Genomic DNA, 72089 nt, shown 5'->3' on the forward strand with positions numbered 1-72089 from the left:
AGGGTCCAGTGGAGGGCAACAAAGATGATTAAGGGACTGCAGCATCTCTCATACAATGACAGCCTGAGTGAGTTGGGCCTTTTTTCTCCACAGAAGAGAAGGTTGAGAGTGGATCTGATCAACATGTACAAATACCTGAGGGGAGAATGTAGGGAAGAAGGGGTCAAACTCTTCTCAGTGGTGGCCAGTGACAGGACAACAGGTAATCAGCGTAAGTTGAAACCCAGGCAGTTCCATCTCCGTGTGAGGAAGAACTTCTTCACTGTGAGGGTGACAGAGCCCTGGCACAGGCTGCCCAGGGAGGCTGTGGAGTCTCCTTCTCTGGAGATCTTCCAAACCCGCCTGGCTGCCACCCTGTGCCCCGTGCTCTGGGTGTCCCTGCTGGAGCAGGGGGTTGGACTGGGTGATCTCTAGAGGTCCCTTCCAACCTCAACCMTTCTGTGATTCTGTGAGATCCAAATGAGAGAAAAACGTGGTCTGGCTCTTTGCCTGCATCGTGCATGAATGTATATTGAACAGAAACATTAAATGAAATGAGTCAGATGCTTATGGCCCCTTGTCTTGTGATTGTCAACATTCATTTAAAGCAGAAAATATTTTCTGATAAAAAATAAAATTTACAGAGCTCATTTGGTGTCATTTTTAAAAATGGAAAGAAAGAATATACAGATCAGGAGACTTACAGATTAGCTTTTGTTCAATGAAAGATAAATAGACTAGAACCATCCATTTGAAAAGGCATGAGTGGAGATAGAAGTCTCTAATTATGAATCACACAGATGAGATGAATAGGGAGTGATTATTTGTTCTGTCATAACCTGTGCACTAGCACATACATAGAAAACTCATCAAAACAGTTTCAAAACAGAGGAGGAAGCTACTTTTCCACTGCACAAATCTAAACTGCCTCACTTGATGCCATAAGCTGTAGAGAGGCTGAAGGTTTATAAAAAGGTTTAAAAAAGMATTGTACAAATTCACAAAGGCCCAAAAGGACTAAAAATCACTTTTTTTTTTTTTCTGGAAACAACTTCAAGGTAAGTCTCCAAACTCCTAAACTACTATGGACAGGTACACAGGGATAGGCAGATTTTTGTTCTAGCCATGACCATTCCAGTGTAATATTTATACGCATAAAAATCCAAGGGAAGAAGGTTTTGGCTTTTTGCTTTGTGGCTATGGCTCGTGCTTCAGTTCCACTGCACATAGAGTTACCAGAGCATGTTGTAGCCATACAAACCAGGCTCACCAAAGAGCCAAGGAGTTAAAATGGAGCYCTTGTCAAACCCCTGCTTTCCATGATGATGATACCTAAGGAGCCCGGACTACGCAATGGCTGTCAAGGCTTGGATGATGGGTCATGTATGTGTACATTCATACTTATGTGCTGGTTCACCACAATTTACAGTCTGCCAAAGAGGAAGACCTCAAAGACTGGCCTCTTCAGGGCTGCCATCCAAGCGCTCATTTTAGGAGCCCATAGAYACTGAGCATCTTCTCAAATGAAGAAGTGACCAAGCAATGGATCTGATTCTGTTGCTAAATCTGTCAGCAGACTCATTATCAGGAGAGCTAATCATTGTGGAAGCAGATCTCAGCCATTTCTAGCCCAGGTACTAAATATGGAAGCTAGGTTTTGGGGGTGCAGAGCTCATATTTGAGGACAGAGTGCTCTGAGGTCAGACTGCCCCAAAGCATAACTAAAATTGCCAGATATTTTGCTGCTGGGCAGGGCTGAACCTGGGATATTTCAATATCTAATATTTCAGGGGAATAGTTTATGCTTTTCCCCCACTTGGCTGATTTCCAGAATCCTCAGACAAGCCACAGTAACTCCACATGCCTCCACCTGAACAAAACAGATCCATTTCCCAGTTCTGCTAATGTTACAGGGAGAAACTCCTTCCTCTCCTGCCAGATGTGCTCACAGGGAGGAGCTGCTCCCCAGCCACAAAGATGAGAAGAAAAATGGTTGCTGCTAAAGGCATGTCCCATGGGGGCTTGAGCAGAGTTTGAGCCTCTAGAGGCAATCAAAAAAAAAATACTGCTAATACTGAAATATATTTCTCTTAATATTCTCAAGAAACTGCATCCACCATGAAGAAAGAATATATTGCTTCAGTATTAGTAATGATTGACTCAGATAGGGCTGATGGAGCAATTTACTTGCAATTTCCTTCTTCAGAGCACTTCAGCTGCAGCCAATGAGCTAAATGGCAGCACCAGGCTAAGTGCAGAGTGCAGGACACCTGGAGAGAGCTCTCTAATTACCAGCCCCTTGAACGGAGCTGCTCTCTAGTGCTGTCTCTCTGGAGCCCAGCATTGGTCTACAGAGAATTTACTGATTGCAAGAGACAGACCTTTTCCAGCTGCGCTGAGCAGAGAAAAGTTTCTCACTGGAATTATTTAAAGAGATAACACCACTGTGAYTGGGCTTTAGTCAGCTCTCAGGGTTCTAGCCTATGGGTGGTAGCTCTGAGAAGACAATCTTGAAACTTGTAATGTATGAAACTATAGGATAGTCTGATCTTCGGTTAAAAAAAAATGTTCCATCCTCCATTAAATTTGCTCTATAGTCTTCTATCTGCAAATACAAATCTGGAAATCTGCGGCAATCTCTATGGAGAGTAAGACCAGAAAGAATACATAGATTTTTTGTAGATATATGTGCTTTCGCATTACATGTGTATGTTTCTAGGTCTCATTTCAAAGACATGTGTTAAACCTCAGAGTTCAAAGGCTCTGAGGAACTGATTTTATACAGCGGTCACCATTAAGAGCCTTTATTTAAAGGTGGCTGCTGCTCAGCATCCCACTATCACTGGATTGGGAAATAATGCTACAACAAAACTGAGTATTGCAGTAAATGATCTACATTGTCCCCTACAGTGTTTTCTGATGTGCTTTTGGCCAGATCCCTCTCTCAAGTCCCCTAATTAGCTAGGCTGAAATTCTCCAAAAGGATCTGAACGTTTAAGTCCAAGGCTTAGACACCAAAACTGCAATTAGTTCAGTCTAATGAACTAGTTCATATTACTAGTTCAGTAGTGAGGCACCCAGGTCCTCATTACTGAGAACAGCCAGAACGTCCTCAGCTGGAAAAGGGATAAAGGGATCTTGCAGCCTTTTAGCCCTGTTTCTCCACCTGCAGGAGGTGCTACAATAYGTTCATGAACTCTGTCCAGAACACATTAAAAAAAAAAAAAAAAAACACAAAAAACCCCACAAAGCCTTTTCCAGTTATCCAAGAGCACAGAGGTGAGTCCGTTACCTACAAGATGGGAAGCGTCCTGAGAACTCATATCTCTAACCTTTAAGAAGAAACTCTTAGTGCCGTTTCACACTACTATGTGAAATTCTTGGTGGGCAGTTTGCTGTTGAAAATCCCAGTTTTCCTATCTGCTTGTTGAGCAGCTGCCTGACCTGCTGAGATAAAGGAAGAGGCTCCACGTTTGGATGACGAGGCTGATATTGCCCAGCTTCTCTGCTCTGATGAAGTTGTTTAGCAAAGCTGCGTTTGGATCACTGTGGGCACAGAAAAACTCTCTGCAGCAGAGGGTCGCTGCATCCCCTCTGATAGTAATTGCAAGACCAAAGTAAAGAAATTAATATGATGTTCTTTGATGGGTGCTTGACTTCATATGATGTCCATTGATGGGTGGTTGACTTCATATGATGTCCATTGATGGGTGGTTGACTTCAGTACCCTTACACCACAGGTACTGAAAGAAAAATTGCATGGCAAACCTGATTTTGTATTTATGGAATTTATTTTTAAATGTATTTTTCTGCTATACATCTAATGGAAAAACTACTACAGGAACAGGAATAGGCTGTATTAGGTAAATAAAAATCACACGTGATTTGACCGAGCCATCTTCCATGRCCATTTGTACCCCTGAAGGTACAAATAATGGTTCAAGAAGTGCATTGCCACAGCTCATAGAAGACCCTTATTCCTACTGAAATTATCAATTATGTTTAAAAATCTGTTAGAAAGGAGAGAAATAGCTTAAAATTTCCTTATGCGTTTTCAGGAATTATTTTCAAGATAGGTTCAAATTCCAGTATAAAGCATTCAGGTGTGACTCCACTCACTGCTACAAGCTAGATATTCACAGGTCTCAACTCAAATCGTGCAATATTCCGAAAATCCTATATTATTAAAGACTGCTCTATTGCCCTAGAAACCAGTGAAAAACTTGTTGACGTCCTGGGGGCAGAACTGAGCCTTTTGGGGACAACACACCGGTCCTGGCCAGGCCATGGCAGTGTCCATTGCCCTCTGTGAGCACTACTCCCTTGGGAAGAGACAACTCCCTTGGGAAGCACAACRAAGGGCTCCCGTGATCACCGGTCACTCCACGTTTTCCCTTGTGTCACTTGCATCTTCCCCGTGTGTCTCGCTCAGCACAAGTGGTTATTTTGGAACAGTCTGGGGACCTCACAGTAACTCACGGTTGAGCTGCCCCTGCTAGAGGTGGTTTCACAAACCGTTTGCTAGGGCAGTTCTGAGTAGCGGTGCCCTCAAAACTGTGCCTGATTTCAGGCAAAACCAACACAAAGCCTAAGTTTAAATCATTCACTAGAAAAGGCTATTGAATAATAAATTGCGACAGCCTGTTTTTCCTAGCAGCACAAAKCAGGAATTTCAAACAGTAAGCTGCTTAATAATAACATTATAATCTTTGCTAGACAAGTGTCTCAACTTGTTTTCTCTATAAATGGGGGAGATAAAAACAAGATTTACATATGGAGCATATGATACACTTTATTATTATTATTGTTATTGTTATTGTTGTTATTATTATTATTATTATTATTATTTCTCTGAATATTTGTCAAGGACTGTGCATAAACCCTAGGGGACAGGCAGGGGGAAGCATTCTGTAAACACAACAGAGGTGAATTAACCCAGTGCAGTGTCTGCACGGGCGCCTTACAAAACTCCAGACATTTCCTCAGTCCTGCTGGGATAATTGCAAGTCTGTCAGCTCCTCCTATACACTCCTTTAAAATTCCATGCCAGTAGGTTCTTAGAGCCAGTGCTTCTTAATAAAATTATGCCATATATAAGACTCTTAGAAGCTCTTTGTTGTGTAGTTTCATCTGACTTTCCTGCCCAAATATTTTTCCTTTGTTTTTCAAAGCTTTTTCCCTCTCTGCAGCTCATTTTCCACCTAATGCAGCTAATATTCAAGCAGAGATTTACCAGGGAGGTAGAGGGGGCCCTAGCCATGCACCCACGCTGCCCAGGCTGCAGTGCACTTTATGCCAGGGTGTAGGTCACACAGAGGGACAACCTGCCTTCTGAGACCAAGGCTATCTGTGCAGCACAAAATGCCCAGAGCATCTCAGATCTATTCTCCCATTCTCCCTCCTTGTCACTGTTGCAGTTCTTCACTATCTACCCAGATGCCAGCGTGCTTTCCTTCGTCCTGCTTCCAAAGAGAAAAGAACCATCTGTTCACGGGGAGGATCTAATGAAACACCCCAAGCATGCTGAGTATCGGAGCTTCTAACTGCCCCTGCTGCAATATTCTGAAAAATAAAATGTGATTTTTTCTTGCATAAAAGTCATCAGCCACCTTAACACCACCTTCGCACATCTGCTTTGTGTGTTTTTAATAGCCATATCCCTTACCTGAAGTTGTGATCCCTGTATGTGAGTGCTGAATGCATTTAGATTTGGGCCCAAGTGTCATTTTAAAAGAGTAATTATAAATTCCTGCTGAAGATGGTCAAAATGGAATAGCTTTACAGGAGAAGGCAGTGCTCAGAGCTATAAAAATTCAGCAAAGGGCCTACCTGGCAGCATGTTCAATACCAACCTACAATTACCATTTTATCATTAATCTAGTCTTTCAATTCTTCCAATTCCTATACAAAGGGAAGCTGTATCTTGTGTTTACAAAACTGGAAAAAAAAATCTCCACAAGCAGTTTCCCAGGAAATCAGATTTTTTTCCCCTCTCTCCTAGTACTAAGAGTTTCCAGCTGAAGGCACTGAATGTTTTTTATCAGGAATGCTGAGAGGATGGGCAGATGCCCATAGGATGGGATGGGGTGCTCAGGTTCAAGCCTGCACTAGAGCAGCTTTATCTGGTGCCCACACCAGGGAGCTCTGGGTGAGAAATCCAGGTCTTGCTCCAGCCTTTCCTTCAGACCCCAGCCTGTCCCAAACCCATCCCGGTGTGGCCAGGCCAGCTCCCAGCTGCACAGTCACAGCAGCACCTGGAGGATTTCACAGTTCCTCTACCAAGTGACTTCCATTACTCAGTCCATCAATCTGAAAAATTTCCCTCAGACACTAAAATTGGTGTGTACCTTCTTGACCCTACTAGAGCACCTCCTCGATGGAAGAGGTCCTCAAAGGTGCAGGAAATTACAGAAAWCTGATGGACTGCAGCACATTTGAAAGTAATGTTTGTCACAGATAGCTAAGGTCACAAAGCTAAATTTGGACACCATAAAGCAAAACAATTTTAGTCAAATGTGGGTCTCCATTTTACATCACCTTCGTTTTCTAGCCACTGGAACAATTTGTAGTCTTGGAAAGCTACGTATTTGATTAATGTAAATTTTATTTCTGCTTATGTACTATAGATGATAGATGAGTACTCAGTACCTGCTTGATATATGTGTGATAAATATGAGCATAGTAATTTCATGGCTCCCACAAAAAGGGTTTTACAAAGAGCGTGTTTTGTGAAACCCACAGAGAGGCACATTATAGCACAGATACATTTTAGCTGACAAACATATTCTAAACATAGCTCCTTATACCAGCTTTGGGAGTACTTTTTTATTTGATATAGTTGGCTTTGGGAATTGCAACACACAAAGTGTTTGTAAATGAAAATTCATATGATATAAAGTATCAGCAACTGAACCATTAAACTCAATGTATTGAAACACATTTGTGATAATTCTAGATATAGCTGTCTATCAGAAAGGAAGTAGATTAAAATATTTTTAAAGGTTAAAAAAGACTGATATTCCTACTGCTGTAAATTTAAGATTCAAAGCCAAGGTGAATTGCTTGCTTTCAAGGAAAATAAAGGAAGATGAATGAATGTTACAGTGACAGCTGGGTACAAGGCAAAGCTGCCTGATGGTCTTATCTCTCATGATTAATATGAGGCTGTTTGCTGCAGACAGCAACATCACTGCCTTGTGGCCTAGGGAAAACGAAAAGCAGACTCTGAAGCTGGGCTTGGTTTGAGGAGGTGGCGGATAGGACTACAATACAAATGTCCCCACATTCAAATCTGTCACTAGGGCTTTTACTTCAGATCCCAGAGGCACTCCCTGTTTGGCTCCACTCTTAAAGGCCAGCACAAACTAAGCTCACAGAAATGGAAATTTCTGTAAATTCTGTAATTTCTGTAAATGTAGTATTTGAGTAATAACTTTCAACTTTTAGCAAGATAAAGGAAATGAACACAGCAATCTGAATTACTGGAGTATGGTCAGGTCAGGAATGAAGTATTCCTGGAATCTAGTTCATGCCTTTGAATACCCGTGCAAGCTGGCTTTACTTAAAGCCCTTGGAGTTATTTTGTTGTCTTTTATTGACTAATGGAAAGCAGAATATTTATGACCCAATGGTTTTAGTGTCCTTTCTCTTTCTGAATATTATTCAGGCTCTGGAGTGTATTATGCAGTCCCTTTTATGATCCASTGAGGCAGTCTTTCATGTGAATAAAGTAGGGCTAATTCTAGGTGAGAGATTTTGCTGGCAGAAGCTGTAACTTGCACTATGTTTTTTTACCCTTGTTAGGTCAAACACATCCAAAACAGTCACTGTCCAATGAGCAGGACTTAATGAATACGTTAATGCATTCCTCAAGCATTCAGAAAATTGAGGGAATAGGCTAATTATAATGACCCAACCTGGCGCTGAGAGTCCAGATTCACAGGGTCAGATTCACGGAAAGAGCTGAGTTCTGGACTGCAAAAAGCTAAAGGCATTGGTCGGGGTCAGCAAGTTGCTTAGCTGTAATAAGTCCCATTAGGCTCACAAGATCTTAGGGTTATAACTACACAGGCTTTCTGCAGGATGTAATTCTTGGGATTCATGCTTTTCTTGTTTTCTTTTCTATACAGACATTATGGCAGCAGTTGCTTTTCACAGAATCACAGAGAGGTTGAAAGGAACTTCAGGAGATTGTCTAGTCCAAACTCTTTCTGCTCATGCAGAGTCACCTAGGGCATGTTGTACAGTACTGCGTCCAGATAACTTCTGAATATCTCCAAAGAAAAGGCTCCACTGCCTCTCTAGGCAACCTGTTCCAGTGCTCTGTCACTCTGACAATAAACAAGTTTTTCCTCAGATTCAGAAAGAACCCCTTATGTTTCTGTTTGTGCCTGCTGCCTCTTGCCCTGTCACTGGACACCACAGGGAAGTGTCTGGTCCCATCCTCTTGACACCCTCTCTTTAAATAGTTATACACAATGATAAAATCCCCACTACATTTTCTCCAGGCTGAAGAGGCTCAGCTCTCTCAGCCACTCCTCATAGAAGAGATGCTCCAGATCTCCATTGCCCTGTATCTCCATTCAGTTGAGGTTGCTCAGAATAGCACCACAGTCCTCTATGCGGGGGAATCAACAACACCTAACAGTTTTCTATCATAAAGCAAACTTTTTAAGGCTACATTCTGTCCCTTTATATAGGTAATTGATGAATAAGCTGAACATGGTGCAGTATAACCCCTGGAGGACATTGCCAGCAGGGGACATGCTGMACAGCATGTCCCTTGCCAGCAGGAGACATGACCTCTAGTGGTCCCTTCCAACCTTAAGCATTCTATGATTCTACGATTCTATGACATAGGGATGCCTTGGTTTCTCACCTTCATGCCCAGCAGTACAGGAATGTGGCRTGGGGATCCACATTTCTCTGTTCATTCTCTGTACCGAGTATAGAGAGAGGACCCAATTCAGAGCCCCCATAAGGGGCCTTTGCCAGCCACCCTCTTGTCAAGGAAGTCACTGTTGCCGTGCAGCCTTGTTGGCATCACTGCCAGCTTGGCTGCCATGGCCACCAATGCATTTCCTTTGCAGACCCTGGCACCTGCTCCTCTGCTCCTCGTGTGCTGCCAGGGGCACCCACCAACGCTGCTCCGGCTTGAGGCCCAACGCAGCCACGTGGGAATGTGATGACTGTGCGGGCCTGGGTACTGGTAAGAGGAGCAAGAGGGCCCCTCTGCCCCACAGTTTCGCCTGTGCCAAGCCATGGGCTGTTGGGACATTCAGGGTGGTCCTGGCAGAGTCACTCGATTCACCTGAGGGCACCGGTGGGGCCTCTCCAGCCCTGAAGTGCTGGGGCCGTGCACCTCACCTCCCTGCCTCTGCTTACAGCCTCCAGTGCACAGCTGGACACAGCTGGAYCCAGCAGCCGCAGCGGCAGCCAGGCCACATCGTCACCCAGCTCCACAGCTCCYRAGAGCCGGCGCCAGGGAGGACAGAGTGGGCCGGAGCGAAGGCCAGGCCGCTCGCGCTTACAGCGCCGCTCACAACATCCTTATAGGCGTTGCTGAAGAACCAGCCATGACCTTCAATAAAGAACCTTGTATTCCAGTCTTGTTGAAAGAGCTATTGGCGTCTTAAAGTTGTCAGTGAGACAAGGAGGTTCAATGTTGTCCTAGTGTTAAGGTTACCACAGAGCTGTGCTGTACACACTGCTTATCCGGAGGAATAAAAGTCCCAAGTTGCCACAGTGACCCCACAAACTGCAGCTAGTTTCTGCATTGAGAAGTGATTTCACAGGTTTGGAAGATCTCTGGAGAAGGAGACTCGACAACCTCTCTGGGCAGCCTGTTCCAGGATTCTGTCACTCGCATAGGAAGTTCTTCCTCATATGGCAGTTTTACTTCCTGTTTTTTAATTTATACCCATTACCCTTTATCTTCTTACAGGCCATGACCAAGAACCATCCTCCGATGTATCCATTAAAATCGGCTCAGTCTCCTGCAACGCATCTACACGCAAGTACTTGCAGCCATCCCTCCCCCTACCTACCACTTGTCCACATTCTCTGGTCTCCTGCCCTCAGTATAAGCACACCATGGCCCCTCCAATAAAGTGCCATGGCCTGTGCCCTCACCAGCCCTCTCAACGGCTCCCTCTGCCTTCACCACATGGCCATGGTGCCCACTCAGTTGTGGGGGAGTCCACGTTGCTGCCTGCCGAGGCTGCCAGCCAGAGCTGGGCCTCTTCAACCTGGGGAAGRGAAGGCTGTAGGAGATGCCAGGATATTAAGGCCTTTTGCACGAGTTAAGGTCTTTTGCATCATTGAGGCCTTTTGCAAGGAGCTAGAAGCCTCGAGCTCTGTCCGGCACAGGAGGAAAGGGCATTTGCTTTGGGGAATGGAGTTCAGCTGATGCCTACACAGCTGGGATTGCTAAGGCTGAGGGGAGCAAACCTGCAGGCAATGGTGCACACACGGTCCCCACGTCTTGCACATCGATCTCGCTTTTCCTCAGGACAGAATCTTCTTGAACAGCAGGACAAGACAGGAAGGTACCTGTGTACATCTTTTGCATAGGGTTCCTCACAAAGAGCTCCTAGCAATGCAGGATTGTTGCTGCTATGGACAATCCCCTGAATCAGTGCGGCCTTTGCCAGTGTTGTGGCCCTCCATTWGTTAGGGGCCCTATCCCTGTGCCAGGAAAAGAGAATGAGAGGGTGTGAGGGCATTGAGAGAGTGCGATGGAGCCAGCTGCACTTTGTGCTGTGMGGGAGGAGACAGTTGCCCCTTAGCTCTGTGGTGGGAGGAATCATGCCGGGCAGGATTGGGTTTGCAGGCGCTGGTTTCCCTGCCTTTGTGTTGCCAGGAAAAGCTGGCATTTGATTTGAGGGAGCCTTTTGAGATGCACTTGTGTTAATGCCAAGGGGCTCTGAAGCCATGAGCTCTATTGGAGTCCATAACCCCCAGAAAGAAGAGAGAGAGGTAGTGCTGTTAGTGCTGGGCTGCGTGAGTGGCGTGCTGGGTGGTGGCTGTATCTGGAAGACAAGGCAGGGGCCAGAGAGCCACCRGCTTGGAAATGTCCCCCAGAGCTGCAGCATTAAGGGCTAAGAGAAGTTCCTCCAGGCTCTTTCTCACTGCTCAGGATTGATCCCTGGAAGATGAATTCTCCATGAGKCCTGCAAGGCGATTTGTGCTATCTGACTCCTCCATGCCAGGYCCATTGAAGGGTTTGCAGAGCCCAAGTTGGAACATGAGGCTGTCCAGGGAGTTCAGAAGCATTTTAGGCTGCCTGCGGCATCAAGCCTAGGCAGCTGTGGATGGCCAGCAGCTCCTGTGTGGCTCCAGCCTAGGCAAACCATCCTCTTCCAGCCTTACAGCTTGGCACCTGGCCCTCTGCTGCAGCCAGCATGCCTTGGAGCCACTTTCTTGCCTTCCCACAAGCCATGAGCTCGGCCTTACCATCTCTAGGCACACAGGCAAGTTTCCTCTCGGTGCATCCACAGAACTGGGAGTGTAGCAAGGGCAATGAGCTGTTGAGGCAACATCTTGTGCTGCCCTCTGTCACCTGAACGGAGCAAAGCTCAGACAGAGCAGGACTTCAAAGCACCCTAGACAGAGAAAGCCTGCACCCGACTGTGGCCTCATCACTGCCCAGCRCTTCGTGTCGTTTTTTGCACTCCTACCAGAGGCTCAGGCTTGTGYTTCACGTTTCCAGGTTCACTAGATACCGTGAAAAGAACAGAGGAGATCATGGGCACTGCATTTTTTATTTAAATGGAAATCCTTAAGTTAAAAATAAGTACACAGGCTTTGTTCTTCAGACACATGAAAATAGAGGAAGCATTTCCCATGTGCAGGCTAAAACCACTCCACTGCACTGGCACAGCCATGCTTCTCTGATCGCTCTCCATGCCGAGTGTAGAGAGAGCCCCCAATCCAGTCCTGAGTCTTCCTATAACTGCAGTGTGTAGAGCGCACACAGGGAACACATACATTTTTCTCCCCAAGTGCAGGAACTGGAGCAGAGTTGTRAGGCCCTGAAGAAGGCTGCAGCCCTGCACACAACGTCAGGGTTTGTCTTGTGGCACGGTGGTGCTGGGAACACTGGGTTCCATAGGGTCCCAGGTGAAGGGGTGGCGAAGGCAGCCAGGTAGCCAGGTTCCGTGGAACATGAAGGCCATACACTTGGACTTTGCTATGAAGGCCAGACTGAGTTTACTCCAGGTTTTCAGTAGCTGAATGGTTTCAGCACTTCCTTCCTACCTCAGAAGCTGATGAAGGTGTCATGTGSAGACTGTCTTTAAGAGATCATGGCAAATGCAACATTTCCTCAGGCCACTTCTTCTGTGGAATATTTTGACTTCAGGCCAAAGCCCCGCCAAGATATTTGTTTAGCAGTAGGTAGACAAATAGTCTAGCTATCAAATGTCTAYATTGGGTTGATTTGTCAGTAGTAGCTGGGACACAGGGGTGGTCCCTGGCACCATGCTCGTGGTGCCATGACTCAGTGGGGGTCTGTTACACCTTGCTAGCAGTAGTGTGTCGTGGGGATGCTGTGTCACAGTGGCCGGGGATGATGCGGGCGGCCCAGGGCTATAAAAAGGATTGCAGGATGGCACCTCTGAGCACAGGAAAGGTGAGGACAGCAGAGGGCAGGGGAGGAGCTGGCCATGGACACAGTTTCTGCACTGCTGAGCTCAARGGCTCTTCCTGCTGCCCCGTTGCCTGCTCTGCTCCAGCCCCTCGACAGACCTGTTGAGGCGYAGGCTGGGCCAGAGGCGCAGGAGCCGTTGGGGAGGGGGGAAGAAGGGACTTGTGTGGCACCATCCCAGCAGCGGCCGGGCTCCTGCCTCTGGGTGCTGGGCTTGGTGTGGAAAGTCACTCTGGCCCCACTGCTCCCCAGGGTCGTCGTGGAAGTGTCCACAGCGAAGACTCCAGTGTGTGCGCTGCAGGGCTTTCCTGAAGCACTTACCCTCAAGCTGTGTGTGGTGCCGGAGTCCCCGGCTCCTCTGCAGCAGGGCTTGTCTGCAGCGCTCGCCACTGTCCTGTGCAGAGTGCGCCATGAAGCGCAAGGCCCCCGACTCGCGGGAGGAGGGTGAGAGCAGAGGGCAGCTCGAGCTCCCTGCAGCGCCCGCTGTGCACGGGTGCTGCAGGGTGGCCTGTGGGCRGCTGTGAACGCTGCGAGGGAGGCAGGGAGRGAGGCAGCAGCTGTGCAGGGCGCTGGGGCATGGCCCGTCCTCTGCTGCTGCGCACGCAGGGCTGTGTGGGGCTGTGTGGGGAGGAAAGGCTGCCACAAGCCAGGGCTGCCTGGCAGCCATGGGGCTCAGGGAAGGTGCAAGAGGGGCTGGCAGAGGGGGCGGGAACACGAGGGCAGGTGGTGTGTGGAAATCGCGGAGGCTGCAGAAGGAAGGGGCTTYCTTTGGGTCTGTCGCACAGGCCCCAGTGTGGGGCTGCCAGCGGCCCTGCTTTGGGCCACAGAGGGAGAGCAGGCGCTGGTGCAGAAAGGTCTCCAGGAGACTTTGCCAGGCCCCAGTGGGTGCTCAGTGTCTGTGGCCTTTGCTGTTCCCCTGCAGCCTGTGTGCTGTGTCGCCGGACTGAATTTAACGAGGACATCTATGGTGAGAAGAATCAGAAGGATGGRCTCTGTGCTCACGAGAACTGCCTGGTGAGTGTCCCTGGGCTGCCTCCAGCTCTGCCCAGGTGCCCATGTCCCAGTGGACCTGACTTTGTGACAAATGCCCTGCCAGGAGCTCTGTAGGCATCAGCCCCCTCTCRAGACCTGCTGTCCCTCCTGGAGCCCAGTTGCTGCGCCCCATTTGGGCTCTCCTCGGGCCCCCAGCCTGGCGTGTGCTCAGCTGAGCAAGCCCTGCGCGCCAGCGCTGCCTGCAGCCCTAACCCGCAGCCCCTCAGCCTGGCGCTCTGCACCTCTGCCCTGCCAGCGCACAGCACAACGTGGCCACCACCTCGCCAGGCCTCTGTGCTGCTTCATGTGGAGCCTCCGGAGGGCTCAGGAGTTGGCTCAGTGCTAGCGAGGGCAGCGTGGCCTGGCCCAGCCCTCTCACTGGTGTCCCCCAGCAATGGGCCCTGCCTAAAGGAGCGCGGGGTCCTTGCTGTTTTTCAGAATCTTGCCAGTGGGCTCCCTGTGAGGAGCACCGATGCCACAGGAGCGGCTGTGTTCCACCTTGCGGATGTCCGGCATGTGGTGAAACGGGCCACTCGGAAGGTGAAGAGCTAGCAGGAGCATGGGGAGGGCTGTGTCGCGCTGCCTTTGGGAGGGCTCACACTGTGCCCTGGGAAGGAAATGTGGGGCTTCTGCGTGAGCTCCAGGCAAGCCTTGCCCAAGTGCCTGCAGAGGCTGCAGCAGAAGCAGCACCCTCAGCCCCCAAGGTGGTTGTGCAGCGTGTGAGGCAGGCAGCAGTGCCCGGGGGGATGGGAGACGTCCCACGGGTGTGGGGCAACCTTGCCATGTGTGTGATGGGGGCTACTGTGCTTGTTGCAGAGGTGCTACGTCTGTGGTGAGCGGGGGGCCACGGTGACGTGTGGGCACAAGGGCTGCAAGCGCAGCTTCCATTTCCCCTGCGGCCGTGAAGATGGCTGTATCTCCCAGTTCATTGGGCTGTACCGGTAAGAGCGAAGGAGCATCCTGTTGGGCAGCTGCCTCCTTCACCCTGGGGCTAGCACTGGCCAAGCATGCGAGGCAGCTGCTTGCTTTGGCCTGCACGGATTATGCCCAAGCCCCGACCCTCGCAGGCAGCTCTGCTTYGTGTCCCTTTGCCTCTGTTGTGGGTGCTGGAGCAAAGTGGGAGGGCTGTMTCCATGTAGGACCCTGACAGCCTCTTGTTCTCAGCCCCTGAGGCTTGCCAGTGCCTTCCCATCTCAGGTCTGGGAAGTCACTGTTTGCCATCCAGCTCTGTGCAGGCAAGAGCCCCATCCTTTCCACACACCAAGACATGGCCTTTCTCACAGCAACAGACACTGCTTGGGCCTCAGCCAGAAGCTGATGCCGCAGCCCATGGTGGGTGGGAGATGGTGTGGGAAGGCAGGGAATGAGAGGAGAGAGCTGCGCTYGCTGCCGTCAGAGCAGCCAGCCTCTGCTCACCTTCTGGTCACCTTGTACGTGAACGTGATAGGACTGGATAATATGCTGAGCTTGTGGCCCTCCTGCAAACTCTTCCGTCCAGGTCCTTCTGCCGGGAACATCGCCCAGAGCAGACAGTGCAGGCACAGCAGGATGGGGACATCTGCTGTCTCCTGTGTTTGGAGCCTGTGGAGGAAAAGCTGTCCTTCACAACAATGGTGTGCCCCGCGTGCATGCACGCATGGTTCCATCGGGACTGCATCCAGGTAGGAGACCCTTCCCACAGGCGCCCAGCAAGGAGCAGTGTCCCGCTCACACTGTCTGTGGCCCGCTCACACTGTCTGTGGCTCTCTTGCAGCAACAGGCTCTGCGTGCTGGGATCTTCTGCTTCCAGTGCCCTCTGTGCAAGGACAGTGAAAGATTCCTGCCAGAGATGTATAACATGGGGATCCGAGTCCCTGTCAGGTTGGTTGGGCACTGCTCTTGCGCTATGCCCTCATGAGGGGAGCAGGACACTGTAGTCCTGGTGGAGCAGGGGAGGCCCCAAGGTCTGGAGGTGAGGTGGCAGCTTTCCAGCCTTGGAGCAGGGCAGGCTCAAGAGCTTCCTTTGCTCATCCTGCAGAGATGCCGCCTGGGAGGCAGACGGGGCTTTTGAAGACTTGTACCTGCGGCACAACCGGTGTGATGCTGACCGGTGCCTGTGTGCAGGGGGCAGGGAACGGGCAGAGGAAGCTGGGTAAGTGACTGCAGCAGCAATGCCCCTTCTGCCCACGTGGTGAAAGGTGTCTCAGCCCTGTGCCAGGTGGATGCCTGAAGGTCCTTGTGTGGCCAGGTCTCAGTGCTGCCTGTGGAGGAGAGCAGAGAAAGGAGGGAGAAAGAGGAAGCCCTTTCTATGGCACTGGGGAGTGGCCAGGGCAGGAGGGCTGGCCCTGCTGGCCTGCAAGACTTTCTGCAGGCAGTGAAGGGTCTGCCTGGTGCTGTGCTCAGGCTCTTCTGCTGCCTGTGGGTTGCAGGATCAAGGAGTCTTGGCACAGACTTCTGGGGTCTGCTAGGAGGGCTCTGCCAGGCACCCTCTTGCTCAAAGAAGTCACTGTTGCCGTGCAGCCTTGTTGGCATCACTGCCAGCTTGGCTGCCATGGCCACCAATGCATTTCCTTTGCAGACCATGGCACTTGCTCCTCTGCTCCTCGTGTGCTGCCAGGGGCACCCACCGACGCTGCTCCGGCTTGAGGSCCAACRCAGCCACGTGGGAATGTGATGACTGTGCAGGCCTGGGTACTGGTAAGAGGAGCAAGAGGGCCCCTCTGCCCCACAGCTTCGCCTGTGCCAAGCCATGGGCTGTTGGGACATTCAGGGTGGTCCTGGCAGAGTCACTCAATTCGCATGAGGGCACCGGTGGGGCCTCTCCAGCCCTGAAGTGCTGGGGCCATGCGCCTCACCTCCCTGCCTCTGCTTACAGCCTCCAGTGCACAGCTGGACACAGCTGGATCCAGCAGTGGCAGCCAGGCCACATCGTCACCCAGCTCCACAGCTCCTGAGAGCCGGCGCCAGGGAGGACAGAGTGGGCCGGAGCGAAGGCCAGGCCGCTCGCGCTTACAGCGCCGCTCACAACATCCTTATAGGCGKYGCTGAAGAACCAGCCATGACCTTCAATAAAGAACCTTGTATTCCAGTCTTGTTGTGAGAGCTATTGGTGTCTTAAAGTTGTCAGTAAGATGGGATGGGGAGATTCAATGTTGTCCTAGTGTTAAGGTTACCACAGAGCCGTGCTGTACACGCTGCTTATCCAGACAAATACAAGTCCCAGGTTGCCACAGTGACCCTGGCTAACTGCAGGTAGTTTCTGCATTGAGGAGTGATTTCACAGCAACACAGAACTGCTGAGGTAAGAGACCTCTAGAGATCACGTACACCAAGCCCACCGCTCAGGCACAGACATCTACAGCACATGGCTCAGAGTCGTATACAGGCAGGTTTTGAAGACCTCCAGTGAAGGAGACTCCACAGCTTCCCTGTGGGAAGGCTGCAGGATTCAGCCTTGCAGGATGGCACCTCTGAGCACAGGGCAGATGAGGACAGTGGAGGGCAGGGGAGAAGACGGCCATGGAGACCCCTCTCCTCAGCCCTGGTAAGGCCACATCTGGAGCACTGTGTTCAGTTCTGGGCTCCCCAGTACAAGAGGGATGTGGAGTTGCAGGAGGGAGTCCAGCACAGGGCTGTGAGGATAATCAGAGGCCTGGAACATCTGCCCTATGAGGAAAGAGAGGGAGTGAGGAGAATGGGGCTGGCCTCTTTTCAGTGGTAGCCATCGATAAGACTAGAGGAAATGGTCACAAACTAAAGCATCAAAAGTTCTGCAGGAGCTTAAGGAAAAAGTGTTTAACAATCAGGTTGACAGAGCACTGGAACAGGCTACCAAGAGGGTTTGTGGAGTCTCCTCCTCTGGAGATCTTTAAAACCCGCTTGGACACAATCCTGTGCCACATGCTCTAGGTGACCCTGCGTGTGCAGAGGGATATGTCTAGATGATCTCTAAAGGTCCTTTCCAACCTTAAGGATTCTCTGCTGTTATGATATTATTTTCATAGGAATAAGTGAATCAGAATTACGAAAATCTAACATACTTTTGCTTCCATTAGTTCATTGCCTTTAGTTAGTATGTTATTTGGTTTGATTTCTGGGGCATTCATACATGTTGGATAAAAAAAAAATCCATAGATTCCTCATATTTGATTTAATTCAATTAAATATGCTCTTGATGGCATTAATTTGAATATAGTCCCTGTGCTTAATTATTTGAATTATGATCTACAGACTTTGTTCAAAGTGAATAAGCTGTATTAGGGAAGGTATTATTTTGTAAGCCCATGGTCACATTTACATAGAAATTCATAGCAAGTAGCATAGGTTTGGTATTCAKCTCAGGAAACATGGATTAGATGAGTGGACAATGAGGTAGACTGAAGACTGTCTGGATGGCAGAGCCTAGAGGGTTGTGATAAATGTGGCCATGTCTAGTTRGAGGCCTGTGGCCAGTGGTGTCCCCTAGAGGTCACAGCAAGTTTGCAGATGATACAAAACTGGGTGGAGTGGCMGACACTCCAGAGGCCTGTGCTGCCATTCCGAGGGACCTGGGGAGAAATAACCCCAGGCACCAGGACAGATTAGAGGTTGACCTGATTAGGGGTTGATCTGATGGAAAACAGTCGCACAGAGATGGATCTCGGAGTCCTGGTTGACAAGTTAACCATGAGGTAGCAGTATGCCCTTGAGGCCAAAAAGGCCAGTGAGATACTGGCCTGCTTTAGGAGTGTCACCTGCTGGTGGAGGGAGGGGATCCTACCCCTCTAGTCAGCTCTGGTGAGGTCRCACCTTGAATACTGGATGCAGTTCTGGACTCCCTAGTACAAGAGGAGTGTGGAGCTTCTAGAAAACATTCAGCATAGAGCGACAAAGATTATTAAAGGACTGAATCATCCATCTTATGAGGAAAGATTAAGCAAGATGGGCCTGTTTAGCCTAGAGAAGACTGGGAGGGGATCTTATCAATATGTACAAATATCTGAGGTGAGGGTATAAAGAGGATGGGGTCAAGCTCTTCTTGGTGGTGGCCAGCAACAGAACAAGGGGTAGTGGGTACAAATTGAAATACAGGAAGTTCCGTCTCTCGTATGAGGAAGAACTTCTTYCCTSTGAGGTTGACAGAGCCCTGGAACAGGCTGCCTAGGGGGGCTGTGGAGTCTCCTTCTCTGGAGATCTTCCAAACCTGCTTGGATGCCACCCTGTGCCCCGTGCTCTGGGTGTCCCTGCTAGAGCAGGGGGGTTGGACTGGATGATCTCTAGAGGTCCCTTCCAGTCTCAACCATTCTGCATTTCTGTGATTTCTCGTTTCATGGGTTGAGACTTAGCATGCTGCTCTCAAAACAACTAAAAAAAYCACAGCATTTAAAATTTTAAAATATCATGAATAAGCTTAAGAGCATAAACTGAAAATAAACTCAATAAAATCTCAAACTGCAGAGCACAAAAGGATTCACTGATGAATATTTTTATGAGATCCCGTGATTTCAGAGCCTGTCTTATTTTTGAATTCTTGGGTAAGGTATCTCTGTGATTACACAACTTTGAGGCACACAGCAGAAAACAGAGTTATTCTCATGAACAGAAAAATGTTGTAGGCTACCATGTCAGCACTGCCATGTATATTTAGGGCAAGTAACCTAGAGCAGTTGGTATACAATTGGTTCAAAATTTTCCATCTAATGAAACATTTCTTTTTGTTTTCTACATGAAAGGCTCGAGTTGAGAAATGACATACGTGAAGCAATTTGATACTGAATATGTCATCCGACTAGTCTGATTTTCCATGTTCCTGCTGAGTAAGCCAGAGTACTGAATTGCAGTTTTTGCAGGGTGCAGGTGGTGCAGTTTTTGCAGGGTGCAGATGGTGACCCATCCTACCTTCAGGCACGATGGAGTGATGGAGTGGGGATCTGGTTGTGGAGGTAGGAATAAAAGCTCCTGGTCCCTTCCAAAATCACAGAATCATGGAATCATTATGGTTGGAAAAGACCTTTGAGATCATCAAGTCCAACCATAAGGTCTTCAATACCATGCCTGTTAAAAGCAAGTCCGTAAGTGGCTCATCTACTTGTTTCTGGAACACTGGCAAGGATAGTGACTCCACCACTTCCCTGGACAGCCAGCCTGTTCCAATGTTTCACCACTTTTTATGTTTAGGAGTTTTTCCCAATATGTAACCTGAACCTCCCCTGACACAACTTGATGCCATTTCTTCTTTTCCTGTTGGTAGTTATTTTGGAGTCAGATAAAATTTATAGCATTGTTATTTTTTTTCTATATTTTTTTACTCATTGCAGAACTGTTTTATCAGATGTAAGCCCTGCAGGGCTTTGACTAGAAAAATACAGACCTAAAATGGATTTTATCAATAGGTAAGTGAAATTATGAGCCCACAGTATAAAGCAACAGTCTAAAAGTAAGGAAGTCTCTAGAAAGTAAAAGACTTCATACTTTCTGCTGCAAGAAAAAGAAGAACTAGGACCACTTTAAGTCATGATAACTCTAATGGTTTCTTGGCAGTGATTGCTTGCATTTTTCAGTGATATCAGCAGGAGCTGCACATGCTTAGCATCTTTGAAGATTGTATCTTTAASGATACCATATCAAAAATATTTCTGCAAGCCTATATACTTGGTTCTTTGCTAGGTTTTTGAGTTTTACTCTCCTTTTAAATTGCCATAAATAAAAAAATGGCCTGGGGTTCTTCAGCTAGAGTTCAAATAAAGAATAATGTTTGATATGAAGTAGAACAAAATTCAGCTAGCTTTCCCAGAGTGGCTTTGCTATGCACTATGAAAAGAATTAGCAAGCACTGCTAATTAGGCAAGGGGAATTACACTAAAAAATGTCACTTTTAAATAGCCTCATCTGAAACACTTCTAGCAAAAAAAGCACAGTATCAGGTAAAAGGGACCCAAAAGTTATAAAAGGTTACAGATCCAAATCTTACAAATCATTAATTACAGAGTCTTTTGAAAAATTTTGCATGACACATTTGACTTTTTTTTGATAAAATTGCTGCAAAAAATATTTTACTTTAGCAAAAGAACATAAAGGCAATTTGATAAAATGGCCTCCAATTACATATGGTTTTGCATAAATAAGCAATTAAATCTAACCTTTCAAAATGTCTAGTTTAAGCTGTGTGAAAGCCTTTCTAGTAGTTGAGAGCAACTGAATTCCACATAATTATAACCCATTAGAAATGCCTGTAATAATCCTAGTACAGAACTATGCATAAATCTTGGAGATAAATCTAAGTGTTGATATATTTGGGCTTCTGACCTCTGTCGCCTTTCTTTGCACTTGTTGCTGAACATAAAAATAGGCAGGGCATAAATTCTTCCATKTGGTTTGACTGATGCCTCAGGCAAACCCCAGATCAAGAATACCGAGGTGCTCAGCATTGCAAAGAGTGACCCTGAAGTGTCACTGTCCCCATCACTGAAGAAGTAATTTTTGTGTTACTGTTCCAGCTGTGCCTACAACCATGCCAGCCTGCTTGTTYATTAACTTTTGCTCAGCAGCTTACAGATACTTCTTAACACCCAGTATCCAGTCTTTTAATCTTTTCATAATGTGCTGTCTTTACACTCATACACCAAACAAACTCTCCTCTTAGCTTATATCCACTGAGTTATTAACCAGTCTCTTCAACTGAGTAATTTATCTACTTACTGCATGAGCATGCAYCTCCATACTGTTTCAAGGTAACTTTATTGTCCAATTTATTGTAAAAATAATAATAATTTTAAAAAATCCCTCTGTTACAAACCAGTATCTTGCTTGTATGTAGTGAGTTTGAGCAGAAGTGCAAACACTCAACTTTGCAAAGCCAGGCAAGTTGCCCAGCATAGGCTCCTTGAAGTACAACCCCAGTAACTGCAGGGAAAACATACATTTCTTGCCTTTTCCCAATTCAATTTTATTATCTTCAAGAACCATGTAAAGAACTTTAAGTTCCCACTATCTTGTGTCTAACATTTCCTGTCTTCTGTCCTGTGTAATCCTTAGGTAGGACAATTGTGCTTAGGCCACACAGGGTTATATGCCAGTGGGAAATCTGAATTCTTATTTCTGTGTATAGATCAGAAGAAACATGAATTTGTACTCTGCATTTAAGAATTATTTTAAACTTTCAGATAAACTCACTGAGTTACTATCCATTACTCTTTTAAACTCTTTTAAACATTGACTCTTTAAGTCAATCAAACAATCAAATCTATACCATTAATGGAAATGTGTTTTTCAAATGTAATAAATACAACATACTTTCAAGGAACATTGCCATTTTTTCCCATTGGCTTTTTAAAATTTATTATTATTCATTTGGAAAGCTTTTTACAGCCTCTTGCCACAGGTAGAGAGGCTGCATGTCTTGCCCAGTGAGAGTCCACATGCAGAGGACTGGAAAAGAGCAGTTTTCAATCAGTCTGGGAACCTCTGTCTTACTATGTGCAATCTTCTTCTCCTAGGACTCTCAGCTGCTTCATTACCAGTCTAATCTTCAAATTTTATGCTTTGTTGCTCCCAGCTGGATTTGTTAGATGCAAACATGCACAGCAGGATTTTCTCCTTTCTTTTATTCCTTTCCAATAGTGAACTTGAGGCAAAGATTCAGCTCATACAGGATTTTGCCTTTCCTAAGAGCAGTTCTGAATCTGTTCTCGAGAGTAGCAAACCTCTTATCTCAAAGCAGGCCAGTGGTGCATGARGAAAACAGGAGCAAATCACCATTTTGCTAGATAACATGTCATGACTTTGGTTTAAGCCCTATCATTTCATCAGAGGCTTTCAACAGCCTTGTGGAGGCAGTAGACTGAGGAAAAGTAGAAGAGGAAAAAGACCTTTTTTGTCATCAGAGTATGGCTGATAGCCAAAATAGCCCCAACAATACAAGCCTCGTTTTATATGGGACTAAACAAAGTAGTAGAATCATGTTTTTATGGGTTACTGTTGCACAAAAAAAAAAGCCAAATGATTTCCTTCAGCCACAAGTTCCTGTTTGTATGTTGTGCAACACAAGGTTTAGAATGGGGAAACAGAGCACCTGTAATTAAAGTGGGTTAGGTAAAGTTTATATGAACATTTGGATAAACCCAGCAGGTAAAAGTAAAAAATCAAGCAAGTTTTCATTTATACCAGTTCCTGAAACCTTCAACAGACGGAAGGAGACACTTGTGATCTGAACCAGGGATTGTTTGCCCAAAATCTTCTTTGTCCTTCCAGTTCTATCAGGTTTGATAGAACTGGTTTCAGGTATTGAAAGAAATTTCAGGTATTTCAGGTATTGAACTAAATTTCTCACTTGCTACAAAATGTTGACTCCTTTATTCTTAGGAAATGAAGTCTACAACAGTGCTGGCTGTTAATGATCCATTTTTGTGTCATCTTGTACTTGAGTTTCAAGATGGTTAGATCTAGACCTTCTCCTACAGTAAGGTCCTCACAAAAGACTGAAAGCTTTAATCTCCTCAAACCCAAATATTATTTTAATAAAAATCAGAATCTTTTAAAATAAATCTGTGTGTCTAGGTCAGATGGACTGAATTAAAATATTTGTTCTGTGTTATATATGTGTATATGGATATTGCTGCCCATCCACAGGGGCAAATTCTTGTTTCACCTTCTGAAAGACACCATAATGTGCCCTGTCACCTCTGGTCCYCAGATGAGTCATTTTTCTTTGGGAAGCCTGGTTGTATCTGATCCTCAAAGAGGTCTTTTGGTAATCTACACAAGCCAGAAGCTCTCAAGGTCGTATGGCAATCTGTTATTTATAGATCCCTTACTCCTTGAACCCCCTCTAATGATATAGGTCCAAGAAAAAGCACTATTTCCCCCAGCCTGGCGCAAATAGCCAGTCATCCTTAATTTTTATTTAATTTAGCTATTTTTTYCCATTATATCTGCTTTGTAGTGTCTTAAAAAAATGACTTGGCTCCAAGTAAAGCTGAAACACTGACTCTTTTTTTGTTTCTCCTGAAACCTAGACATAATTTCTGGAATAAAATACAATTAGGACTACAGGTGTTCTGTTAATAAGACATTTGTAACAACGATCAASCCATCAGTGGTGTCCATTTCTTAGACACTTGGCTTCCAGAATGCTCCAGCAGAGCCACCAGGCAGCATAAAAACTGGGACAAAGTATTTCCTGGCTTTGAGAATACTCCAGAATTTTTACAGACTCTACCTTTAATTAGAAATTGCAGCTCCATTTTTAGAACCTTTTATCCCTTATTTGAGATGCGCATTCCAAGTCTTTTTTTTTTTTTTAATTTTTGTCCTAAGTAAATATCACTTTTTTTCCCTGGCATTCAAGACGTTAAACCTGTGTGTACACCTGATTGGACTAAGTAGGTCCTTTCATTCCTCAGAATACTCCCATATGAATAGAGATCGCCTTATTCCGTAATAGTAAATACAAAGAAAACTCAGAATGGGTCTTTGAAAGTGCAATGTATAATATTTATCCAAGCATAGACTTCTCTATTTTATTAACATAATTACATTTCATAATATTAACAAAGAAGTCAAGATCTACAGAAGTCAAAAATATTTGTTGCCTCAACTTGATTGTGTTTGATCATGAATTTATGTCTGCAACTGCTGAATAATTATTGAGCATCTTGTTTTACCACATTGTTTGAAGGTGAAGATTAGGTTAAATAATTATCATTTGAAAATAATTATTACCTCAAAATAAACTTAGTGGCTGTACTTTCCTTTTTTTTTTTCAAAATAATTTAGTGGCTTTATTATATTCAAGATGTATTCAGAAGAAGATGATAACTGGGCCTTTTATTGTTCCTGTGTAAGTCTACTTAGAGTATTGTAATAAATCCACGGTCAAACACAACACGTATGTAATCTTTCTTTACCCTCTAAGCACTCAAAATGCCACATGGTCACTTTGAGAGAGCTCCCATCCTCATGCCAAATAGTGCTGGTCTCATCTTGAAGAACAGGAGTGTTCAGAACGTGTCAGGTTACTGAATTACGRATATGGAAGAACTGCTTCCGAATGAGGAATTGGCAAAGACTGGAGTGGTAATGTGACACATAAGCTGTTTTTTGTATCCTTGGGGCTTGATCTCAGGGGATTATGTTATTTCAGTTCAAGAAGAAAGTAAACAATACTGAAAGGGTGAAGGACAGAGGCATATCTGGGCTAAGTGTATCATCAAAGCCTATTGATACCTAAGTCTTCTTTGGGTAAAAAGTAGATATAAGCCAAGCAGGGCCTCCAGGACAGCTGGAAACTCAAAGGATTAGGAGATCTCCAGCTGAGGCTGTTAGGTGGAAATTGCCTGGGAATTGCTGGGATACCACTTCGTGGAGCACAGWGGAAAATCCCAGAGACATGAACTGAGAGAACCCCTTGCTTTGTTCTCACTATATCAGTCTTTCAAGGAGGGGAAGTAAAATATGCACTACAAATGGAATTCATTTTGCAAAGTTGGTCTAGGTYTAGGGTTTTCTACCTATGGATCTACCCTGGATCGGGGATGACTCCCCAGATGACTGCGCCTTAGGTTTCCTCATGTTCATCTCTAAACTTCCAGACTCAGCTGTCCACTGGATTTCTCCAAAGCCACTTGATGACTCATTTCAACCAGATCTGAGATTTAGCTCTGTGCTGTCCTTGAAAATGTGTCTCCCCAGTGTCTGCAATTCTGTTACTCCCCTGCCATCCTGTCAGCTTTTTGGTTGCCCTCCCAGGGTGTCCTTCGGAGCCCCCTTTGCAGTTCAGCCCTCTTTGAAGTCTAGTGGCTCCTTTTCTTTCACTCACGCTTGTTGGAGGGAGCCTCATCAGTATATAAAGCTTCAATTGATATTTCTATGATTACTTGCAGATCTAAACATCTGTTCCTGGTGCCTCTTCAAAATAAAACTTTGGCTTAACTTTCTTTGTTGCCCACAGCAGTTTAGGTTTTAGACTCTTCTCTGACCTTCTCTGTCAGTCGCTTGAAACATAATCACCATCCTCCAAAAACTGGTTCAGGTTGAAAACTAAGTGTGTCTGCAGTGATTTTTGCAGTACTCTTGCTCTGACCTGGTTACATTCATTTTGCCGTTAACCTAACCACACAGAATTCTACTGTTAAAAATAATTTCTATGTGTACCATTTTMACCAGGCCATATGGCCATATCTTCCTGTATGTGTCCACTTACATGCAGAGGCTTCAAGATGCTTTATAATTTACCTTCTCTGCTTCTCAGCTTTCATCATTGGAATATCCCACCAGACCATAACACTATATTCTCACTTTTTATACTTTTTTTCTAACAATTTCAATTCTATTTCTTGAAAAGAAGCATTTTGTCATGTGTCTATCAATAGATTTTTTTCCTGAAAGTAGAAGAACATCTATAGATAACTTATAATGAATTCTGCTTTCTGTATAGAAATTTTTCGCTTTGTTATGTGTTTGTAGGTAAACATAGGACTGTGTCTAATCTTTGCTTTTCCTTATCTATTAGCTAGTGTGACATAGAGCAAAAACATACAAGATAGGACTGTTCTAATTGTAAAAATGTATCATAAAGTAATATTCACTACCTTGTGAAAATGGAATAGTGTTCAGACACTGAAAGAATCGCTTCATCCTTCCCACCTTCATCCTTTATGAGGAACTGCAATATGAGTCTTTGATACAGAAAAAAAACCCTAGTGGTAGCTGGCAAGTATTTTAAGTTTCTGTAAAATTCCAGATGGAGAGAGAACCATCTAGTGGAGAAGTGTATCATTTTGCATTTTAAAAGTTGACAGAAGGAGATATCCTGTGAATCTGGCAGTCTTTTGGCAACTGAAAATATATAATTAGAATCTACTGCAGAATATTCCAAAAGAAGTGAAGTGCCATTCATAGCATAACCCATATTATTATGACACATGTGGAAGCTCTCTATAAAAAATACACACTTTTTATTTTCCTTTAGCTGGCTCGCAGAACGGTGTCTCCCAAAGTTAGTGTGATCATTCTCAGCTGCAGAGTTCAGCTGCAGTAGCTTTCGTTCATTTTCAAATWTTCTTGATGGAGATTGTTTGGCATTTTCAAAATTATCTAGTAAGCAGTGGATAATTTCCTCCTCAATTTTTTCAGTCATGCACAAATATTAGAAAAGCTTTGATGTCGCTGTGTTTGAAGCATTAACAGCTATAAAGGAAAAAACACCCTTTTCAACTAAGTCTTTATTTGCCTTCTCCATAGAAGCCTAAGTCCTTTTATTGTAGGGAATATATCTTCATTAAAAAAAAAAAAAAAAAAAAAAAAAGCTTTGTATATTTTAGCTCTGGCTCTTGAAAGAAAGCACTATTTGATTTGCTATTAGAAATAAAAGAATTATTATGGGTAATTCTTTACTACACTGCCTCACTTCTGCAGGAGCCCTTTTGTCACTTTGTGGATTCAGACTCTTAGGAAAAGAAAATCTTAGAAGCAATGACAGTAACGCTTTTGTGACTTTAAATGCTCTTTTTACAAATAAACTAGAGAAAGCCTCAGGGCAATTGCTGTTATCTTCGTTGATACATACTAAACAAATTCTACATTCTGTTAAAAAAGATGCTTTTATCTTTTGGGATATATATTAATTTGGTCATGTAGCTCTTATCATAACATGTGTGAGAATTGTTCAGGTTAGGAAAGGATCTGAGGAAGTCTCATGCTTGAAGCAGGAATTCAGGGCACAGAACCAGATGGTGTATCCTAGATATTGAACAACCTAATGAGTGCTAAGTAAAAGAATGCTCACTGGGCATCTTCCTTATCTCGGTATCTGGCTCTGTAATTGCTGATACCAACCAGCCTACTGATAGCCTTCATCACTGCCAAGACACATTGGTGGCTCCAGCTTGGCCCTTCTCCATCAGGATCTCCAGGCTTCTCTCAGCAGAGCTTCTTCCCATCCAGCTAGCCCCAATCTGTGCCACATCTGAGAGTTTTTTCACCACACAGTTGTCTATGCATGTAGACTGCAACATCTCCCTAGGATCTTACTAGAACTGAATATGCTGATGGCCTCACAAAGGCCAACAGAAATGACATCAGCTTTCTCATCCTCAGCCCAAACTCTCCCCTCATGCATAAATGTGGCTTTTTCATCATAGAGACAGACTGATGTCTCAATAGCATTATAGCAAAAAGTTTCATCTCAATAAATGTGGCAATCAGCCCTCCATCCTCTTTCCCACTCTAGCTCTTTATAGARGGGAATCAAGATCAAGGGTGTTCCCTTGCCAGCAAGGCAGGCCCTGGCCTGAACTCAGAAAATTTGAGAGACCATCATGTCTCTGATACAGAGGGATTCACTACAGTAAGGGGATCTTCATTTCTGTCGTAGTTTTGTCCTTAGTAAAGAGTAGATTTTTTTTCTGAAGGCCTTTTTTAGATACATTTGCTGTTCTTCAATTACTTCCTAATCATTAGAAAATACCTTATTTTGGAGCATTCCTATTCTCCTATTTTATCTCTCAGTTCCAGACAGCTGCTGTATCTCCTCACAGGGTAAATTGTTTACCAACCTTATTCCTTTCTTATCCAAAAAAAGAAAAGTTTTCCTGCTCAAATCACCAGAGTTCTTGGTACCAATTTTATCTTTGCTAATTTTCAGGGAAACTGCATTCTGTGACTGTATGGAATTGAATGCTATATGTCTATTTTACAATTTTACCAAAAACTCAGATGTTTACAAGACATTAAGGAGTAAGCTGATCTTAGGCAATTCTAGAATTACTGTTATTATTTTCTGGGGAAGTGAAACGAACAGTTGCTGTTTTAGGCGACAGAGAATCCAAATGTCTCCTTGCTTCTTTTCTAACAAGTTACTGTCAGCTTCAATGCAGAAAACTTCAGTATTTAATAACTGGCTCTCACRAGAGCACTCCCTCCTTAGAGCAGTGCTGTCCTCATAAAACCAAAGGACAGAGTTTATACCCACTATAGAAAATCCCTTTGCAGAGATTTGTAGTTTTTTTTTGTAGTTTTCATTATACTTCAGCAATGAAGATAATCAGTATTTMCCAATGCCACAAGATAGTCAGATAATCAGTATTTCCCAATGCCACAAGATAGTCTGAGTTTTAATTTTCTTAATACTTAGATTTTCAGACCCTTAAATAATAGGCACTGTATTTATTGAAGTATGCTTCCTGTCAGCCTTTACAAGTATTACTTTGTCATTCAAAGAAAATTACCATCAGAATGACGAGGTAATTTTCTTTGAATGACAAAGTAAACAAACACTCCAAGATGTCCCATGGTGTTGAGACACACTTACATATCTCCAACAGAAGCATTTCAAATGGTTGTCACCTGGAGGCTGCTACCTCCACGGCTGGAGACATCAGAATGCTTGTATAAGTACTTCAGGCTGCTTCAAAGCAAAGTAATTATAAATTAGCTTAAATAACTTAAATCATCTTTTGCCTTAGAGTCTAAGGGTTATGACCTGTCATCCCTTGTGTGTTCTGCACACCAAGTGTTTTCGCAGCTGCAATAATTGATGGATCAACAAGCTCCTGCCTCCTTTCCAGTCTTCCATGTATTTAGCCACTACAGGAAGGGGGTTGGGAGAGTGAGCTGGGCARCTGAAAGCCCAGATTGCTATTTGGTTTTTAAATAGTTGCAGTCATTACTTATTTGCAATTGCCAGTTACACTGATCAATCACACTAAAGGTCAGCAAGTCTGCTGGTTATCCATATTATTTCTTTTCCACAGTCTCTGTGGGAAGGTTGACAGCTATGCTATACAAATTGTATGTGTATTATACAAGCTGTCCAAGGTACACAAACTCTTCCTAGCAGTTCTATCATTGTCCCAAAGGATACACTGGTATTAAATGATGTATTTCGTCGTGTGTACTTCATGTGTATGCTTTTTTTTTATAATACAGACCACAAGCAGAAACGCTCCTTTCCTCAGACTCTCTTTCAGCTCGTTTACTCAGTGTTAATGACAAAGGATTTCCATTCCCATTACAAAACTGATGGCTTACAGCTATGTGATGGAAGTAAACCCTATTTATGACAATACATAACTTCAATTTCTAATTTAGGGATTTTCTAATTAAATTTTGCCTTTCCAAAAACTATGAATGTTTTCATATTCACGTTCAATTCTAAATTGGTTCTTTCATCCATATTAAAATGCCACTTTGTCAGCAACTCAGATGGATTCAAGGGTCTCGCTTCTCTGTGGTTCTCTCTAACCATCATTTTGTTCTTCGCGATGTTGTGAAGATAATCACAAATTATTACAGAAGAATTTGTGACCATACTGTAATGCAGGGAGATCAATATTACACTATAATGAGAAGTAAGAAAATGGAGAAGAATAATGGAATTTATTTGACTATAAGGAATTAAATTAATAGTGCTAGGTGCATAGTGCACAAATTGCTCCTAATCTCCTTTCTCATTCTTCCTTCTGCTCAGATTTTCATGCACATATGTACCACCTAGTTCCAGCTGCCCAGAGACCTTTCATGCTATTCACAGGAACAAATACTGTTTTCAGGATTATAACAGACTGATCACTGCTGAGTCAGTATGTGGGATTTTATATATTATAAATATTTTTCTCTGTTTTTTTCCAATAATGAAGAGTAAATCAAAAATGTGTGCTTTCTATCTGAAAGAAGAGATGTTTCAATTAATATCCTAGTCTAAAGAAATGGCTAGAACAATTTTCCTTTTAAAAATGTACTTTTTACAAAAATTGTTTTCACTCTCTTACCACAATGTAAAGCAATTATTTTTTTAGAAGTAGAAGTCAACTTTCCAGTTAGAGATTTTTTAATGGTAAAATGCCCATTTTGACGTTATTTTTCCTGGCTTAGTTGTGTTATATTCAAATGGCAATCTTAAAATACTACTTTCTACATTGTAACATTTTAATGCAGTCTTAATGCCAAGAGAATAATCAACACGACTGAAAATAAATAAGTCATCATTAGTCGAAACAAAACCTTTCCATGCTGCCAAGCTGAAATGTTTCTGGATTTTTATTCCACAGGACACTTAAGTTCCTGCTCAGATTCAGAATTAGAAAATCGTCATTTCCTGCACAATGGAAATTTGAGTTTGACCAGTTTTTGTGATACCGTGATAAAAATGGCCTCAGTCTCCAGAGTCTGTGACTAGCTCCTGGGACTCCATGGCCAACACTGGTGTCCCATCTGAGAAATGCTGACTCCACTCTAAAATTTCACTCTTAAATTCACACTAAAATTGTATGACATGCTCTTCTGTGTCATGTCCATGCACTGAGCTCCCCTACAGCCCATGCCTTGCTGCACCACAGCCAGATGTGAGCTCTGCCCATGCCTACCCTATGTGCATGCATGTCTGCAAAGGGGGAGATGGAAAAAAAGCAAGAGAAGTCTTTTTATTTAGCAATGTGTATTTTATCTTTACCAAAGTTTCTGTTATACAGAGTTGAAGTAAGGTTTCATTTCTTCCAGCATTCAATAGGATTGTGATTGAAGCTTGATCATCAAATGCAGTCAAGGCCCTGTCAGGGAAGCATACATCAAAGTCTCAGTACAAAGTAGCTCTACAAGCTTATTTAAATGCAGAGAAAACCTCATTCTTCAATGTCCTCACTGTAAGGTCAAGTCTACCTGTGACAGCAGAAGAATGGAGACTGTTCTTAGAGGTTAAAATGTAGCCTTCAGGAAAGCATAAAAACAAGCAGAAGATTGTCAGCAGGTGTTCTCAGGACAGTCTGTTTGCATAGTGCGCGGGTTGAGAGGTCCTATGTGTGGAAATCAGGGCTTTCTGATACAATCCACTCTCCTCTTGCCAGCGTAGTCAGCAAAAGGACTTAAGTTCTCAAGTTGAACTTTTTATCAGAATACTAGTTTAGATACAGTGAGAAGATTTTTGTAGAAACGATGAAAGAAGGGAAAGAAGTTGAAACAGTATTTTAACTATCTCTTGTTGCYTTAAAATATGACAATTACTGTGTTGTTAGTATTCATTTATATTCATTTTTGTATACTGTAATATATATATATATATACAGATAACATTTAGCATTAGGAGAAATGGTGCTGAAGTGGGACTAATTGGCAGTGGACAGTTTTAAGTTTATTATTCTACAAACTTCCAAAGCTGAAGTACTTACATGCCATTAATCATCCCGTGGGTGAATTTTTCTCTTAAATTTGGAAAAAAAAAAATCCAAAGCTGTAGTTTTGTTAGTTGTTGTGTTCCGTCATGGCTTTCTTGTCTTTTTCTTAGGGTTTTGTTCCTTGGGAGAGTGGAAAGAAGAAGCTAATTGTATGCTGGACCAGGGCCAGAAAACACCAGTTATAAACTTCAGGCATCCTGGGAGGTGATTTATATTACCTGTGGCCTGGATTTGCTTCTGGAGATGCCACCTTYCACTGACATTTTATTGAGCTCAGTCTCCCTAGATGCTGTATTCAGTACTGAGCTCTTGCAACCCAGTTACTTTCAAAACATTTTGCCAGAAGGTCATTATTATAGCAGAATTTCCAATTAAAAACCCACTCTTGGATAGTCTGTCATACCTGTGTCACTTTTGTTGTGCTTTTGATCATCAGTGGACAATTACTGTATCACCCACTGAGTCTGCCTGGTGGTAAAGGCTAAAAAATGAATTTGCACACTTTGAAAGGGACTCCCTGCTGTTGTACTGCAAAAATCTCCTTCCTCTACAGAGTGAATACTATAGTCTTAAACAAGAGAAAAAGAGAAAAGGAGAGAAAGCGAGAGAAAGAGAGAGAGAGAGAGAGAAAGAGAGAGAGAAAGAGAGAAAGAAAGAGAGAAAGAGCGAGAGAAAGAGAGAGAGAGAGAAAGAGAGACAGAGAGAAAGAGAGACAGAGAGAAAGAGAGACAGAGAGAAAGAGAGACAGAAAACACAAATTGCACCTCTCTGCATTTATACAGCAATTGAGCCTAGAGTAGAAGAGGAAACCAGGGTGAGCCATTTTCACATTTTTGTTGAGACTGTTGGGGTCAGCAGAGGAGAATGGCACCTGCCCAGTTGACATTGAAGCCAGCAAATCTGTTGATTTGGCAGTGTATTTTGTCTGTGACAGCCCTTTCTGGTGGCTCTTCCTTTCTATATGGCKATTTATGGGTTTGTCACATTCTGGCAGGCTTTTTGCCCCTGGGACCCAGATTTMCCTATCCTAGACCTCCCCTCTATCTTCCCAATCTTTAACTCCCAGTTTCACTGTGTTTAGCCTCATTTTTATACTATAAAAGAGACATTAGACATTAGAGACATTCGGTTCATTATATCTTTTTTAATTGATGATGGCTCATTTGAACCTCTTGAAATACCTTCTAGATTGTCATGRTCTTTTCATATTAAAATGCTTTCAAGAGCCTGTCTGTACACTWGATTATTTTTTCTAGATTTTTAATGTTTTTGCTAAATAGAAAGCAATTAATAGGGTGAAAACAGCAATTAAAAGTTCTGGGCAGTTAACGAAATTGATACTGTGCATCTGTTCTCTTGTATTTTGCTTTGACTACTGTCCAGCATTTGCTCAGTCATTTAGAATGTCTTCTATGTTAGCAATATGCAAACACAATGAAAAAAAAAGGATTACTGAGGAAAAAAAAATAAATTCCCTAGCTGCAAGTGGGTTACGTGCTAATAAAAGGATCCTTACGTGGCTTTTCTTTCCTAACAAAAATACAGTGTGTGTGATACACTAAAATAAACTTTTGTGCCCATTTCATGTGTGTCTGTTACCGCTAGGCACACTGGCCATTGCTTAGCAAGGCTTCTGACAGGCTGTAATGAGGTGTTGCTYCTTACAAAAGAGACTGCTCTGACTGTATTTTTCCCTTCTTTGCCCACTGSGAAGTATGAGCCTCTGTTTACAAGGTTAACCTTTTTTTTTTTTTTTAGTGCAAGATATAGCAACAAAAACAGGGCTCTAAAGCAATATAGGGAAAGACAGGCAATTTCTRTGTTCAGCTTATGCATGCATATGCCCTGCCTCTATTCCTGCCCTCTTACTGATGGCCTTAGAGGGATAAGCATTAATTCATCTGAGCTCCTCAGCTTGTTTGSTATTCATCGCATGCATAAGGCAACTTTGATTTGATGAATGAGACAGGTCCTTGTATCTAATGCCAAAATTTGACCCCAAATCTTATTTCCTGTTGCTGTTCTCTTCCTCCCTGTGAAGTAAAAATGTACTTAGATTCCCCTGGAATCTTCTTTTCTCTACAAAATTCAGATAAACCACTGTAAATTAACACTCACCCACAGCCCTGACAAAAACATTATATCATACAAGTTGAAATGCTGATATCCCCAACAATTCTCAGCAGCTTTCAGTGTTGTTGAGAAAAGTGAAATGAAGATAACTTAATGAGGTACAAGCATTTTTCTGATCAAGGGAGTCACCACAACTTTCTGATTAAACTGTCACCACATTCCACTCTCTTGTTTGCACATTTTCTCCCTGACACAACAGAGTCAGAGAACAATATGTGTGCAGCTTTGTGTGCATTAAGATAAATGAAAAGCCAACAATAAAACTCCAAGATAAAATATCTTCTTTTTCATGTGATCTTTGAGACCTAAGACCATGCTATGCATTTCAGAATATTCATTAAMGAAAGCTTCCTATTTGATGGAATTTATAATTTAGTGTTTTAATTTCTAGTCACCAATCTACATTCATTAACATTGATCCTAATATCATTACRAAGATGAATTTGTTGATTATGTCTGCAAGTGCAAGCTATTCCAGCAGAGCACAACAGTTGTGGTCACTGTTCTCTGGAGTGTTTTAGAGAGGAAATGGTCCATGACTCTCCAGACTCTACTGACAGCAGCACCAACTCGATCTCCACTCACTGGCACTGGATCAGACTCCTTACATAGACCCCAATGTAGTAACACAAGAATTTAGGTAGTTTGTCCTAAAGCTCATTCCCTGTCTAGCTGTTTTAAGGAAAAAACAAAGAGTATTGGTGAGCTACCAGCATCTGAAGTTGGCAGTAAAAGCAGGTAGAACCAAAGATTCCTCACTGATTATTAAAGTTACACCATTTTTGAAAGATGGACAAGAATCATATATACTGCATCTAACCTTGACTATATAAAAAGTGGGGTTTAAGCTAGTCATTAGGGCTACCTCTAATCAGTAAGAGAAGAGGAGACAGGAGAGAGGAAGAGAGGAGTGGAAGAGGAGAAAAAATTCAAGTAATGCCCTCTTCGGAAAAATCAGTGTTACAGCCATAGGTACTGAATTGATGGACTGCAGAGGGAACTTCATTAACAAGCAGAGAATCTCATCTAGCAGAGTAGCAGCTTTTTCTGCTGCATGTGCAAAACTCTACATTGTTAGATGAGTGCTATTTCTGGAGAAATGTTGAAGCAAAAAATGGGATTCTTTAGAAAATAGTAGGGGCACTAACTGCTAGAAACTTTCTAATTCCAAAATTCTTTCATTGAAGAAGAATCAATGTGTTTTTTGATGCATTGGATGATTAGAGTCTCCACATATCTTGTCACATGTTACAGTAATTAAATCGGAGAGCCATAGACAATGAAGTGACAGCTGAGGAAGATTGTGTCTTCTGCTACAAAAGTCACTTTTAGAATTAGTGTAGCTCAAACAGTCATCCACAAAATTTTGGTATGTTTTCTTCTCTTCATGAGCATGTTGTATGAAAATGTGCTTTTTAATCCTTGTCTGAGTTATTGTAACATGTTATTTAAAAACCATACAGACTACTTTCAATGTTAGCAACAGATTATAGAATAATTTTGCCAATTGTACACTCCCTAATGAGGTTGTGAGACCTGGAAATGGGGGAGGAAATGACATTTTATCTCAGAATTGTTAATTACAGATTTTTTCAATTACAGAATATTTGCTAAATCCTCACTGAGAAAGAGTAAACACCAAGTGTCTGGAGCAGAAGCTTATTTTAAAGAACCCAATGCCATGTTCATAAAATATTTTAGTTATTCTAGAACTCTGAGATGCTTGCACATCAACTAGACTAAGAAATGAACAGTTGTTTACTCATTCAAACATATTTGTCTGATATGCAAGTTTTCATAGATAGAAAGTAGGCAGGCGTTAATCAAAATTGCTTAGAGTTGCAAGAAACTTCACAGAAGTGTAAATTATTGCTGCTGCCGCCTGTCACTTTCATTCCTTCCAAACAGGTATGTGTAGAAACAGATGTCAAAATAAAATTTAAATTCCTCTGATAAATCTAGACCAAGCTGAAGTAAATAAAATAGCTACTAAAATTTAAATTCCTCTGATAAATCTAGACCAAGTTGAAGTAAATAAAATAGCTACCGCTGTTTATTATTGAAATTGCTAGCTGGGAAATTGCCCATAATTGCTTGGAATTGCTGCAAATGAGTTTGAAATTATACAAGTGAAGTAGGAGGTAACTGAACTAGAGGTTCAACTGGAGAAAGAGAGAGACAATTACTTCCATCTGGATCTGTGCTAGAGTCAACCGCCGACTGGCCACAATGGAGGGATTCCAACTCGGATATAGCTTTGGTGGACACCACTGGAAACTGGTATTCCCCCATATACAACTACAAGTTCCATCAGCTGGTAACTGTCCTACAGTTTGGTCTCCCAATCAGATAAGTAATTGATCATCCTGGAGCACAGGATGGATCCTCACCATTTTACAATAATGCCTCCATATAGATGTTTCCAAGTTTGCTGTGGATTTGCACTATCTTACGTTAAAAGGACCAGCCACAGTGAAATCACTTCCCCAGGAAATAAGGACAACTGGTATGCCTATGGGTGCTTGTTTCTGCATAGATTTGTATTTATATATGGAGATTTGTAGCTCAGTCTCCAAACAGTCCCTCTTTCTCCACTGTAATTTAAATTCTTGGGTCCTTATTGGAGAATGGCTTATCTTGATGGCAGCATGGACCAGATTCAGAGCTTGCAAGTCCTGCTGATGGAAAGTCTTCTCAGTGCCAGCTACCTGATGGGCACAAAATCATACAGTTCACCATAATTTAAAAAAAAAAAAAAAAGGGATTTTCTGTGGACATTTTTACTGATGCTCAAGACAAATGGCTTCACAAATTTGATTTAAGATTTAAGCATAGCTACAGAGAGTGAACATAAAGTAATTGTGAAATCAATCAAACCACATTTATTGCCTAGAAATACTTTCTGAAAATATTCTGTGGCATTCATCCATTAAATACTTCTGAAGCTTGAAAGGAGCTGTGATGGGAAGAGTGAAGTGCAAGAGATTAACAATCATTTCAAAGTGAGATTAGAAAAAATAATCAAGATACCTCATGTCCTTTGCATCGAAAAAAAAAAAAAAGATTATTCATATTTTCTTCATTTTCAGCAAATGTCATTGATGACGGCTGTCCAGAGAAGATCTCTCTACAGGTCTTCCAAACCCGTCTGGCTGCCACCCTGTGCCCCGTGCTCTGGATGTCCCTGCGGGAGCAGGGGGTTGGACTGGGTGATCTCTAGAGGTCCCTTCCATCCTCAACCATTCTGGGATTCTGTGTCATTATTTTAATTCTATTCAGCTACTGTTTCCTAGTTCCTCTGCAGACAACATGGAAGTCTACAGTCAGGAAAATAGTATTTGTAGCAGTAAAGACTAAACTCCGTTTGACTGATATTGGTTCCTACTTTACTATATAAAACTTTACCACATGAAAACTGGAACTTTACCATATAACTGAAGCTATTTCTGTTGAGTGTGTATGCCAGGGGGTGACTGTAATTTTCATTGCATTCTCATCTGTCATAAGTCTATGTCATCTTGTAACAGAACAACAAGATTTTGTTTCTCAATGATCTAGCTGTGTACCATAATTCCAATTTGGATACCAGTTGGATGACTAGCAAAATCTAAAATAACAGTTTTTTCCGTCATCTTTCCTTTATTTATTTTTTATTCCTACATTTGCTCATACTTTACACCTTATGTCAATTATACTTTAAGATGTCATTATGTTTTTCTTCTGTCATCACTTAAAGACTTGTTTTATAATGGTTTGAAGGTGGTATCCCCCCAGACATTTCATCAATAGACCTTAAGCATGAAATATGAATGCAAGCATTTACAGTACCGAGGACTGATAGGATACATGTTTACATGAGTGCAACGTGTCTTTAAATTGTTGTCATTTGCTAAGTGTCCTTCAAGGACATAATGCTACAAAAACGACATACAGTATTAGTGAGGAATCTCATACTCAGTTATTCTTGAAAGACATTAAAATAAAATAATGGAAAACAGCTCCTCTCTTTTTCTGCCTGTTTTTTACCCTTTCATTTGACAAACACTGAGGCTTCTTTTAATAGTGCCTGAGGTTTCCATAGTTTCTTTCCTTTCTTCCTGCTTTTGTGCAATAAATCAATATTATAGTAATGTCTATAACAGCCAAGGAAACCGTGTGTTGAGAAGCAGAGAAAAATAGTGGTCTTACCTTTTGTCATGACCTGGAGGATTCAGTTGCAAGCTGCATTGAAATGCTGGCAATGGAAGTTTAAAGCAATGAAAATTTGCTCAAAATGTTATTTCAGTTGCATAATAAAAATAAACTGGAGATAGTAATTTRGAAGATGGAACAACTGTTGTTTTTGCAGGAGCAAACCCTTCATGCTCACAAATATGCTGTTTTTCAGATTTCACCTGAGACAGGGTGCCTCCCTGACTGCCCATATCAGAGTGCAAGTAGAGATGAAATTTTAGTGTGCTTTGAACCCTGAGGTCTGTTCTGCTGCCTGGAATCCACAAGAGATTTATATAAAGATCAACACTGAATGCAGGGTATTCAGCCTTGGTCGTTTATTGGTTTCATGTAGTACATTTGTAGATACAGAGTTCTGTTTCTCATACTGAACTCTTAGGTTTGTCAAAATGGGACAGAAGGATTAGAAGGATTAGCTTAGAAGGATTCACATTTTTTTTAATTAAGATTGTTAGGCTATGTGATTAATGGCCAACCACCATAAACCCAAAGGCCCATGAGGCTAAGAAGACCTGTGAGAGGAGGGCACCTGCACTAACCGACTGTGTGGAGATGGACACCACTGTCTCAGCTGCTTCCCCAGTTCATCCTCTGGGAATGAGCCAGCTGCTGGCCCTGCTGGGAAACCTACCAAAAAGCAAGGACAGTCTCTCCCCAGAAAGCCATGAAAATAAACAAATTATTGCCTTGAAAAGTACAGGGTTTACTATGGAATGCASAGGGAAGAGAAATTGGGTATTGTATAAAACTACTAATTAGTGACAGCACCAGGGAAAAGCCCCTGGACCCTGAAGCCTACTGAATCCTGCAACCTCTAGCAAAATTCAACAGCCCAAATGTGCATATATTTATGAATATTTATTATGTATTATATTTTTCATCAATTTCATATTGAAATACATGAAATATCTGCAACAAACAAATTTAGCAAGCTCCTTAATAAAAATCAGTGTTGGTGAGCATCATATTTCATTTGACATGTTAATCTACAGTAATCTGTGAAAACTATATTTAAGAATAACATTGACAGTAGTTTTAAAATTAATTATTTATATATTTGAACATAACACCCATGATTGCCTATTTATAATTTTGATTTGGGGTCTGTGCAAGAGTTAAAAGATCTTTGTTATATTTTCATGTACATTTAAACTACAAGAAAGATGGAAGCTGACTCTATGGTTACAAACTGTATATTCTGTTTGTAGCTCACTGTCAGAATCAGGTAGATTATACTTTCCAGGTCTACAAGAAAAATGTTTAATGTTTCAAGTCACCTATCATGCCTTGTAAAACCAAAGTGTACTCCTCCCTGATGTGCCTGTTAGAGGGAAAAATTCATCCTCTATTCTGGGTTTATTTTTTTAAAGTGAGTGAATTCACAGGTATACAAGATAGATACTACACACAAAACAAGGGTACTGAGTTTGTGAAATGTCCACTCTCTTGATAATATATAGTTATTATCTCTATTTGCCAAGATACTTTTTCCGCTTAGAGATGAATCTTGCTTTAAATTTTCTAACAAATGGACTTTGTTAAATACCTTCCTTTTGCTGTCTTTAACTCTAAGCCTTTCAACATCTGAAGGTGTTTTTAAAAGACAGGAAATATATTCGTTGTATGTTTTTAACACATCACAATCCTGTTTTCTGTTACAGGATTTTTGCAACTTGAAGRGCATTTACATAACACCTCTGTCTTGTTCACAGTTATGTCATTTTATAACTCAAGTGTGTGATTACCCCTTTTTTTGTGTGACAAATTTTAATACTTTTGAGAGTGAAAGCTAAAAAAAGAAATTTGCCTAAGTTTGTATAAATTTTTCTCTGTTTGCAGTTACTTTGACTCACGATTTAAGCACTATCCCTTGGTTAGAAGTAAAGAAATTGCCAGCATTTCTCCAACTGTATGGTGCTCTTGAACTCTGATCCTAGCACCAGGAAAACCCACTGTTGTAGACATATGTCTTTATTCCTAAGCAAGTATTTGCAAAGATTTACTGGTCAAGTGTAGACTGTTTCAGTGGACCAAATAACTGGAATTGCATAATAATGAATATCAAAAGGAAACACTTTTTCATTCGTTAACATTGTAAATATTAAGCAATCCTCCAATCATTCGTGAAACATTCAGATAAATATAAAACAATTTGCACAATTTTTGCGAATAGAATGAATAAAGAAACTAATGATATGATCCAAATAAATGTACTTTAGGATTCAAATGATATTTTTATTCCTTTTTGTATAATTGCTTAGCTGTAATACTAAATTGTATCAAGGAGCAAATAAACATATTAAGTAAAAAACTTTTCTTTAGGCAAGTTGAATTTCACTGAAATTTTCTATTGGGAATCATTTGATTTCTATAGAAATTTATGCAAGAAAAATCCAAAAGACATATTATATGCATAAATCTTTGTTTCCATCTTAAATATTTCAGGTTCCAAGGCTCGTAATCCAACTCCTGCCTTTATTCTGATTTCCTTTTTAGGCCCATGACATGTTCTGCCCTCCCTCACCAAGATGTACTATGGAGGCAAGACCACAGGTGTCTTGAGACCCCAGTGCACTGGGAAGGATGTGTTGAAGGAGGAGAATAAGGAGTCTGAGCTCCTGAGCATCGATTTCTAGAAGGCAATGGGCTGAGTCTAGAGGACACAAAGATGTTTCCTAAAACAGAAAATGTAAAAAGGTAGATGTTTTGATATTTCATTTTTGAAACAATCAGACTTTTACTCCACTAAAATTTTCCATATTTTAATTTTCATCCTTGTGACAGAAAATTGAATAAAAATATATAGACATGTCCCACACGATGGCAATCTGGGAATGAAAGGGCTAACCTATTGCAGTGATGTCTTTGTTGGAATACTGAAGATATTTGCTAGAAATATGACTTCTGAGACCTAGAGAAAATCATAAAAGCAAACTGAATGAGAAATAGCTTTACTCTTTCTCTTGTKTCCTATTCCCTTTATTTCTTCCAAGTGTGGACAAGCATATAAAGAAATGGAAATATAAAGCTAGCGTTGGCAGCTGTACCTGGACCTTACCCTAGAAAAATCAAGCAATTACTGAAAAGAATGGAAAAGAAGTAAMGCTCATGTTGTGGCAATGGAAGCATGTGTGCCAAAGAGATCTATGCACAGGTGTAAGTGGAGTCACTGGGTTGGGGCTGCAGGCAGCTCCTGTGTGAACAAGGTAGGACATGGGACATCGGAGACAAGGCACRACTATAATGGCATATTACCTAGGCAGCATAGGCAGTACAACATATGGAGGAAAGGGGATCCAGCTCCCTTTATTTTATTTATTTATTTTTTTATTTTTGAAATAACTATGGATTGATTGTAAACTATTTTCTTCAGGTGCGGTCTAGGCATCATTTCTCAATTATCTTAACCATATGGGAAGTTCAATGCATCTGTGTTATTCTACTGCTTAGCTCATCTAGGGTAAGAATAAAGATGCTAAATTTCTTAATGGGCTCAGATTCATACAGCTCTCAAAAGAATATTAATAGTGCTTAGGAAAGGATATATTTTACTTCTTACACATAAATGTGAATTAATTCCTACTCCAGTGAAAAAACAGCACTGAATTTAGTAAATCCATAAAACTTACCAATGGAGTCACCATGTTACTTCCACAGTAATCTGAGGTTGATGGTTAACAGCTACAATATATTCTAGAAAAAAAGTGAAGATTAAAAAGTCCAGATTCTTTCACTATGCAAATCAAAAGCATTTTCCTCTGGAATCTACATATAAACTGTCTCATTCTATTATGTCTGCTTTTTTTTTCACTTTGTTCTCTCACTTGTACCTTGTAATCATTTTGCATAATAAAACTACAGAAACTCTACATTGCTCATAAGTCAGGATATAGGACTGATTTTTAGCATTATCCTGTTCTCTTCGCAACAAGGCACTGTGACAGGTATGCAAATCATGAAAAGATTGCTAAGAGAAGATAGTTTCATTCCTCTGAAACTCAGATCAAGAATCAGATTGGGTGACCCTAATACTTCTTTTTTTTATTTTTTTTTTCTTTTTCCTATGTAAATGGTGTTATGGAACAGGTGCAGCTTTTGATTTCAAGACTGTGTGTCCTCATATGTGTTGTATGGACAAAGAACTTAAATACCTTGATTTTAACATTTGCTGGTTATGCTCAAAGTTGATTCAGGAGTTGCGGAGGTAGACCCACCATTTAGAAGGTCCTAGCCCTACCCATCCATGAGGGACCCTGAGGTTTGACAGATACATGTCTGCTGCGAGAGCTGAGTCCCAACTCTTGCACCACTTTGATTCAAGACAGTTAATTAATTTTACTTTATTTACTAGAGGAACTTAACATTAAGGTAACATCTAGCCACTTTGATACTTGCAGTGGTCCTCAAAGGGCTGTTTTGATTGAACTGATTACTACTGCTAGGGGCTTCCTACTCCATACTGAGTCTGAACTCGCATCTAGCCATTAGTCAATTGTTTTAAATTGTTTTTTTTTCATATCTGAAGAACACAAGCTTACATATACCATGAAAAAGTCACATTTCTCCTCACTAACTACTCTACTTAAGACTAATCATAGTAGCTATTATCATGATTCAAAAACACAAAAATAGTAAGTGTTTAGCGGAAAGCCAAACACAGACACTTACATAAATGTGCAAACTAAGTGAAATAAGGAAAGGAAAAAAATATTCTGTGCCAATCCCATGAATATTCAATTACATTACAATATGTTCCCTGCCACAGCCACTGCCCTCTTTGGGTATTTTCACTATGGTGTCCATCCTGCTCCACTGCCACAGCCTTGGAGCCTGCACAAACTCTCACCTGCTTTGGGAGGACTGACACTAACACTGCTCTGCTCTTGCTTCCCTCTGCATGGGCAAGGGAAGACTTCTCTCAGTACCTGACCTCAGTAGTGTCACAGAATCACACAGAATCACAGAATATTCAAGGTTGGAAGGGACCTCTAGAGATCATCTAGTCCAACCTTCCTGCTCAAGCAGGCACACCTACAGCATGTGGCACAGGGTGGCATCCAGGCAGGTTTTGAAGACCTCCAGAGTAGGAGACTCCACAACCTCCCTGGGCAGCCTGTTCCAGGGCTCTGTCACCCTAACAGTAAAGAAGTTGCTCCTCACCTGGAGACGGAACTTCCTGTGCTCCAGCTTGTGGCCATTACCCCTCGTCCTATCGCTGGCCCCCAATGAAAACAGCCTATCCCCTTCCTCCCTGCATTCTCCCTTCCTGAACTTATACATGTTAATCAGATCCCCTCTGAGCCTTCTCTTCTCCAGAGAAAACAGGCCCAGTTTACTCAGTCTCTCCTCGTACGGGAGATGTTCCATTCCCTTAATCATCCTGGTTGCTCTTCTCTGGACCCTCTCGAGAAGCTCCATATCCCCCTTATACTGGGGAGCCCAGAACTGCACACAGTACTCCTGTCYTGTGAGTTGAAGCAAAGCGGTTTTGGTTGCTGGAAGGTTTTGCATGCCTCTGCCCTTTCTGTCTCCAGCAACAGCTACAGGTCTCATTAGCACAGTTTGCCTATTTTTGTCTTTATATGACATAAAATCACAAAGTACTCTAAATAGAGACTGCACCAGCCACAAACTGTGGTGCAGCAAGCAAAACAACAAGCAAAGCATTCTTCATATGCCTTCTGTGGAAGCTTTTTTAGCTTGCATTGCTCATTGGATATAGGCATGAACACCAATGGAGTCTTTGACATAAGTGACTTTTAGTTACCTTTAACTAGTATCTTTTAGTAAGTTTCCTGACATTAGTAGAAGACCATAGTTACCAATTGAAGTTACCAATTTCAGACTTACAAAGGATAAATTGAAACTCAGAAAAGAAATCTCTGATGTCTGTTGTCATTTGATTTATCATATGCTGATGTTGCTCAACACCTAAACATTTGTTTAGAGGGGCTTTCTTTTTTTCTGACTCAACTTTTGGCAAATACATGCCCAAAGAATACTGCATCTTGCCACACTCAGCATTCACTGTAGACCACGGCCCTGAAAAGATGCGTGCAGCTCTTCAGTAATCACAGCTCTTAGTTATTAGGTTGCATTTGTGACTCTTGTAAATTTTGGAGAAGGTTTATGGTCTTTTTGAGGGCAGTTTGCCTTCTTGGCAATCTGGCTGCCGTGTGAATTTGATTCCTGTGAACCTAACTGTGAGTCTCAGTGGGGCAGAAGGACTGTCGAACAAGTAGGAAAATAATGGAAATGGGACAGGGCCAAATAGGTGGAATTTAAAGAAGATCTGGTGTGTCTTGTTGATTCAGTCTGCAATAATTCAAATTGCTTCTGCTAAGCAGAGATGACCCCTTCCAAATCATCAAGAGAATGTCTATTTTCTTGTCATCAGGATCTGATCCATAACCCACAGCCAGTGCTTTGTAAAATAATAAAACAACAGTGGCAAYATATCTTTTGTGCAATGAAAAATACTGGTATTGACCAGTGCTGTAACTTATCATACTTGTTGTGCTTCTGGCATTTGCTCATTGATGTGCTCAGTTGGCAAAATCAGAATATTGATCCGTCATTATTATGGGAAGAGAAGAACATCCAATTGGCATAAAATGTAGCACATTCTTGCATGGAAAGCCCCAGAAAACAGAAAGAACACATAGAATGAAATAACTTATGCCTCATAAATACTTAGGAAGAAGAAGTTCCTTTGCATTTTTTTCTTAATCATAAAAAAATCACTCAAACATAGTAACAGACCAAATAAGTAGGACTAAATTTTAAAAAATTCCAGTTCCTTGTATGCATATACTGATTTGTTTTCCTTTTTTTTTMWCCTTTCCTTTTTTTTTTCTCCTTTACRTCTTTTGGTATTTTCTATTTTTAGGGTTTATCACATCTAGTAACAGTATAAATCCTGTGAGATATTTTTTTCCTGCATACAGAAAATTTATCCTATTTGTAACAGACTTTGATGAAAATGGCATTTTCCTTAATGTTCAATGCACAGTTACCTTTTTTAGTTTTTAATTTCATAAAAATCCATATCTCATGCACTGCCTCTGTTTTCTGCACTCTTTTATGATTCAGTTACTCCATTATTTTAGTTTGTGTTTTCTGTCCTGGCCAGTAGTTCTGCAATTTTTCCATCATAATGCAGAAACAACTGTTACTAGAGAAAAGGACCAGTAGCTTTCCGCACAGAGAACCTACTATAGAAGATATGTTAAAAAAAAAGAAAAAAAAAAGAACGGATTGGGACTTTATGCACAATATACAAGCTGGAACATTACTCTTGGCTAAGTGCCACTGATGATCATTTCATTGATGTGATTGATATGTTCGTTGGTAGCTTCTCACACTGCATCCAGATGGTTGCAACAATTAACGTTGTGCTAAGAATATACCCCAGAGTTATATGATTTATCAAGAATACACAGGCAGCGCCGGCATTCTCTGTGGGGTAAATACAGGCATATTACTGAATTCAAACCAAAACCCTCAAGGAAAGCTTAACACTGAGTGCTCTCTTATTTTGCTTATTTTTGCTTTTTTGAAGATGAGAATGAAATCTGCAGTCTGATCCTCTTGTGCCCCTCTCTTTTTTTTTAATTGCCTCTCCTAACTATTGCCTTTTATGATATTGCCAGTCTTACTTTTCTTTTTCCAAGTGGCAGATTGTTAACTCCTTCCTCCTGCAAACAGGCAGGATGTGAAGCTGTTTGGTGCCTGTGCAGGTCTCGTGCTCTGCTCCAAAGGAGAGGACAGGCACCTTGCCCATCGCTCCCTTTCCTCCTCACCATCCTTGCTCACCTGCTGCGTCACCCTTCATGTAGGCATGAAATGCTTTTGGGAAAGTGCTTCCCTCTGTTTTTCCTTATGAAATGCTCAGAACAAGCAATACTACTGCTTGTACACAACTTTAGGACAGATACTGTGATYGTTCACTATTTAGTACCTGTATTATCTGTCTGATTGATGAGCAGGATTTCGTCATCGGTCCCTCAGGCCACTTAGGTTTTGAAATAAAGCTATGGATGTCAACCGTATGGGGTCAAAACCACTCTGTAACATTGTGTTTGAGCTGAATGACTCACAGATTTATGAAACACAGAAAAAATACTCTATAAAAATATAAGCTTTCTGTAAGGTTTTGAGAGCTCTGGTTTTGATCCTATAAAGCACAGAAGTATATATTTAGCTTTCAGCATGTGGTTTTTTTCCCTGGGGCTACTCCTCTGCGTTTTAAGTTAAATATCCACTTAAGAGCTTTATTGACTCGGGGCCAGTGTGTTTTCCGAGTCCTTTATGGGTTGGGTTCTCATAAACCACATTTTATCTATCTGAGATCTCAAAGCACTTCACAAGAGCCACTAAAGAAAATACCTCAAAATAATAGGATATAGTCCTGGGATGATAGGAAACACACGATTCCCTTGGGTGGATACAACATACCCACTTTTAACTAATGCCTTTCTAAATCAGTGACAATAAACAAAAGGCTCTATTTTTGATCCCTGTGCTAACAGGTGCCCTCTCTTATGGCTGCTGCAATGAATGTGTCATGCAAGAAAAGCAGACTTTGAAGTAATCCTCGCTGCTGAATCTCACCAGCTCTACCATGGTTGTTACTGGTTTTTTTTGCTCTTACTGAGAAGAGAGGAGAAGATGCAGAAGATGATTTATTATTTTAGATGGAAAGAATGAAAACACTAAAAGGATTAACCAAAGAATATTTGTAATAGAGGTTGTAAATTGTCTTGAGAGAAATAGTGAGGAGCTACATATAAAAGGGTTTTGTCTGAGATATGGAAAAAACAGTAGTAATGCATGTTAATATTGCACATGTGTATCTTGCTCTAAGTAATTATGTTATAGCAAAATCAAAAGATCCTAAGCCCTTTGTGCAAGCAGTGAACATATGTACATAGAAAATATATATAACCTAGTTCCTCAAAAGTCTTTTCTTGTCTGCCAATCTGAAAWTTTGGATCCACTTGACTAGTCTCATGTGAACATTTGAGCATTTTTGGCCTCAGCTCCTCTCCCAGCTGCAGAATGGGGAGCTRTGGAGAAGCTCCACGCTGCAGCCACCAAGTTGCCCTAAGAGGTCTCCTCGTGGGTAGCCAGCTATGCTGCCTCCTGTTTTCCACATCCTTGCCAGTCTAACAAAATACTAAACACACAGTGCTGACAAGAAGTTGAAAGGTGCAAATACATGAAAGAACACCGCTTGAAAGCYGAAAATCTGTGGGAATAAAAAATATTTCTTTGAACCTTCTTTGTTTTGACAGATGGATATAGTRTTAACTAGGCAATCAAAAATAATTTAAAGACTTCTGTTGCCAAATATCATTCCTTCAGGCTGGCACAGTAATATTACAGTTCTGCAATAGCTACTGCACATTTGTTTTTCATAGTGAAGAATGCATTTGCTTTTTCCTCACACTTCATTATCATTAGAAACAGAACACTTTTGGCTCAACAACAACAAGTGTCTTAACAGAGCAAACATACCAGATTTCAATCTAAACTATGAATGTTGAAAAAGTTCAAAGTACATAATTTGACTTCCTCAGAAGGAGAGTGTTTGAGAAAACTTAATATTCTGCAGAAAAATAAGCACCTTGGACAGAGAACTTAAACTCTGAAATTATTAACAATGAATAACATTGACCTAGTTACCTATCTTTTTACTTTTGTGTCCCAACTTTCTCTCTTGATCCAAACTATCAGGGGTTTTTTGATATGGTAATTTCATCAAATGTCTGGGAAATTTTGCTGAAGATGTAACCCGTAGGCCTTAAAAGTCAGTCTCAACTGTAGAGATTATTGGCACTGCAAAAGCTTTGCCTTTATGCAAAGCCTTTGCTCAGCTTATATGGTAAAAAAATGTAATCTGATCTCTCCTTAGAGATATTTCATATTTGCTTTGTTTTCCTCAGCTCAAAAAAAAAAAAATCACTATTACATTTTCTCATGTAACTTTGTGCATGCAAAAGCATAAAAATATCCTATAAGGGTGCTATATTTAAAGATTTCCAGATATATTATTCAGTTATGTTTAGAAGTACCTGTGGCTGGGATGGTGCCTGTGCTATGAAATGCGCTGTAACATCGAGCAAGGTACAACTAAAGACATCATAAACAATGTCATAAATAAGGTYAAAAGAAACAAGACTCTCTTGAATTCTTCTAGCCAGGAAAGCACAGCATCCATTCAGATCTTTAAATAAAGTATTTGGTCTTGGTAAACATGCAACCTGTGTGAGCTGTTATTCCCCAGTCTGCCTTTTTTTTTTATTTTTTTCCATTTGCTAAATTTTCTTTCCTTTACACTTTGTCTGTTGCATGTGGATAAATCTCTTTTCTCTCTGGTGCCCACTGCCAGCAGATTGGACTGAGTAACACTGTTAACTCAGGCAGTATTTTATTTGCTTATCTGTACAATCCTAAGTGTCTAACAGTCTGTGTTGAGAGCTTTGATTGCTCGGATCTTTACAGTGGCTGGAGGCTGCATTTGGTGCTCAGTGTGACAAACTGGAACTGTGGCCTTTTGTGGATTGCTGTAGTTAACACAGGGCATTTCACTGCTGGCTTGTTATGGAGGTACCATGTGGGTGCCGATGGATGTCCTATAAAATACAAGGTAAAACATCATGTTCAATATCATCATCAATAAAATTTATTCATTAATATTCTACCTGGTTGAAAAAATAACATTCAAATTTGAGACCACAAATTCCAGAAGGACAGAGGACAGAATTAAATCCCCAAGTTATCTAAATTAATTGTAGAAGTGGTCTAAAATAAWTAATGTCCCACATTGAGGATGAAAAAAAAACTAAGGCAGAAATACAAATGGAGAATGGTTGGCAAACTGTGAACACTGCAGAAAATGGCTTTAGTGGGTCACAAAATCCTAACAGTGTGCTCTTGCTGCAGAAGTAATAAATGAAACAGTTTCCAGAACGAAATTGTAAGAATATTGCATGTGGATCATAGAGGTATTTTCAGACAGAAATTGGCACTGGCCACTTATCATTAGAAATGCAATAATCATTTTAGGTCATCACATTTGGGGCAAGCGTGGAGGTCTGTGAAGAAAATCCGAAAGGCAGTAAGAAGACTAGCCCAAAGTCTAGAAATCATGATCTGTAAGACTGAATCCAATTAACAGAGTTTGTGTAGCTTAGAAAAGAATGAATTGAGAGAGATTTTTCAATAGCTTCTTGTAATAAGCATCTTCTCTCTGTGTCTACCAAAGTAATAAGAAAAAATAATCAGCTTACTTTTCAAAAAATATGAAGATATGAGGTAGATATCAGGAAAWTTTCTGTGTTTAAGACAAGCACAAAAGAAAGTACTAATAGGCATTATCAGGCTTTACAAGAGGTAGTAAAACATCCAATCCCATACGATTTTGGCTTAGGCAAGTATCTCTCAGAGAAGGTGCAGGTTTACTTGATCATCAGAGCACAAAAAAGGACTGKTTTAGGTCCCTTTCACTCTACGTTTTTGTGATTTCTATGATTTGACAAAGCAATGGTAATTATAACCCTAGCTTTGTGTTATGATCTGCCAGATGGATTTAGTGCTAGAACACACTCCCTTTGGCATTGTCTGTGCAAGTTCTTCTCTCAGACATAGAGAATTTAGCCAAGAGAGCTGACCTAGTTTACACATTCAGCATGCTGTGCTTTTGTCTGCCTTAATTATGAATCTGCTTCTAATCATTTGCTATTAAAATCTATCAACATAATTCCATCTTCTCATTTTAAATGAATGACATTTTTATTAGAATTTTCAACATTTCTGACCTTAGTTTCCAAACCAGAAACATTTTTTTCTGATGCCTCTGGCATTCATAAAATGATACTCCAGTTCATTCTARGTCTATGCTTGCAGGTTACTGTTTCACAGTAGTTCCTGATGTTTCTCTCCTCTCTTTTTCTTTCATCTTGCTATCCCACGTCACTCACCTCTGCCAGGAGAAATTCTTTCCTCCTCAGCTGCTGGTTGCTTTATAACCATATCTGCGAAATTTGTTTATTGAAGCTTGATCATTTTTAATATCAGGGTTGGAGATTAGCCACACAAAGATGATCAGCACAGCTAGAAGGGAGCAGGCCCAGATTGCTTTGGTGGATTAAGGTTCACTTGTGCAGCTCRAGGAATAATAAAATGCAGCCATTGCATTGGGTACTGATAAAATACCTTGCCTGGTACTTCTTTATTCCCCAAAAAAATGGTTGCTAGATGTTCTCTTTTCTCCAATTGACAGCTAATTTAATTCAGTTTATCACTTCCCAATAACATTCATTGCAGCAAATTATGCAGTAAGGTTTATATTCACTTTTCACTGGATGGGGATTTATATATAGTGCTCTCACTGCAGGGAGTGACCTGCAAAATGACAACTGATTTAGCTAGCTCTGTGGTGGCTGCCTTCTGTTTTGCATTTTGGTTTATGTACATTCCAGAAAATAATTCTATTGCCTGTCACAAACTTTATGAATATATCATATTGCCCCAACACAGTACCATTTGGGATGTCAGATTGCTTTATGCAGGGAATTAATCAATTTTTCTTTCAAAGCTCTTGAAACTTAGACATTATGCTATAAACATTGTGGATAACTGGACAAACTGGACAGGTATCTACAAAAAGTACCTTATCTGATGCCTCTGATAAAGCACAAAGTACTCATCTTTCTTTCCTCTGTTTGATGAGAATATTCATTCAACAACAGAGCTTGGAATTTGGAAGTGAACTGTACTGAACTGAATGGAACTGAGCGGAGATTTATCACAAGTATTCAAGCAAACCGAGGGAAGAAAAAAAGAAAAAGATATAGTAATATGTTTTTAGGGAAAAGGTATGAAAAACTTCCTGACCACACATAGGCACACTGCCTCTGACAACCCTCCAGTCTCAAATATTAATTAATAAGCTTAGTGTCTATAAGCATCTCCTGTTCACTTCAAGCCARTTAAATTGTTCTATCTAACAGTCTTTTCACTGGCAGGCTTCAAAAGCTTCTTTTTCAGTAATCTTTGCCATATGCTATGGGAGAAAGGTTAATAAAACACTTAATCAGGATTGTGCTTACATCTGCTTGTGTTTTACGGAAGTTTGGCTATGGGGCCGTCTATGTCTGCGTAATAGATTAAAAAAAAACTCAAAAAACACAATGCTTTTTCCTGTGCATTCATACAACAGAACTTCCCAGTGGCTCTGCAAATTTAGCCAGAGATTCAGTCATCTGAGTCAGTCCCAAGACTGAACAAAGGTTGAAGAAGAGCTTGGGGTGGAGGTTTGGGATGAGTGYGGTGCCTCTGGGAGTGTTGGAGAGCACTGAGGGCAGCCCTTGGTGCAATAACCTCCTGTACCTGCTCCGACACAAACATCAGCTCCAGCCAGGCATGGGCAGGCTGTAATAAGGCCTGACACACAGATACACTGGCAAGAAATKAATCACGATTGCAGGAAAGTGGCACCTACCTACTAATGGAAGCAGAATTTTCAAGGTAGCTGGTTCCCAATTCTKCATGAGAAATCTCCATTGGTTTTGGCCTTAGATGTCTGGGAAAAGGCAGTCCTTTACTGCCTCTCATTTAAAATTCAGTGGCGTTATTATAGTCTCACGTTTCTTATATTCTTCTTCCAGTCGATATTTTTATCTTACAAGCTCTGTATGTTTTCCATGTTTATGTATCTGTTCTGCAGTGTATACTCTATCTTCTTTGCTATGAGCCAACTATTTCCTGGACGGAATGGCTCTGAACCTCTTCACTAAACAAAATCATGTGAGTCCCAAAGCAAGTGGAGATCAGATATCCAAAATTTGTTGCTGGTGCAACTTTAAAACTCTAAAATATCCTTCTGCATTATTGCCTATTGTCTGGGAAAGACTTTCAGCTGACAACAGTACTACCACTGGCCAAGACAAACAGTGTTTGAACACTGAAAAGGGAAGCCTTGGCTTCTATTTTAAGCAAAGTGTCCCTTTTAATCTACCATCAGAAAGCAGATTTATATCCAAGGAGCAAGASGGGGCTGAAATTGAAATAGGGAACTTGACTGCAAAAGCACAGATTTAATTCACCTCCAGTTTTTGTTTTCATAAATAAAATACACTCCACCGTTTCTCCTTTACTGTATACACAGCTATTTTTTCTCCTTTTCTGTTATAATTCTTACCATCCTTTTCACTTTGAAAAGTACTAAATCCAAAGACTAAGATAACTTTAAAAGGATTGCATGTCACTGTTGTCCTACTACACCATAAGAAATCACTGTAAAAACTGCCATATGTCTTTGTACTGACAATTAACTTCAAGTAATTTCTGAAGGAGCAAAACATTTGTGCTGCATCACTTCTGCAGCCTTCCTCTATGTATTCAACTTGTTAATTTGAACCTTATCTTTTCTTCATCTAATACATTTGGGGGGTACAACCAAGGATTTTTTTGTAGAAAGTAACTAATTTTTGGATATCAACCAGAAATAAGTAGTCTTGCTAACATGACATTTCCTAGCCAACAAGGACAGTATTCCAAAATGCCATCGTAGTTTTACAGAATCACACAGAATATTCAAGGTTGGAAGGGACCTCTAGAGACCATCTAGTCCAACCTTCCCGCTCAAGCAGGCACACCTAGAGCACAGGGCACAGGGTGGCATCCAGGCGGGTTTTGAAGACCTCCAGAGAAGGAGACTCCACAGCCTCCCTGGGCAGCCTGTTCCACTGCTCTGTCACCCTCACAGTAAAGAAGTTGCYCCTCACCTGGAGACGGAACTTCTTATGCTTCAGCTTGTGGCCMTTACCCCTCGTCCTATCGCTGGCCACCAGTGAAAACAGCCTGTCCCCTTCCTCCCTGCATTCTCCCTTCCTGAACTTATACATATTAATCATATCCCCTCTGAGCCGTCTCTTCTCCAGAGAAAACAGGCCCAGCTCACTCAGCCTCTCCTTGTATGGGAGATGTTCCATTCCCTTAATAATCTTGGTTGCTCTTCTCTGGACCATCTCGAGAAGCTCCATATCCCTCTTATACTGGGGAGCCCAGAACTGCCCCCAATACTCCAGGTGCGGCCTCACCAGAGCTGAGTAGAGGGGCAGGATCCCCTCCCTTGACCTGCTGGCAACACTCCTCCTGATGCAGCCAGGATCCCATTGGCCTTCTTGGCCACGAGGGCACACTGCTGACTCATGGTTAACTTAGTGTCAACCAGGACTCCCAGGTCCCTCTCCGTGGAGCTGCTCTCCAGCAGGTTGACCCCTAATCTATACTGATGCCTGGGGTTATTCCTCCCCAGGTGCAGGACCCTGCACTTGTCCTTATTGAACCTCATGAGGTTCCTCTCTGCSYARCTCWCCARCCTGTCCAGGTCCCTCTGGATGGCAGCACAGCCCTCCGGAGTGTCGGCCACTCCACCCAGCTTGGTGTCATCTGCAAACTTGCTCAGGGTGCACTGGGTGCCCTCGTCCAGGTCATTGATGAGCAGGTTCAACAGCACTGGGCCCAGCACTGACCCCTGGGGGACACCACTGGCCACAGGCCTCCAACCGGACTCGGCCCCATTTATCACCACCCTCTGAGCTCTGCCATCCAGCCAGTTCTCAATCCACTTCATTGTCCACCTGTCCAGTCCACACTTCTGGAGGTTTCCAATGAGAATATCATGGGAGACGGTGTCGAAAGCCTTACTGAAGTCAAGGTAGACAACATCCGTGGCTCTCCCCTCATCCAGCCAGCCTGTCATCCCATCATAGAAGGCTATGAGGTTYGTCAGACATGACTTCCCCTTGGTGAATCCATGCTGACTGCTCCTCAACAACTTCTTCTCCTTCATGTGGCTGGAGATCCTCTCTGGGATGAGCTGCTCCATCACCTTTCCAGGGACGGAGGTGAGGCTGACCAGCCTGTAATTGCCCAGCTCCTCCCTCTTGCCCTTTTTGAAAACTGGAGTGATGTTGGCTCTCTTCCAGTCCTCGGGCACCATCCCTGCTCTCCAGGACCTCTCAAAGATGATGGAGGGAGGCTGAGCAATAACCTCGGCCAATTCCCTCAGCACTCTTGGGTGCATCCCATCTGGGCCCATAGATTTTTGAGTGGCCAGTTTGCCTAAGTGATCCCTAACCCAATCCTTCTSADCCYRYRGAAGGTYTTCCTYTAGCCCATTTATATCTCTTCTATTGGAGCCCTGCAGTTCATGGGGGGTTGCCTTAGCAGTAAAGACAGAGGCAAAGAGGGCATTTAGTAACTCTGCCTTCTCGGCATCCTCCGAGGTTTTTTTAGTTGTTAATTAGATTAGTAAACTAGTTTAGGGTGGAGGAGGAAGAAATCATGATACTTTTGAGATTCTAATGAAAGGAGATATCTTAAGGTTTTTTTTACGTGAGCACATACAAAAAGAGAGAGAATTAATTTAAGCGTGCAAACTGACACATCTAAAGAAATTTTAGTATACATCAATGTTAAGTTCAACAAATCAGAAAACTGCCCTTGCAGTCTGTCATTTACTGTGGTAAAGATTTCCTTTCTAAGGGAAATGAGAGAAAAACAAATGTGTAAGTGTGAACTCTGGTGTTATTTGTATCTAATTTTAGAAGACAAAAATGTGTTTAATCATGTGCTGGGTATGTGAATATTTGTCAAGGTCTTGTGGAGTTGTGAAAATACAACACAAGAAGAGGTGAAGTATAGTGCTGAGAGGAATGACATGCAGAGGGCTTTTGAAGCAGAGATTTTGAATTACTGCTCTTCTGAGGCCCATAATGGATAAGGAATTTAAAAAAACAATCGAAGACTTGCTGGTAGTTTGGGAATTCCTACAGTTGATCTGGAAAAAACCCTGCTAATAATCTTCTCACTCACCTTTCTGAAACATCTATTTCTTATTTCTATCAAAATATGGCAAATTACCTGTAAATTTCCTACATTGTAAAGGAAAACAAGGGCAAGAATATGGGGAGCACATTTGCAGAGGAGCAAAGTGAGTAGAGGCCTTCTCCTTCTGATGTGCATGCACTATGGGAATAGGCCATCACATGGAAGGTCACTGCTCCTCTTCAGCCTCTGGCTGTGTTTTGAAAGAGAAAGTTCAGCTCACTGAAAGATGGTTGTAAGCATCTGTCTTCAGGATAGCAGAAGCTTGATAAACACAGATGTTTCAACACATCTGAAGTAAAATGCTTACAGACTAAGGGCCACAGGGGCTCAATCACTCTTCTCCTCTGTATATCCTCTTGGGAGCTGCCTGTTTCGACTTCAAATGTGAGATAGTGAGCTTCACTATCCATTAAAAGCTGGAGATTTTTGTCTGGGGACATCCAAATTTCCTTAAAACTTGTATAAACACTAAAAGCAAGTACCCAGATTTCACTCCAGGTGTCTGGATGCTTTTATGTTAAGTGCTGTATTGTGTAATTTCTGAGTGCATGAGAGAGAGCTACTGAGGCCAGTTTAAGCGTTAGAGCACAGCTATTTAGGATCCTCATCATTCTGTACTTCCGTGAAAAGAACCTGAGAAAATTTCTTCACAAATGTCTAAGGGCAGAACCGACATTCAGGCTCTGTAAATTTTTCATATCCAACAGATAACAGTGTAATCAGATAATATCAGCAATATATATCAAGTAAAGATCTGGGTAATCAGAATGTAGGCAAAGCAAGTTTAAATCTCTGAAAGCAAAATAATACAGTCTCTATTAGAATCAACCGTAGAGCTTGATTCAATTGCTGGTGCACTAATTTGACCATCAGTTTACTCCACTGATTAAATTTTAATTGTAAACTTGAGGTGGTCCTTGCACTATTACTTCTTTAGTTTGGCTTCTTCAAGTGTGTATTACTTTGCTTAATCTTTATTTAAAATACAGAAAAAATAAATTGACCCAGCGTATGCTGATTTAGTCAGTCGTGATGTGAATCATAAACTCTAAAGACACAAGAAATCTCTGCGTAAAAAGTCCTAATCTTTTGGTTCTGTTTACAAATACAATGAAAGTTCTGTGGACTTTCTTTGTAGTTTTTTGTGAAGGCATAAAGGCAGTGTAAAGTAATTTTATCTAATATGCTATTTCCATTTTAATGCCTGACAGTTTTGTGACTTATGCAGAGTTCTTCAGAATTTTTGATATTTTTCAAATGAATATAAATTTAAAGAACTTAGTATGATATATTTTTAGACAATTATACTTTGAATCTATACATATGGGTTTACTGAGTTAAATCATTTAATAATAATTTGAATATTTCTCCTATTTGACTTACTGTCACAAAAGCTTTGACTGCATTAAAAAAACCCTCAAGTGTCCTCCTATTGATTGCATTTCACATTCCCCTCTAGCATTCAGATTTTCTTTTCAGTATTTCATGTCCTTTCTTATTTCAACAAATGTTAAAAGGGATACATGAAGATTTCTTTATTTTTAATAATGTCTATATTTTTAATGTTCATTAAATGCCCTCTAAGCAGCCAAACAGCTTGTACGAAGTTTGGAGCAGAGCTGCTGAGACTCAGATGAGGTGCTTCTACCATGAACTCAGCAATTAAACTAAAAATCTTTCATTGTAGCAATTCAGCCCTTAGCCACATGACTAAAGTCTATTCTTCCATATCTGGCAAAGACCATTTCCCCAATGTTAGGACTGGAACTCACTTCACTTAGCCTTGATCTTTTAGTCCAAATTTTCTTTTAATTCTTTATGAGCACTTTAGCATTGTTTGCTCTCTATCTCTCTCAGTTTTTTTTATGGCTTCTTGCATCCCAACAGTGCAGTATAATGTACCGAGTATGGCATAAGTCAGAACAATAAATTGCTAAGAGCAGGAGGTACATAATTAGGGACAGCATCTATCTCCTTGAATAGTTGTAGATAAACTTGCAGACAAATCTATTGCAGCACAAGCATATTTTGAACACTTCTATATCATATGAAGTCCCTTTTTGTGTTGTCCAACAAGAAACTTTGCAACCTCTGGTTGTCAGTAAATCTGTACTTGTGTATTCATGCATTCCCTGGACACCACTTCACAGAATTTGTCAGACAAAGTAGACACATGATCAAAACCCCAACCTGGAGCTGCAGCACCAGCTATGAAAACTACTCTCTGACCATGAAAACTACTCACTGGCCACTCTGGCTTAGGACAACAGATCAAATTTTGTTATCTGTGGATCATACTAGAAGTACTGGGTACTAGGAGAGCTTGGCTGGCTGGGAGAGGTGCTGCTGGCTGGACTGGTTTCCAGCCACCTCCTTCTGAAGGGAACAGAGGAGGCATTTGCAGTGATTTGTTCTTCTGTATAACACAGAAACTGYACCTAATTGTCCCTTGCTGCAGGTGAGGAATGACATGATACTTGGTATGGGATTGATAGAGCAGGCTGAAGTTTTACTTGCTTATATATCATGTAAAATCAAATAAGAGTTAAAAACCCAGTACTTGGGTACTGAGTATCCTTCAATATCAGACCTAGTCAAGCGAATCTGTACATCCCTACCAACATTTCAAGGCTCCATATCCACCCACTGTTTTGCAGATATTCCAAGCTCACATCCCACAGTCTGACAACACCTTCTATTGACAGATATGAAACAATTCAACAAGTTTAGTTGGCCTAAACTAGTTGTTTTCTTTGTCTGTGGAAATACCAGCATGAGCATCGTGATTAATATTTCCTGCAGCCAGCTGCCCCATTCCTGGAGCTTCCTARGGAGGGAGCTCACTCCATGCACCACTGGAAGCATCACAGATGATCTCTGGATACACCAGTGCCATCCAGCCAGTTCTCCTCATGTTTGCTGAGCAACTTCACAAGAAAGTCCTTCGTCTTCTGTACTTATTTGTACAGAAGAGTAAAGTTACTGACATATCTGTGCAGAGTCGTCTTCTCCCTCTTGTTTGATAATCCTGATAATCTTGAAGAAGGTCTAATGATGACAGGAACAGTCTGACTTGCCTGCCTGTGTATCTGGTCCCAGTTGCACATTGCCATCACTTTCCTTGCGTTCCTGGTGTTTTGTAAAGAGTCCTGAGCTCATTCAGGAAGATTAACCATCAGAAGCGAGAGATGAGGGAGCTGAAACAGCTTTTTTTTTTTTCCCCCTAGTGGCAAATCAGCATCAGGTCAATTTGGCATTAAGAAGAAACCTTGTCTTTACTGAGCATCCTGGTAACACAACAATTAATTACAGAACAAAACTTACCAGGGACTTGGGAATGCTGCTGATTACTAGCACAATTGTACCTCCAGTCTGAATGTTTCTGTTCGAGTGCAGGTAAGCCAAGCTAACAGATCAGCTCTGAACACAAATGCTTCTGTCCTCTGAGGTCTCAGATCTCACATGCTGCTTGACCCGAATCAGGAAAATGTTTTGAGTGGGACCTAGAGGCTGTTTAAGGATTAGCTGTTTAAGGATCTGGTGGTCTTCCACTGCTTTCACTGCCTTTAAGGACAGTGTCTTTAGCCAACTGCTCTCCTCCTGTTCTGCTCTGAGATGTTCGCCCATGGAGGTGAGGAAAGGGCTGCCTCGCTGACAGCAACCAGATGAATGATTCATAACGAAACCCTGAGCACTGCATTTATTCCTCCTTTCAAGCTAAGTGACAGCTCTAATTCCTCACGCTTTATTTTTCCTCACGCTTTTTCACAAATCTGGTGAATTTTTATGTGTATGGCTGTCACAAGCATTACCACAAAGATGTATACTGGATATTGGAAATTCAAGCTGGGAGCATCACAAAAACCATGTGGGATCACCTCTCATTCCCAGCCTAGAGAACATCATTATTTTAAGTGTTTTTGAGCATATGGAAACATAAACTCAAGAGCCTTTGTTTTTGTTTTAATAYTGGTGTTAAACATCATCTGCAAGCTCTTCTCTTTGGTGCAACACTGTATATGTCTTTTTTAATTTTTTTTYCMRKTWCTATATCTCTGAACATTGGTGGATGAGGTAGACAGAATTTTTAGCATTCCACATACATCACTGGTGATTTTTCAGGTGACCTGTCAGTGCTCAGGATTTCACTGCTAATTGGTTTTCAACTTCATGCCAGCAAAGCACCGATGTTCTCAATTAAAAACAAATAGGAGCTGTTCATGGTTTTGCTTTTATTTCCAAAATCACATGTAGCTAAAACTCTGATTTCATGAGCAGAATACAGATTGCAAAGATAATAGACTTGGCAGTATTAATTCCTCCATACATTTATTATCTCATTCAACAGAGACATACTGCAGTGTCAACAGGGAGAAGCAAAGCAAGTTTTCAAATATGCCACCATCATTACCGTCTATACGAGAGAAAAAGAGAAAAGACAGATGACAGCAATTACCATGGCATATCACTCGTCTCTGTGATCAGATGAGACAGTGCAGGTGGCATCCTGTCTAATCCTTCTCCTGTCACAAACGACAGAAGATACGATAGGATGAAGTCCCTAATGCCCTTCTCACGTTTTTACATAGCAATAGTCTGATATAACAGGAGGCTTCATGGCTAAGATTCAAGTGCAGTTGGTGATCTAAAAAACATTTATCCTTGGCAGACTCTAGAGCCCTCCAGAGAGTTGGAGGCAACTGTCATGAAGCACACACACACACGTGGATGTGCACACACCTCTCCAGGAGATTATGAGAATGTGTACCAGGCCTGATGAGAGCTTTAAGCTTGCAATAATTGTAAGGAAAAAAAAAAGTTCAGCAGCCTGAACTGAGTAAGCTATAAATAGACACAACTGTTACAGCTGGCAAGACCATGGCTGAAAAATATGTARGCATTTTGCATCCTTTTATTGAATTATGCTTTGTCACACATGTAAGTGTCAAATCAGATTAGCAGTGCCAATGCATATTTCTTCTGCTGATTATGGGAAAGAGGTTAGAAGCAACACCAGCTATAGATTAAATTAAGGCTCTGTTGAAGGGTGGTTCTGTCCTATTCACTGTGCCACTGTAAGCAGTGATCTTATTATCAGTGATGCACATGAATTCTCGAGATTTTKTTTGTATTGAATGCATGTGTTACTGCCGTGCAAGCAGGTCTGAATGTGCAGTGTGAAGCTTTTGAATTTACCACTGTTTTACTGACAGGGGCCTCAGCTAGCACAGTACAGGGATGACGAAAGAATTCACCTCTATAGCCTGATCTCCAGAGGGTTGGTGCCCTTGCTGTCTGCTTAAATGTGGGAAGAAATAAACAACCGAAGACAGGAGAAACAKTTTCCAAGCATTACTACTTGACAGTGATACACAAAACGCAGCACAAGCACAGTGATGCTGGTGTTATTAGCTAGGAATTGCATTAAGGAGCCTTTCTAGTAGGCAGCAGTTCCATCTGGAATGAGACAGGTTGTGGGGCAGTGCCTATTAGTACCAAAATGCAGGAGAGAAAGGAGCAACAATTTCAGTAGAGGCTTCAGTTTCCTATGATTATATCTGTGTCCCATTACAAAGGCCATACATTAAAAATATTGACTGCTAAAGCATGTTTAGAATGTTTAGAATCATAGAATCACAGAATCCTTAAGGTTGGAAGGGAGCTCTAGAGATACCTAGGCCAACCTTCTTGCTCCAGCAGGGACACCCAGAGCACGGGGCACAGCGCTGCATCCAAGTGGTTTGGAAGATCTCCAGAGAAGGAGACTCCACAGCCTCCCTGGGCAGCCTCTTCCAGGGCTCTGTCACCCTCACMGTKAAGAAATTTTCCCTTAAGTTCCTGTGGAACTTTCGGTGCCTCAGCTTGCGGCCGTTTCCTCTAGTCCTATCGCTGSCCACCATTGATAAGAGGTCGGCCCCTCCTCCTCACTGCCTCCCTTGAGGTATTTATAGACACTGATCAGGTCCCCCCTCAGCCTYCTCTTCTCCAGGCTGAACAGACCCAGCTCCCTCAGCCTAAACCAAATGTTTATTTGGTTCATCCAATGGAAACGGATAAGTAACCAGATAGTACCTCAATACTTGAACAAGGCTATAAAAAAGTATAAAATGTCAGCATTTTTCATATTTGCCAATATGAAGAGAAATAGTGGAAGAAATCCCATGAGTTCAGTTGTCCTCAGAGAGTTACCAATGATGGAACCTGATAACACTGCTAGGCCAGTTGGAGACTGTGTTTAAAGGTGCTGTCCATGCTTCCCAGATATCTGATGCTACCTGTGCCTATGTGCTGTTTGAAAGAAACACAGAATACAGAGACCAATTTTCAAGGGAATCGCAGCAAGATCAGGGCCAAAAACAACTTKCCTAATCTGAAAGGTTGCAGGTTTGCACTGGTTTCTTTTTCAATTTTCATTAAGAATTCTCTCCTGGAGSCAAGAAGTATTTCCTGAGAGAAACTGAGAAGTTTAGTTGAATAAATATTTAGCTGACACAAGTCCGAGAATCTTTCTTACCAGCTGCAAATCAACAGTTTTGATGCTTTCCCTTAAAAAAAAAAAAAAAAAAAAAAAAAAAAAAAAAAAAAAAAAAAAAAAAAAAAAAAAAAAAAAAAAAAAAAAAAAGACCAGTTTAATAATAAGAACATGATGAACAGTGTTATTTGAGTAAACAGACTGAGAAAACAAAGATAAATGAGAAGAGATAAAACCCTGCACAGCCCTGCTTTATCAGGGAAATGCTTTGCAAGGTAATGCCTGTCTGCACGTCTATTMCGGCCATGTGGAGGGTGTACAGTGCTGCCTAAGACAGGGATTTTTGTATTTTTGTCCATTTGGGATTCCATGTGGCTTGTTAGCAAAGAACTGAGGAAATACATCTGCTTTGTATTTTTAAAAGATTGAAATGGGTATAAAATAATTTCTCTCTGTGACACTAGAGCCATTGTCCTGATGCCAGTTTTTAATCAGTGAACAGAGTATCATCAGAGAAACATAGAGCTGTTCCTCGAAGCGAGTTGAGAAATAGCAACATTTCAACATCACTAAACAGATCCAAAAATGTCAGAAGACTGGATTGAAGTCATGAATTTCCATTTCTGATTCTTAATTCTGTCTTGGAGGTCCATTTCCTTAGGAAGAATCTGGTGTTTGTTCAGGGATTCAGTATAAAATGTCCAATATTCATGGGAATCTTCTTCCTTCTATTTTAGCATAGTTCTTCCACACTTCTCCCCTTATCCTTCTGAGCATCCCCTTATGCTTTTACCACCAGGAACACCTCAGTTGTTGTCTGGAAACAAGGCATTCCTGCCAGAGCAATACGCTGCCTTTACTACAGGGAAGCCCATGGCCTTTCTCTTGCTCAGCCTTCAAGGCACATGGGCTCAACACTTGCTCCTCCTCGCCTAAATWAATWAATWAATTAATTAATTAATTAATAGTTATGCTTATGCCATCTTTGCAGAGCACAACCTATAGGCTGCGTGTATGCATAACACCTAGAAAATACTGTATCACTGCTCAAAAACAGAACACAATAATGGAGCGCTATGTCAGGACAACAAAATCAGCCATGACCTTTGTTAATAGATATATCCCTTTTCATCACTAGTGTGACGGTATGAAGAGTTGTATAGGATTCCTAGGGATTTCATCAGTCTTACCTGTACCACGGACATGGTGTTATCACTGTTGCTTTTGTGAATGACACATCCCTGAAGGCCTGTGTTTCTGCATATGAGCTGTAACAGAATCCCCAAAGGAAAAAAAGAAGCGTATGGCTCTTTCCCTTTCTGGCTAGTGATCCAGCCCAACAGTGTCAGGACACACGYGTGAATTTAACATGTTGGCCAAGAGCCTTTAGACCTTTCCACCAATGCTTCTTTTCACACATCTGCCTTCCAAATGCGGCAAGCGCACCTATTTGTTTCTGCTGTCTCACTGTCTCAGAAACTGCAGAAAATCTGCAGTGCTATAGAGTAGTAAGAAAAATGTGTGTGTGTGTCATGTATYGGTCCCACCTTCGTTCACCTCGCATTCTGTGCTGTGTGTGTTGCCATCTCTGATCTCCTCTCYACTCTGCTCTTCCCATTCATCTGATTGCTATCAAATTTACATATATATGTGTTTTTTAACACATACTTTAACATTTCTAGTTATCATATGATGCATGTTAGAGAGGACTTAAAACTAAACACTTCCATTTAGTCCTTATCACATCTACTCACGTTATAGAAGTAAGAAAGCAGTAGATGCATGTTGGATGAGTTGGCCTATGAACTCACAGGAACAGGAAGATAGATGACAGAAATGGGCATGCTTTTTTAAAACTGGTACAGCACAAAGGCATTGATCAAGATAATTTTTCCCTTCAGCTCTTGCTAGAAGAACTGCACTCAAGGACATGTGGCACAGGTGACTTGAGACAGCAGCTCCTCTACATCACTTGCTGGCACTCCCAGGCAATGTGTGGGTTAAGTGCAAGAGGTGGATGTACSGTAGTACTCTCCTCCTACAAGCAGGCAGCCAACCCCATGGTCTTCCTGGATCAGTGCAATTTAACATAACGAGTAAAAAGAACCAACACTCCCTTTAGTGCAGCTCATGCACAAAAGCTGGCTCTGTTCCTTGAACAGAGGTGTTCCTTCAAGAAGGTGTTTTCAGTTCACCTAAAGAACAGTTCATAGCAACACAACCAGTTTCTTACACACCTCCTCTCATGCTAGATTGAGTTTCCTTCTTCCTTTCTTTTTAATTCAGCAAAGAAATCATAACTTTCATAAAATATCCACCACCATGAGCTTGAATGGTAAATGTATTCCAGATATTACTATTACTTAAGTCAAAAGCTTTCTTATATGAGTACCCCTCTGTATTCTTATTGTTGACTGCCTTTCGTGGATGTGAATGTAATTTGATGTGAATGTGTTTGTAATTTATGCAGGGAACCACTTGTAAAATTTTTATTCTGTAGCCCCTCTTTCAGGAGATTTTTGCATCCCTGGTGTTAGCCCGTTTATTGTCAAGCAAGACAAAAGCTATCAATATTTTCTGGTGAGAATTTACGCAAATGCTTTGTGGTCTTGATGCATTTGCGTTCCCCTTTTAAATTAAATCATGCCACAGAAGAACATGGAGCTTCTAGTCACACATACTAATTAAATGCACTGAAAACTTATAACAAATGACATATTAGTACTACAGCAATGTGTTTGACTATTTAATTTAATGCAGATAGTGAAATAGGAAAAGATCTTCTAGAGGTCTTTAGCATCCTCTTTTGAGAAAAAAAAGACACATTAGGGGACACATACAAAATAACGATAGCATAATATGGGACAGAAAACAGGTAATAATTCTTATTTCAGAAATTATTTTTGAAGGCGGTTAAGTAACCAGGTTCAGTGGTCGTCAACTCTACACAATATTTAATTATATATTTAAGTATTTAGATGCTGTATTATATATATTATATTTATAAAATATATATATATAATATATATATCTAAGTACTTAGATGGCTGTATCAATACTATCAAAATGTAATCCCAGCTGCCAAACAAAACTAGCAAGTTGTTTAGAGATTTTCATCTCAATTACAAATGTTACTTGCAGTTATTAGAAAAGAAACATCTATTATATTCCCATATTACCCTATTAGAAATCATGCATGAATCCAGTAAACATAAAATACCTTACACTCCTTCTGAGACATACCTTACAGAAATCCAAAGTCCAACAAAGCTGCTACTATGGTTTAAATAATTCTTAACAACCTTATGGATGACAGGAGATTTTTCCCTTGGAGCTGGCAAGCAGCAGGCTTGTTCTTGCTCAATGCATTTGTAGCCCAACTGGAGGTTTTGCTAGGAGAGCAGCTACTAAGGTGTCCAGAGCTTAAGTATCTCTCCATGGCCATACACACGCTGTTCCTTCTTTCAATGTCTTTAACTTCAAACCATCTGCAATGATATTTCTGCTCCAATTCATTGTATTAGAAATCAAAGGTAAGACCACTTCCTTCTTAATTCTTTGTAAGTCTGAGAACCTTCTGAAATCAGTAAGGAATTTTCATTTACAGTAAGAAATCAGTAAAAAGTTTCATGTACCCTAAGCATTCTGTGGGAAATTTTCTTTTACATTGTTTTGTAAAACGTAATTCTAGAAAATAAAAAAATAAACAGAGAAACTTTAATTTTGTGAAATGACTGAATCGTCCAAGAAATTTACTCTACATTTTTATGAAATTAAGTTACATTAAATGAAAATAAATTAATCACAGGTAAAACTAAATAAAAAAACTTAGTTAAATGAAACTGTAAACAGCAAGCTTCATTTCACTAGTGTAATGAATTTTCTACAAATTCTATGAAAGAGAAATTCTGAGTTTTTATAGATCTCATTATTTCTCCAATTATCAAAAAAAAATGAAAGGAAAAAAAAAAAGGTCATTTGACCATGAAATCTTCTCAGCACAAGCACATAAAAAATTAGCATTGCATATCTGAGAAGGAATTCTGAATAGCAGAAATAATTGACTAAAAATTTCCTTCTAGGAGAGAAGTTATTTTTCATAGAAACACCGGTTTAGTAATAACATGCAAGTAGAAGCACCAATATTTCATTAAATAAAACTGCCAATAATAAAACTCTTCAGTTCATGCACAATTTCTTCTTTAATAATGAAGAGATCTTTTCATACTTAATCATTCCTGAAGCACTGTAAAAAAAAAAGTGAGGAAACGATTCTTTATTGTAATTAACTCAGGAATAGCAATTTCTCTCCTCATGAAAAATTCTTTAATTAAACTTCTTTTTGAGAACTGTTTTTAATTTCATCCTGGAAAGGTGATGGAGCAACTCATCCCAGAGACCATCTATAGGCATGTCAAGGAAAAGGAGATCAAGAGTAGTCAGCATGGATTCATCAAAACAAGTCATGTCTGACTAACCTGATAGCCTTCTACGATGGGATAACTGGCTGGATGGATGATGGGAGAGCCATGGATGTTGTCTACCTTGATTTCAGCAAAGCTTTTGACGTCGTCTCTCATAATATCCTCATGGGAAACCTCCAGAAGTGTGGACTGGACAGGTGGACAGTGAGGTGGATTGAGAACTGGCTGGATGGCAGAGCTCAGACGGTGGTTATAAATGAGGCCGAGTCCAGTTGGAGGCCTGTGGCCAGTGGTGTCCCACGGGGGTCAGTACTGGGCCCGGTGCTGTTCAACTTGTTCATCAATGGGGATGATACCAAGCTAAGTGGAATGACCAACACTCCGGAGGGCTCTGCTGCCTTTCAGATGGACTTGGACAGGCTGGAGAGTTATGCAGAGAGGAACCTCATAAGGTTCAATAAGGGCAAGTGCATGGTCATGCACCTGGGCAGGAATAACCCAGGTTATAATAATACCAGGACAGATTAGGGGTCGACCTGCTGGAAAGCAGCTCCACGGAGAGGGACCCGGGAGTCCTGGTTGACACCAAGTTAACCATGAGTCAGCAGTGTGCCCTTGTGGCCAAGAAGACCAATGGGATCCTGGCTACATCAGGAGGATGTTGCCAACAGGTCAAGGGAGGGGATCCTGCCCCTCTCCTCAGCTCTGGTGAGGCTGCACCTGGAGTATTGGGGGCAGTTCTGGGCTCCCCAGTGTAAAAGGGATATGGAGGGTGCAGTTGAATTGACCCTCTGTCCCCTTAGGGGAGAATGTATTGAGGATGGGGCCAAAGTYTTCTTTTCTAGTTGTGGCTAGAGATAGGACAAGAGGTAATGTGTACAAATTGAAATACAGGAAGTTCCATCTCTATGTGAGAAAGAACTTCTTTACTGTAAGATTGAGAGAGCCCTGGAACAGGCTGCCCGGAGACCTTGTGGAGTCTTCTTCTCTGGAGATTCCTTCTCTTCAAAAGCCGTCTGGATGCAACCCTATGTCTCGTGTTCTGGGTGTCCCTGCTTGAGCAGGCGGGTTGGATTAGATCGTCTTTAGAGGTCCCTTCCAACCTCTACCATTCTGTGATTCGGTAAATCACTGTTACTGCCAAAAGACGTTTTACTCATAAAGAGATAAAAGAAATTTTGCTCATAAATATTTTATGATTTAAAATAAACTTTGTTTCTTTATTCCAGCATTCCATTGGTTTAAGAAAGTGTGATTAATACAGAACGTATTGCAGCTCATCTTTTCATTACCCATATACATCAATATATTATTTCATTGTGAGCAGTCTGATTATCAGAAACCAAAGGTGAAATAATTTAACAAAATGCTTCTATTATCTTACCTCTCAAAAACAATTACATTTATGCTTATTTATTACTGACAGAGAAAATACCCACCTTACCAGACTTTCAGACTGCTTTGTCATAAATAAAACTGCAGACAAACAAATAGCTATCTTGCTGAAAACTTAATATTTCTTTTAAGCTCCTCAGTCAATAATAGACAACAAAAACTGAACCAATTTTGCAATGCCTCTTCTTGATTTAACAGCAAACTCCACTCACGTTAGTCAGACTAGTTCAGTCTGTGCTAGAAGGGGCGTGAATCCAAGAGGATCAGGTGCTCAGAGACTTTGCAGCCTCCATCCTAAACACATGAAGGCTCCACTGCCTTGGATAAGCCACAGGTTAAGGCAGAACTTCTGGAGGAGGATCTGTCTCAGTGAGGTGCCTGTGTGACACCTCAGGTACCAAGGGTTTATGGTTGGACTCAATGATCTTAAAGACCTTTCCCAACCATCATGATTCTGTGATTCTCTTCTTTGGGTGGACAAGTCCTTGTGCAGCTCAGGTCCAGGAGATGTGCAGGAGTACAAAGAAATGACTGCTCAGCTCCGTGTGTTTTCAGTCTTGCCCTCTCTTCTTAAATGCAGCTAAAAAAATGGTGTACTGTGTTAAGTATAGCAACTTTGGGATTGTCATTGGACACTATTTAGGGAAATCCACATCTGCTGCATGTTTCAGGGGAAAAAAAMCCATAGTATAAAATGGGTATTGACTGTGGATTTTTTGGTTTTTCTAAATATGTACTCTAAAATTCTAGCACAAACATATGATCCGACTCTAGAAGAGTGGAAAATATCACTTGAACACAAATGTTGTTGATGTCTGAATGAGTAGGCATTCCCTTCAAAATGTGCCCTTAGTGCTAGCAAATGCATGAACATTTAAAAAAAAAAAAAAAAAAAAAAGGGTATTTTACTGCCCTCTAATGGCTGGCACTAAACCACTTCAGTTTACATCACAGAATCACAGAATCACAGAATGGTTGAGGTTGGAAGGCACCTCTACAGATCACACAGAGTCACAGAATCACAGAATCTTCAAGGTTGGAAGCGACCTCTAGAGATGATCTAGTCCAACCTTCCTGCTCCAGCAGGGACACCCAGAGCACGGGACACAGGGTGGCAGCCAGGCGGGTTTGGAAGATCTCCAGAGAAGGAGACTCCACAGCCTCCCTGGGCAGCCTGTGCCAGGGCTCTGTCATCYTCAAAGTAAAGAAGTTCTTCCTCATATGGAGATGGAGCTTCCTGTGTTTTAATTTATGCCAATTACCCCTTGTCCTATGTCTGGCCACCACTGAGAAGAGCTTGGCCCCTTCCTCCCTACATTCCCCCCTCAGGTATTTGTACATATTGACTAAAGGGCCTCTCAGTCTTCTCTTCTCCAAGCTAAACAGGCCCAGCTTGCTTAGTCTCTCCTCATATGATAGATGTTCCAGTCTCTTAGTCATCTTTGTCACTCTCCGCTGGACCCTCTCGAGAAGCTCCACATCCCTTGTATACTGGGGAGCCCAGAACTGCCCCCAATACTCCAGGTGTCCAGGTGCAGCCTCACCAGAGCTGAGTAGAGGGGCAGAATCACCTCCCTTGACCTGCTGGCAACACTCCTCCTGATGCAGCCAGGATCCCATTGGCCTTCTTGGCCACGAGGGCACACTGCTGACTCATGGTTAACTTGATGTCAACCAGGACTCCCAGGTCCCTCTCCATGGAGCTGCTTTCCAGCAGGTCCACAGCTAATCTGTCCTGGTGCCTGGGGTTATTCCTCCCCAGGTGCAGGACCCTGCACTTGTCCTTATTGAACCTCATGAGGTTCCTCTCTGCCCAACTCACCAGCCTGTCCAGGTCCCTCTGGATGGCAGCACAGCCCTCCGGAGTGTCGGCCACTCCACCCAGCTTGGTGTCATCTGCAAACTTGCTCAGGGTGCACTCCGTGCCCTCGTCCAGGTCATTGATGAACAAATTGAACAGCACTGGGCCCAGCACTGACCCCTGGGGGACACCACTGGCCACAGGCCTCCACCTGGACTCGGCCCCATTTATCACCACCCTCTGAGCTCTGCCATCCAGCCAGTTCTCAATCCACTTCATTGTCCACCTGTCCAGTCCACACTTCTGGAGGTTTCCAATGAGAATATCATGGGAGACGGTGTCGAAAGCCTTACTGAAGTCAAGGTAGACAACATCCATGGCTCTCCCCTTGTCCAGCTGGCCAGTCATCCCATCATAGAAGGCTATCAGGTTCGTGAAACATGCATGGCTTTCCCTTGGTGAATCCGTGCTGACTACTCCTGATCACCTCCTTCTTCATATGCCTAGAGATGCTCTCTAGGATTAGCTGCTCYATCAGCTTTCCAGGGACAGAGGTGAGGCTGACCAGCCTCTAGTTTCCTGGCTCCTCCCTCTTGCCCTCTTTGAAGACTGGAATGATGTTGGTTTCTTCCAGTCCTCTGGTACCTGCCCTCTTCTCCATGTCCTCTCAAAGATGATGGAGAGCGGCTGAGCAGTAAGACTGAAGGAGCGGCCCCGCCAGTTCCCTCAGCACTCCTGGGTGCATCCCATCCGGGTCCATAGATTTATGGGTGGCCAGTTTTCCTAAATAATCCCTAACCCAATCCTCCCCGACCAGCGGAAGGTCTTCCTCTCACCCATTTATCTCTCTTTCACCTCAGCTCTGTAGTTCTTGGGGACAAACCTTAACAGTAAAGACCGAAGCAAAGAAAGCCTTTAGTAACTCTCCCTTCTCTGCATCCTCTGTCACCAAGGTGCCCTCCCCATTCCGCAGCAGATWAATATTTTCCTTAATCTTCCTCTTGCTGCTGATATATTTATGGAAGCCCTTCCTGTTGTCTCTGACATCTCTTGCTAACTCTAATTCCAGATGGGCTTTGGCCTTTCTCCTTGCATCCTTTACATCCTTTATGACCCAAAAGTTCCCTCTGCAGCAACACCAAGAGCTCCAGCCAGAAGGAGGAAACTCAGATGATCTGCTGCTGGAGCAGAGAGAATAAGAATTTCTAACACTGCTTTTAGGCTTTTTTACCACTACCTAGAGATTCTATGCTTGGCAAATAATAAAAGAAAAAACATTTAAACACCATGYTTAAGCCTTTTAAGCCTCTTTTTTTTTTCTCTTTTTCTTTTTTCCTTTGGTGAACTGCTGTTTACAGCAGCCATATGACTTCTTCAGTGAATAACTGCTTCTTAGTATTAGGGGAAAATACAGTCTGGACTTAAATATTATTATACAATATATTATATTTATATTTATATATTATTTATATAATATTTATATAATATTTATTTAAATAATATATAATATTTATATATTATTTATATAATATTATATCCTTAAGCAAGGATAATATTCTTGAAAACTTATATTTATGCACACATAAATATTTTTATGTCTGCATTGTGTGTGCCTGCATTGAAACAGAACCAGGAATGCGAGAATTTCTCTCTTCATTTTCCTTTTTTTCACCAATCTTCTCATGTGTTTATAATTAATTTTTATCACTTGATTGTTTTTCTTATTTTCCCCTCTTCCTCTTCTTGTACATTCCTTCCTAAGCCGTATGTGAACTTAATGATAGCTGAGCTCTCAACACATGGTATTTCAGTGTTTTTGGAGATGAGTAAAGAAAAWTGACCTGTCTGCTCTCACTGTGACCTTGGAGAAGTGACAACAGGATCAGAAAAGAGTCTGTTGTCATCTGAAATGTGCCTTAATTGCATTGGTTGCAACAGCTCAAAGCTATTAACAAGATGCTCTCACAGTACAAATTTTAGCCTTTTCTGAGACATCTGGGTCCGTCTTACTGCACCATGKAGCATTTGTACAGCTTGAACATTTKCAGAAAACATTTTAGTTTTTCCACTTTAACTAAAACTGTTCTTAAGAGCACAATTACTGAACTAGACCTTGCTTGTACTTATACTAAATTTACAGAGAATTTACAGGCTTGTTCCATTAAAGCATACAGAATAGCAGGGACAAGTTTGAGAACTGTGCATATGTTGCTCAAACCTTGCTGAGGCTCAGTAGTGCAAAATGTCATTTGCCCCATTTTAGTACTTGAGAAATTTGAGATGAGATTAGAGCATAGGAACGACTCCATCATAGGCAGAAATCTGAAGACTTAATTTTATCACATAGTGAATTGAAAACCACTTTTATGGCATCTGAAAGAAAAACTGCTGCTTTTATCTGTGTGTCTTCATCAGCCAAATTGCTATCTGTGGGGTAATAAATCAAGAATCTTTTAGAACAGCTCCCGATAATACTCCAGACACTGATGAGAATGGATGTGGATATGCAGCAGATGACGTGATTGTTTGTGGGGGATCTGTAATGGAAAGTGTGTCAGAAACAACTGTAACTTCACTATACTTGTTCAAAGAACAAATTAAGACAAGTTAAAATGAGTTTGGAATGTTAAAGAGAAAACTAAAGAAACAAAACCTCTCTACTTGGATAATAGTTGTGTATCTTGTATATAGGGCAATTAAATGAATGTTGAAAGTGAAGAGGCTCAGGATTGATTTTTAGCTTCGCTACCACACATTGATTCTGCTGTGGCTTTACTTTTCTTGAGTCAATGTCTACACTCAGTTCTTTTAAAATTGGTTGCCAAGACACATTGAACATAGATGTGAACTTTGAARGAGTGTTTCTTAACAGAACTTTTTCTATTTCTGAATTAATACAGAAATAAAGTTCTTTTCCTAGTTCCCAAATACCTAGTGGCTTAAATACAGA

General features: G+C 41.6%; 1 protein-coding gene across 1 annotated transcript; it reads left to right on the forward strand.

Moving 5' to 3' along the window:
* The first annotated feature begins 13035 nt into the window (after positions 1-13035).
* LOC112956314 (PHD finger protein 7-like) lies at positions 13036-40781 on the forward strand. The gene is made up of 8 exons (XM_026049815.1): positions 13036-13069; positions 13548-13639; positions 14474-14598; positions 15156-15318; positions 15411-15517; positions 15675-15788; positions 39985-40054; positions 40674-40781. Exons 1-8 carry the CDS (start codon positions 13036-13038, stop codon positions 40779-40781), a joined length of 813 nt encoding a protein of 270 aa, XP_025905600.1.
* The last annotated feature ends 31308 nt before the right edge of the window (positions 40782-72089 follow it).

The sequence above is a fragment of the Nothoprocta perdicaria genome, unplaced genomic scaffold, assembly GCF_003342845.1.
Source record: "Nothoprocta perdicaria isolate Ctin4 unplaced genomic scaffold, notPer1 scaffold_62, whole genome shotgun sequence".
Classification (NCBI taxonomy): Eukaryota; Metazoa; Chordata; class Aves; order Tinamiformes; family Tinamidae; genus Nothoprocta; species Nothoprocta perdicaria.